The following is a 72089-nucleotide window of genomic DNA, read 5'->3' on the forward strand; positions in this document are numbered from 1 at the left end:
TTTCCAATCATCATTTTCACCATCATCAACCTATCACTCACTCTAGTCACACTCACCACACTGTCTACAAACTCCTCAGAAAACAGGACACCAACACCATTCACGCCCTCCAGGCACCCTTGCCACACAAACTTGTATTTCTGTCCCTGCCTACCCTTCACCATTCTCACACCACTTCCCTTCCATCTCGTCACTTGCACACAACATATGTCCACTCTTCTTCTGACCAATACTTCCACCACTTCTCCTGATCTCCCTGTCATTGTCCCTACATTCCATATCCCAAACCTCAGAAACCGATCTCCACTTCGGGCTGTACCCTGCCCACATGTAGTTGTAATCGTCATGGTTCTCTTTTTGAGGCAATGTTTTTATGGCCGGATGCCCTTCCTGACGCCAACCCTCTTAGTCGCCTCTAACGAAACGCAGGGATACGGCGTACCTATTCTTATCTAGGGTACGCACTGGGAAACGTTTAAAACATGGAAATTCTGGGGGGTGGGGGGGGGGGGGCGGCGTCAGCATCAGGGCTGCGGTTTAAACATATTTAAATAAATATTTAAACAAAACCATGAAAAACAATCTGGGAAAAGTCTCTAAGTGAGAACGTGGATTTGAGAAAGCAGGAGCAGAGGTGAAAGAAAAACGAGATATAGGGGGCGGGGCACAAGTCGAAACGAAGAGGCCGCACGAGACACCAGGCCGCACGAGGCGCACACAAAGAAACGACTAATTACACACAAACTTGCAACAACTACAAAACCAAAACTAAATAGGAACACACAATAACACATACACAACAAAATACGCAGCGGAAATTTGACAAAGAAACAAACGGGAAAACACTCAATCTTTGATGCCATGGGGAGATCGAAGCAAACCCCGTCGCTCGAGGGACCGGAAGTAAAAACCAAGAAAGAACAAGGTAATTTATTTCCAAACCAAAAGGAAGAGGAAAGGAAAGAATGTACAAGAAGAATAAGAAGAAGCAGGACACAGGGCAGTCTTATTACAGTCTTATTCTATGACCCCAGACAAACAGACACACTCACACAGGGATTGTAGCTGGTTGGGTGGAAGATCCAGGTAGATGGTCCAGGCTCCAGTCGACTCCGTCCAGGCTCCGGTCCGGTGGGCGAAACGCGGCAGGCAGCTCTGCGTATCGTTGGACGCGAGCGGACCTTACATATAGCGGGGGGGGGGGGGGGGGGGGAGGCTGGTGTCCTTCAGCGTACGTGATAAATGGATGGTCGTGCTAAACGCACCCTCTCCAAGTTATTTCAATGCGCGCGCCTCCAACAAGTCGGGGAAAAGAAGAAGTCCCTGTGCGCAGTTCGTTTGTGATGCGCGTTTCCCAGCAAGTCCTTTCACCAATCCTTTTCGTGCGAGAGTCCTACAAAAAGCAGTCTTTTCACCACTGCCGTGTGCACGCGAGTCCTCCAGTAGAAGTCCGTAAAAGGGCTTTGCACTCGCGCTTATATAATGCGCGCCAAGATCACTCCGCGCTCCACAAAGGCCACGCCCGTCGGTGATCTTACATCAGCCCTGGTTGGCTGGTGGGGGCTTACCGGCCACGCCTTTGATGGCTAGTTGACAGGACACACCTTGTTCTTGGCGTTCCGCCCCCTTTTTCCTCGAGCCTGACTGCATGGTCAATGGCGGCGCCTGAGCGAACGCCAAGGCAGCGAACGCTGCTGGCAAAGCGCATAATGGCGGCGTTTGGCGAGGGAGGTCGCAAAATGGACAGAATGGATTGGGACCTACTCCTTATTTGATTGATGCAACACAGATTCAACTATTGGAAACACGGCCTTAACTAAAACACATAGTCACGTGAAAAAGTAAGTACACCCCATGTAAAGTTTTGACTTTTTCAACATATTTTAACAAACAGCTATTTGATCTTCATTTCAACAATATTGATAGATAAAGGTGACATAATATAACAAATATCACGAAACATTTACATTTTGTAGTCCATTGTATAATTTAAATAAACAAATGCAAATTTCGCATGTGGAAAAAGTAAGTACACCCCTGCATTTATCACTACTTCAAATACCTAAAATTAGAATCAGGTGCACCAGCTCAGGTGCAAATGATTAGAACATCGTCAGAGAGGATCTTGGAGGAACCTGTCTTATTTAAACCTCAGACATTTCGTTTGGTTTGCTCTTTGTTGTTGAAGTGTGTGGCGTCACCATGCCTAGATCAAAAGAGCTCTCTGAGGCCTTCAGAAAGAAGGCTACAGATGCCTACGAGTCTGGGAAGGGATTTAAAAAGATCTCCAAACAATTAGAAATCAATCATTCGTCTGTCCGGAAGATAATCTACAAGTAGAGAACATTCCAAACAACTGGCAACTTGTTCAGGCCAGGCCGCCCCAGCAAATTCAGCCCGAGAGCAGACCACAAGATGCTGAAAGAAGTCTCTAAGAACCCCAGAATGTCATCACGGGACCTACAAGTAGCTCTTGCCACTGTTGATTATCAAAGTGCACGAGTCTACCATTAGAAAGAAGCTGCACAAATTTGATCTACATGGGAGGTGTTCCAGGAGGAAACCTTTGCTGTCCAGAAAGAACATCAGGGCAAGACTAAAGTTTGCCAATGAACACCAAGGCAAAGCCCAGCACTTCTGGAACAATGTGCTCCGGACAGATGATTCAAAGGTAGAGCTATTTGGCCACAGTACCAGAAGACATGTTTGGCGAAAACCAAAGACAGCATTTGACCACAAGAACCTGATACCAACTGTAAAGCATGGTGGTGGAAATATTATGGTTTGGGGCAGCTTTGCTGCATCAGGGCCTGGGCACCTCACAATCATAGAATTCACTATGAATTCTTCATTGCACCAGAGGGTGCTTGAGGATAATGTGAGGCCATCTGTCGGAGAGTTGAATCTTAACCGAAGGTGGACCTTGCAACATGACAATGACCCTAAACATACCAGTAAATCCACCAAGGAATGGCTGAAAAGAAAGAAATGGAGGGTTCTGGAATGGCCTAGTCAAAGCCCGGATCTAAATCCCATCGAGATGTTGTGGGGGGATTTGAAACGAGCTGTGCATGCAAGAAACCCCTCAAAAATCGCACAGCGGAAATAATTCTGCATGGAGGAGAGGGCAAAAATTTCTCCCAGTCGATGTCAGAGACTGGTAGGCAGTTCTAAGAAACGCCTACTTCAGGTTGTTTCTGCCAAAGGGGGCAATACCACCTATTAGAGCCAAGGGTGTACTTACTTTTTCCACATGTGAAATTTGCATTTATGTTTATTTAAATTATACAATGGACTACAAAATGTAAATGTTTCATGATATTTGTTATATTATATCACCTTTATCTATAAATATTGTTGAAATGAAGATCAAATAGCTGTATGTTGAAATATGTTGGAAAAGTCAAAACTTTACATGGGGTGTACTTACATTTTCACGTGACTGTAAGAATGAAATAACTGAGTTCCTATGGTGGCCTATGTGTGGCTTCTGGACTAACTAGGGGTGCAACCTTTAACCTTTAATGTCATATTTACAAGAGTTATTTATTTACAACAAGTGTGGGTTCTAAAACCGCAACACTGCACCCTCCCTTTTTCCAGGGTCATCCCGAGCCGAAACACAAGGGCTATCTTTTAACTTAGTGTGACACTTAGGTGTGGTTACCCTCTACTTTTAACCTCACCCTGTGTGCGACAGTTTTAACACTAAATATGTCCCACCTGCTGCGTTGCATCCTACCTAACCGACTCACGCCCACAATTAACCGAATTACGGAATTGTCTTCAAACTACACATTTAACCGGTGGGGAGCATTATTTACAAAACACTAATTATTTACAAACTGCAACCCAGAAAAACTTTTGTGGGAAGAAAAATCTTTTGAAAAGAGGAAAATGCCATTGCCATGCACTGTACTGATTCACCATACCATATGTACCCAATATGCACCATAATAAGAAAAATGCACCAACAAGCACCATAATGAAAATGCACACAAAAAAACATTTTTTAATTAATCAATGATGTCTTCTTGCTTCTCTGCTCTGCTGGGCCGCTGTTTCTGGCTGTCTGATGGATCTTCTTGCTTGATGTTATTATTTATTAAAAAGGGCACACACCGTGTCCACTTTTTATTATTGATATGGCCAGCAGGGCCAACTCAGGTGGTCCACTGCTGGGCATAGGTGTCACTTTAAAACACAGTGGTCCGCAAGCCAGATACCGCTGGCAACCATGGTCGGTCCCAGCAGAGGTGCCAGGCCACAGAACGTGTGGTCCATAAGTAGTGCTAGGCCACAGAACGTGTGGTCCATATGGTGCATCAGTGCAGGCAGGAGGCAGCAACGGTGCGGGCGCACAACTCGCGGCACCTGCACACTCCCCTCGGGCACAAAAGAACAATGGTCCATGAGTGGGGAAGGAAGGACAAGCAGATCAGCGGGCAGGGGCGCAAGGGTACACATCAATACAGGGCAATGCGACATGAAGGGCGCGGGAGAGCGAGCTAAGAAAGCTCGTCCTGTGCGTTCGTCACCCCCCATGTCACCTACTCTACGCTTGCCCCTACCCCGTATTTACACTTTTTACAACTTTAGAAATTCGTCTCTATGTCTCGTCCCCCATATCTCTCCTAAACCGAATCCGTCATCAATCCCTCCAAAGAAGGAAGGGAGGGAATTACATACAATGTCACATTCCGTCATGATGCGTCTTACATTCTCCAAATATCTGCAAAAACATGGTGTGGAGTCTTATCACCTTAGGTAAGTGGATGCGGATGGTGCGAAGAGATTTTCTCCTATCTATCTTCTAAATGACTAACATTTTACACTACCCGGGGTCTTGCCCTGCCAATCCATTGGCCATCATTAGACTATGTGGTTCTAAAAACCAATTCCCATTGAACATACTGTGGTGCTCACCAATTTGGGGTCTCACTCCCCAGATTTTTCTCCCTGTGCCCTCGCACAATTTCAGGGCTGGGTCGTGTGGCTCACCAGCAGGTCCGCTCACCTGCACACCTCCGCCACTGCAGTTGCCACCCGAGCTTACCTAGCTCCTCACCCTAACCTGGGGAAGGCCCTCTCTGGCACATACCCCCTCGATGCCCTCTATGGCACTGGGCTACCCGGGTCCTCTCCCTAGGATCCGCGGGCCCCACTGGACTCTACTACCTGGCTCCCAGAGCCTACCTGCGGCCTCACCTGGCCGACAGACTACCAGTGGCGGAGTGCCCAACCAACCACACTCACTAACAGGCCACACGCCCAGCCATTTCACTCTACTCATGCACCCAACAAAACACTACTCGGCTACTCCCGCACCACAGATGTCAATATCCAACCATAATTTACCTCCACCCTCTACCTACTTTTAAGCTACCCTCCCCGGGTATTCGTGAAGGGGTCCATCCTTCCCCCATCCACTCCTTCGCACCATACACTCCACTCCACGTATTCCACACTCCTCACTCCACACCATTCATTCCACACACCTGTACTTCACCTGCACATCATGCAGGTTAATCACTCAACACACACACACACACACACACACACACACACACACACACACACACACACACACACACATCTTTCTCGAGCATTGCCTCATTTCACCAAGCTCACCAGCAACCTTCATACGCAATGCCTCATTTCATCCGAAACCTCCTGCTCACACACACGGCATCATCTGGCTATCTATTTCCCCTCTAAAACTCGTGCTTCCAAGTCATACCTTTATACTACTGCACTCCCTCGTCGTTACCACCCAACTACTCTACTCTACGTCCCCACTACAGGTACAATGTCACTACTTAACTCTGTCACCTATGGTCATCTCGAAGTCCCTATACATTTATCCTAACCCTCCCAGTCTAGTTTGTACTGCCACCCCATAAACCTATAGCTCATGTGCCCAAAAAAGGATGTGAGGGATGGTAGAGCCACCATCCCTCTACATCGGACATTATTTACCATCAATATCACTATGCCATTCCTCTATCCTTGAGCCTCTCTGTGCGGGAAATACATTTGTTTTTACTGCTCGGCTTCGAAAAACCGAGCCCTGTGTGCGGATGGTCAGTCTCCTGTAGGTTGGGTCCGTCCGGCATTCGATTCAGGGGAGGAGGTTTTGTCGGGTCAAGGCTCCAGGCACCATCTCGGCGCAACGCTTTGCACTCCCAAGCGCGATGGTCCAGCCTTCCCCGGCCGGAGCGCCGCCACCACAAGGGGCGCCGCTCCGAATCCTCCTACCTCCCCTCGAACCGGGCCGGTCGCCTTGCCCGGCAAAGCGCGGTACCGACCGTGCTGGGCGGAGCCCGGCCAGAATCGTGCACGGCGCTCCTTGCAGGAGCGACGCGGCAACGATCCCCGCCGGCCCCCGCAGCACAAAAAGAGCACCATGCCTCGCGAGCTCGCGTCGGCTATACGTCGGCCTGAACGCTGTCCCGGTTAGCGTCGATGCTCCCCTCGCATGCTCACACCACGCGTTCCTTTTCTCTCTCGCAAAACCCGGCGCTCCAACGCCTCTCATACACTCCATACACTCCGTCATTGCACTCGCTCGTGCATTCCCTTTCGCTCCACACTCAGGTGCACACCACTCGCTGCTCGCACACTCCATAACACACCTTCCTTCCGTTACGTACTCCGTAACACTCACGGGTGTGCACTCTCTTGCACACCCACTCAGCACACCCTTACCCATGGGTGTGCACTCTGTTGCACACCCAATCACACGCTCTGATGTGCGCTCCCGCACACTCTCTGTGTCGCACACACACACTCCCCTCTCTCTCTCTGTGTTGCACTCTCTGTGTCGCATTCATTACACATACACTCCGATGTGCACTCGCTCTCGCGCTCGGTATCACACTCTCGCTCAGGCACACACTTTTCTCTCACACACGCGCCATTTTCACTCACACAGCGCACCACGGACCTTCTACGAGCGCCCGGGTTACGCGGGGATCCCAAGTGCGCGAAGAACCCTCTCGCGCCAAATCTTTTCGCGCCATATACAGCCCATCTTACCTTGGCGCTTCCTCTTCTTCGCTCCTCCACCAAGTGCAAACTTTCCATTTGGTTAACAAGCACGGCACCATGGTGCGAACACGGACTTTGCACATATTCCATCTTTTCCTTCCGCGAGTGCTTTTCTAAGTCCGGCATCTCTTCAAACCCAATTTCGACTATTTCTTTCATTAATTCATTTTCCTTTCCCTCGACGACCGCTGGCGCTAATAAAATTTTATTTTCTACTTCTGCGGTCGTCGGCTTTCCCATACCCCGGGTAGCGATTTCTATACCCGTCCAGTTACCTGCGCCTTGCTCAGCCTCGCTCAACCCGCGCTTCTCAAGCCGCGTTACCTCGTCGCGTACCCCCGCGACCTTTCTGCCCGATCTTTGGTCTATGTTCTTCCCCAATTCTTTTATCTGGCCACCTATACTGGTTCCAAACCCCGCCAACCCGTCCTTCATGCCTTCCATTTGATTCTCTCAGGTGGCCATTCTGTTTTCCAACCAAGCCCCTAATTTGCTTTCTTATCCTCCCAATTTGTTTTCCAATCTCCCTATTTTTCTATCTAATCCCCCAAATTTACCTCAATTGGTTTCCCACTTGCTCTCCCATTCTATCCATTTTTGCATGCAGTTGGGTCAGGAATAATCTGAGGTCAAACCCAATTTGCACAGCGGGCCCAGCTGCCACCGCGGGCTCGGCTTCCGCCGCCATGTGTGAGGCGCCGCCATTTTGTGCGCCTGCAACCCCCACTACTGCACCTTCTTCAATTCCCTCTTCCATCTCTCCCACTTCTTCCCTGGGGTCCTGGGTTAATTCTACTTCTTCTTCTACCTCCTCATTTACCCCCCACCGGCATCCGATCGCCTTGATTATCCATGGCACGATTCAATTTAGATTTTTAAATAAAATTTCGGCCGCTCGTAATTTTGACCAAATTTTTCAAAAGATAAAAAATTTGGTTCGGGTCAAAATCCCACTCCCAGACACCAATTGTTGCGGCCAATAGCACAATTGGTGTCCAAAATTTGGTCTATTAAATTTAGTCCCCGGTTCCAAATCCCAACTCCTGACTACCAATTGTTGCAGATCTCGGGGGTCGGCGCTCCCCTTATCAAGAGAGGGTTAATCCCCTTGTCTTTTTAGCTGGCCGTCCCGAGTCCTTAGAAGTTATAACGCTCCTTCCGGTCGGTATTAGCTAGGGTCATTGGTCAAGGTAGTCCCAAATACCTACTTACTAACCCGACCGTAAATAACTCACGCTCGAACCACGGACAAGATGGAAAATGCCGAGCGGTTAGCAATCCGCGATCCGAGCCGTTAACAATGACTAAACCCGATTCTGAGCGGTTCCTAATCGTGCCACAGGTACTCAATTGATAGAAAGGACGGATGCGATCGGATTAGGGAAAACCAAGAAAGAACAAGGTAATTTATTTACAAACCAAAAAGAAGAGGAAAGGAAAGAATGTACAAGAAGAAGAAGAAGCAGGACAAAGGGCAGTCTTATTACAGTCTTATTCTACGACACGAGACAAACAGACACACTCACACGGGGATTGTAGCTGGTAGGGTGGAAGGTCCAGGTAGATGGTCCAGGCTCCAGTCGACTCCGTCCAGGCTCCGGTCCCGCGGGCGAAACCCGGCAGGCAGCTCTGCGTATCGTTGGACGCGAGCGGACCTTACATATAGCGGGGGGGAGGCTGGTGTCCTTCAGCGTACATAATAAATGGATGGTCGTGCTAAATGCACCCTCTCCAAGTTCTTTCAATGCGCGCGCCTCCAACAAGTCCGGGAAAAGAAGAAGTCCCTGTGCGCAGTTCGTTTGTGATGCGCGTTTCCCAGCAAGTCCTTTCACCAATCCTTTTCGTGCGAGAGTCCTATGAAAAGCAGTCCTTTCACAACTGCTGTGTGCACGCGAGTCCTCCAGTAGAAGTCCGTAAAAGGGCTTTGCGCTCACGCTTATATAACGCGCGCCAAGATCACTCCCGCTCCACAAAGGCCACGCCCGTCGGTGATCTTACATCAGCCCTGGTTGGCTGGTGGGGGCTTACCGGCCACGCCTTTGACGGCTAGTTGACAGGCCACACCTTGTTCTTGGCGTTCCGCCCCCTTTTTCCTCGAGCCTGACCGCATGGTCAATGGCGGTGCCTGAGCGAACGCCAAGGCAGCGAACGCTGCTGGCAAGGCGCGTAATGGCGGCGCTTGGCGAGGGAGGTCACAAAATAGACGGAATGGATTGGGACCTACTCCTTATTTGATTGATGCAACGCAGATTCAACTATTGGAAACACGGCCTTAACTAAAAACATAATAATTAAATAACTGAGTTCCTATGGTGGCCTACGTGTGGCTTGTGGACGAACTGGGGGTGCAACCTTTAACCTTTAATGTCATATTTACAAGAGTTATTTATTTACAATAAGTGTGGGTTCTAAAACTTTCTCATCACCTGGAAAAAAATCACAGACTTGTCAAACTCACTCAGACTCAGTCTTTCAATCCTGACAAATCTCACACTCTTACGATGTCTCTCCGAAAAGACCGACTGGACAACCCTCTCATCCACTTTCTGAATAATCCTCTCCAAGAATTTCTGTCACTCAAGCTTTTGGGTCTCACTATCTGCCATGATCTTTCCTGGGAAAACCACATTTCAAATTTGGCCTCCAAAGCCGGTCGCCGACTGGGCATCCTCCGTCGTGCGAAGTCCTTCCTTGGCTCACCTGGGCTCCTCACCACATACAAGACTTTCATCCGCAGCTCAATGGAATACTGCTCTCCCCTCTGGGCTGGTGCTCCTGCCTCACACCTAGCTCGTCTTCACGCTGTTGAAACCAAAGCGTTCAGAATCATTGGAATCTCCCGCGATGAAGCTAACTCCGAGGGCCTTTCACTCATTCACCGCAGGCAGGTTGGTGGTCTTTCCGTCTTCTACCGACTCCTCTCCGGCCTTGCCCCCCCCCCCCAGCTCTCTCTGGGCTCTGTCCCCCAAATATTCCTACAGGTCGCACAAGATCTGCCTGCAACCCTCTTATGGTTAAACTGCCAAAATCAAGACTCTGCTCACTTTCACTCCTCTTTTCTCCCACCTCTGGACCAAACTCCCTCACTCTCTTCAATCCCACTCCTCCCTCCAGGTCTTTAAAACAGCTGTTCACCACAATCTCTTATCTTCCCCCATCCAAAACCTTGATCTTTTCTACCCCCGCTAATTTCACCCCAAATCCACTTTTTTGAAATACCAACTTATTTCCTGGAAGTCCTTGGTGTCCTTGTGTTTTATACTTCTCCCACCACCCCCCCTCCCTTCCCATGTCTCCTCCCCCCAAGCCCTCTCCCTCCCACACATCTCCCGATGTCCCTGCTCTCAAATGTTGTGTTTGTGTGCTTCCCCTTCTCTCCCCATCTTGTCTACCGCTCCCTCTTTTTATATATTTTGTTTGTCTGTTTGATTTGTTTGTATGATAAATGGTATGGTAGCTCTTTCACGAGCCTCGATTCTGTATTTCCAAAAAAAAAAAAAAAAGATGGTTTGGTCATGTGTTGAGGAAGGATGAAAGTGACTGAGAAGAATAATGGAAATTAATATAGAAGGAAGTAGAGGACAGGGAAGACCGAGAAAGACTTGGCTAAAGGTGGTGGAAGAAGAAATGCGGGCAAGTGGGTTAACAAGGGGAGATGCAGAAAATAGGGCAAAATGGAGAAGATTGTCATGCCTTAATGGGGCCCGCAAGGCTAACTCCCTAGCAGGGAAAATGGTCTTAACATGCCTGTTGTTGTTTGTTGTTTCTCCCTCCCAATGCAATGTGCCTCTCTGTGCTGCATGGCGGCATCGCCAGTCGCCCTTCGGTGCCCCGGCAATGCCGCGCTGGAGGATGTTATTTATTTATTTGGTATCTGTACTTGTTTATTCATTTTATTTTTCTGACTCAATTTTCTTGCCCTGTACACACCATGACAGTAGTCATCCTTCTTCCGCTACTACTTTGTACAGTGTGAAACAGCACAACACTGTTTCCCACAAATTCTGATAAACTTAACACCTAAATATTTTCGTTTTCATGTGCGTTCCTCCCTTCGACCACTAACATTAATTTCACGTCCTTACTTTCATGCCTTTTCTTTTTGCTCAAATGAGACATGACGAATCATTTCACACTGATGCATAAATGTTTATAATTAATAGGAACTTGAATAGGAAAAGAATAGCCACACTGCCACATGTATAGATTAGGAACTTGATGGCTTAGGACTCCCATGTTTTTTTTTTGTTTTTTTTATACAAGATCGAGGCTCGTAAAAGAGCTAACATGAATAACACAAAAAGTCAAACCGACACACAAAACACAAAAAATAAGGGGAGCGGCAGACAAGATGGGGAGAGAGGGGGAAGGACACAAACACAACATTTGAGCGCAGGGACAACGGGAGAAATGTGGGAGGGCGAGGGCTTTGGGGGAGGTGGGAGAGCTATAAAACATGAACACTGCAAGGACTTCCAGGAAAGAAGTTGGAATTTCCAAAAAGTGGATCTGGGGTGAAATTAGCGGGGGTAGAAAAGTTCAAGGTTTTGGATGGGGGAAGATAAGAGATGGTGGTGAACAGCTGTTTTAAAGACCTGCAGGGAGGAGTGGGATTGGAGGGAGTGAGGGAGTTTGTTCCAGAGGCGGGAGAAAAGGGGAATGAAAGAGTGAAGGTGAGCAGATAGCCTAGATTTTGGCAGTTTAACCATAAGAGGGTTGCTGGCAGATCTTGTGCGACCTGGAGGAATATTTGGGGGACAGAGCACAGAGAGAGCTGGGGGAGCAAGGCCGGAGAGGAGTCGGTAGAAGACAGAAAGACCACCAATCTGCCTGCGGTGAGTGAGTGAAAGGCCCTCGGAGTTAACTTCATCGCAGGAGATTCCAATGATTCTGAAAGCTTTGGTTTCAACAGCGTGAAGCCGAGCTAGGTGTGAGGCAGGAGCACCAGCCCAGAGGGGGGAACAGTATTCCAATGAGCTGCGGATGAAAGCCTTGTATGTGGTGAGGAGCTCAGGTGTGCCAAGGAATGACTTCGCACGACGGAGAATGCCCAGTCGGCGACTGGCTTTGGAGGCCAGCTTGGAAATGTGGTTTTCCCAAGAAAGATCATGGCAGATAGTGAGACCCAAAAGTTTGAGTGACAGAACTTCTTGGAGAGGAATGTTGAGAAAGTAGATGGGAAGGCTTTCCAGTCGGTCCTTTCGGAGAGACATTGTAAGAGTGTGCGATTTGTCAGGATTGAAAGACATGTTCCACTTGTTTGACAAGTCCATGATTTTTTTCCAGGTCTGCAGAGAGTGAGGAGGCTGCAGACTGCCGGTCTGAGGGATGAGGAATGGAGCGGCAGATAGTGGAGTCATCAGCAAAGAGATAGAGAGGATTTTCCAGAGAGTCGGAGAGATCATTGATGAAGACCAGAAATAGCACAGGGCCCAGAACACTACCTTGGGGAACTCCAGCCAGAACAGTAAGGGGAGATGAGAGAAATCCATTCAGGGCCACACGTTGCCTTCGACCAGAGAGGAAGTCCGCAAGCCATGAGTGGAGGTTTCCATGGATACCATAGGAGGAGAGTTTGGTGAGCAGAGCAGGGTGCCAGACCGTATCGAAGCCACGTGATATGTCAAGGGAGACAGCTCTAATTTCCTGTTTGGCATTGAGGACCTCCATCCATTGTTGAGAAAGCAGAAGCAGCATGTCCAGAGTAGAGTGACCTGGTCTGAAACCAAATTGATGATCAGAGATCAAGCCATTGGAGAAGAGGAAAGATTTCATATCCGAAGCAATGATGGATTCCATGACTTTGCTGATAATTGGGAGAAGGCTGATTGGTCTGTAGTTGCTAGTATCTGTTTTTGCACCTTTTTGTGCAAAGCGGTGATGTTGGCTGATGTCCAAGCAGATGGCAGATGACCTTGAGCAAAAGAGAGGGTGAAGAGAACAGAGAGAGGGAGTGAAACAGCGGCAGAACAGGCTTTTTGGACCCGTGGGCTGATGCTGTCAGGTCGAGTTGCAGAATCAGAGTCGAGGGTTGACAGAAACTTTTCCACCTTGTCAGGGGGAAAGGACACAGAGTCCAGGAGCAGCTGGGTACGACTGGGTACGGTGGGTACAGAGAGGGATGGGTTTGGGACACAAGATTTAGAGGCAAAAACAGAGTTGAGGCATTCAGCTTTTTCACGTGCGGAGTCAGCTGTGTAGCCGTTTGAAGTGAGGGAGGGGATGGAGGGGGAACAAACACCAGAAACAGATTTGACCAGACGCCACCAGGATTTGGAAGAGGGAGACAGATAAGAGAGTTCGGTCTTGAGAACGGAGAGATATTGTTTCCTGGCTCTCCTGAGGATGGACACACACTTGTTTCGTGCTTTGTGAAAGGAAATGAGATTTCCTTCCGTTGGATTTGCTTTCCAGGAGGCGAAAGGCAAGTTGTTTCTGGGCAACAGCCTCACCACAAGATTCCGTGTACCATGGACGGGAGGAAGGGTATGACAACTGAAGACGAGATGGGATAAATCTGTGCATGAGAGAGAGCACTTTACTTTGGAAGAATTCCCAGGATGAGTGGGTGTCAGAGGCGGTAGAGATGGGAGACCAGTCCAGATGATTGATGGCTGCTTGAAGACCGAGCCAGTTGGCCTGAGTGAAATGCCAGACTTGTCAACGCTGAGGAGGCTCTCTGAGAATGGTCAGAGAGATGTCCACTTTAACAAGCACATGATCAGATGAGCCGATTGGAGCAGAAGAAGAGCAGCAGACATTTTCAGGGAAGTTAGTCATAACCAAGTCCAGAAGAGGAGATGCTCCGTTGACTGAGATCCGGGTCGGGAAATTGACAGATTGTGTCAGTCCCAGTGAGTCGCAGAAGTCCTTTGCTGAGGAGCCATGGCTGATGATATAGGTACCTAACCCAGCCAACTGGCATGGTGACAATTGAAATCACCACATATGAGGAAGAGAGAGTTGGGATGGGTAGATAGAAGTTGGTCCATATTATCAGACAGCGAGATGTAGATGGAGTCATCACTGTTTGGTGGACGGTACAACACACATATGAACAAAAGGTGGGAGCGAAGGGGAAGCCGTAGCCAGAGGTATTCTTGGGGGTGAGGTGGAGAGAGGGCAGTGCAGGGCGAGTGAGGAAGAGAGTTTTTGATAAAGATAGCAACCCCACCTCCAGGACGAGGCTCAGGTCTATCATACCGGAGGAGGGAGTAACCTGGGAGAGATACCAAGGAATCAGAGACATCATGAAGGAGGAGAGTTTCTGTTAAGCAGATTACATCTGGTTTGTCAGAAGCAACCTGTATGGAGAGATCAGTCAAGTTTGAGCGAAGGCCCCGGATGTTTGAGGTCCATACCGTTAATGAAGAGGAAGGGGGAGCATCGGATACAGAACAGGGGGGGGGGGGGGGGATGGGGTAGGGTAAGATGTGGAAGAGGAGGAAGAGGTAGGGAGAGCTGTTGCAGGTGTGTCAGAGATTTCAGAATAGCTTGGAAAAAGGGAAGGATGGGGCGGACAAAATGTTTGATGGTGATTGGGTTAGGCACAGTGAGGTGTTATTTGAGGAGGGGGAAGAGCGAGGCAGAAGATTGGGGGAGATTAAGGTGAGAGTTGGAAGGGGGAATAAGCGGGGAGGACGCTTTGAGGCGGAGGGGTGAGAGGGGAGTCTCGGAGGGGAGGGCGAGGGAGAGTCCAGGAGGGGAGGGGTGTGGGGGGAGTTTAGGAGGGAAGGGGCAAGGGAGGAGATTTGAAAGGGATGGGTGATGGGAAGGATTTGGAGGGGAGGGGCAAGGGGGAAGATTTGAAAGGGATGAGTGATGGGGAAGATTTTGAGGGGAGGGGCAAGGGGGAAGATTTGAAAGAGATGGGTGATGGGGAAGATTTGGAGGGGAGGGGCAATGGGGTAGATTTGGAGGGGAGGGGTGATGGGGAAGTTTTGGAGGGGAGGGGTGATGGGGAAGTTTTGAAGGGGAGGGGTGATGGGGAAGATTTGGAGGGGAGGGGTGAGATTGGATTTTAGAAAGTGTACGATTCCATGGAAAACGAACATTTATTGCAAAATGAGTTTCTTGTGACCTTTGAGTCAAAAATACGTTTGAGGATGCTGGAGGAGGGGTGGGGTGCAGGAGAGTTTCGGGAATGTAGAAAAGAGGAACTGTAAGAGCTGGAATTTTTATTTGGAATGAATTGATTTGGTGAGCAAGTCGAAAGCATCCTTTTATAGGAGAAGAAGAAAAAGGTGTTATCTCAACCTGTTTCTCTTCACAGCATCCATCACAGGCTCTATTCCAATCATCTTTCGCAATTCATCATTTGTTTTTCTCCCTCTCAACGATACTCCGCACATCCACCAAACCATTCACATTTCCACCCTTTCCAGCCTTCGTTGCTGCTCTAAGTTCATTACCCATGTCTCGCTCCCATAAATCATAACACTTCTCACACATGCAGCATACACCTTTCCCTTCAGCTTCAACACTCCCCTCCTCGTCAGCACGCCACTCAGTTCCCGAAACTTCTTCCATGGAGAGGTGTACAATAATTGATTGATTAATTTTGTAATTAAATGAATAAATAATAATCGTAAAATAAATAATTTCTTAATCAATTGGAGAATAGCATAGCAAAACCACCAGTGTTTCATCCGAACCTGTAACTTTTTGAAAATTCATTAAAAATTAATTAACCAAAAATACAATAATAAATTGTTTACTCAATAAATCAAACATATCCTTTAAAGCCAAATCACTTGGTCACTGTCATGTCCGAATATCAGCTTCCTAGCTCAAAAGGTGCCTGAGATATTGTCCAGATGAGAAAGAAAATATATAAGTGATTAATAATGAAAATAATAACAGTAAAATAAATAAATAATAATAGTACTATAATTAAATCATTAATCAATTGGCTGATATAAAATCTAAACCACCACAGTTTCATCTGAATCTGTAACTTTTTGAAAATTAATGAAATCAATCGAACAATTAAATAATTAATTGATTAATAAATCAAAAATATTCTTTACAGCCAAATCACTTGGTCACCGTCATGCCCAAATATCAGCTTCCAAGCTCAAAAGGTGCCAGAGGATATTGCCCAGATGAGAAAGAAAATAAAAGAGTGATTAATAAATCGATAATAATGAAGTAATTAATCAATTCATTGATTAATCAAAAAACAAAAAATACTGCTTTTGCCAAAACACATGTGCAGCACCTGGAGATGGAATAGGAAAGGAGCGGTGTACAATATTCTGTTGTACAAAATTGTGGGGTGGTGTATTTACATAATGTCCTGTGGAGCATAAGGTAATAAAATGTCCTCATCTATCTATAATTCCATTAATCTCTGTGTGTATGTGTGTATGTGTGTTTGTATGTGTGTATGTGTGTATGTGTGTATGTTTGTCTGTGACCGCTGTTTCTCGACAACTACCGGTCCGATATACTTGAAACTTGCCAGGTATATTGCTGGAGACCCGAGGATGTGCCTTTTCAAGGTTTGAAATTAATCGGACAAGTAGTTACCGAGCTATGGCGATTTCTTTACCAAACACCGCAAGCCGTTCGCTTTGGACCAAACCATTTTATGTAAATAGAGGGGGGGGTTCTGTGGTCGTTGCGAATGGACCAAACCATTCATGTAAATAGAGGGGGGGGGTTCTGTGGTCGTTACTGCCACGTGGTTTCAAAGTTTTTTTTTGTTGTTGTTGTTTGCACGCATGTTTTTTTGCACCCACGTACGGGCACGCCCTAGGATGTTTACACACACACACCCCTACACAAATTTTTTTTTTTTTTTTTTTTTGGCAAGGAACGGGCACCCACGTACGGGCACGTCCTAGCTTATATATAGTACGGGCATGCCCTAGTCTATCTATAATTCCAGTAATCTCTGTGTGTCTGTGTGTGTGTCTGTGTGTTTGTCTGTGACCGCTGTTTCTCGACAACCACGGGTCCGATATACTTGAAACTTGCCAGGTATATTGCTGGGGACCCGAGGATGTGCCTTTTCAACGTTTCATATTAATCGGACAAGTAGTTACCGAGCTATGTCCAAAAAACGATTCAACCAATCAGAGAGCAGCGAGCTATCACGTGTGCCGAACGTGGCGAACAGACTCTGCCTCGGACGGCACATTTGAGAGCGTATTCATTTATTTCACGTTGGAAAACTATGTTGCCGTTAAACTATGTTTTAAAACTAATTAAAACTAATTTGCGATTCATCGTAACTGCGATTTGCGACCTTCCGGACAGTGAAGACTGCACTTCCGGCAGCCAATCACAGAACGCGTTATTGCGTAGGCGTGGCCGATGTGAGAGCGAGCCGAGCCGAGCGCGTGCGCCATTACGGTTCGTAATTCGATTTCTTCCGGAGAAAATAATAATTTCTCGATTTCTTATGCGCATTATTTCTCCCAATTCAGTCAGAGCGAAGGGCGGAAGCGAAGAGCGTTGTTTTTTTTGTTTACGGGCATACGGGCGTACGGGCGGGGTAGAGCGTATGGGTAGCGTTTTTTTTTTTTTTTGGCAAGGAACGGGCACCCACGTACGGGCATGCCCTAGTCTCCTCCAATGAGCAGAGAAACCACAATTAGTGAATGGTTTTCTGTGCCGTGGTTTCTTCCATGCTCCCAACACATTACATGTAGCTAAATCACACTGCATCTCCACAATGTCAAGCATACAACGCCCATAACATGGAACGTACGTTGATGTGAAAATACGACTTGCAAACATACGTGCACTCACATGCATATGCACCAAAATGAGAAGTATGACAAGTTCAGATCAATCAATCTCATTCGAGTTTACGCAATTCAAGTGCAGATCAATGTGAGTTGGGCCAGGCACTCAGGCCAGGCAGCTACTTCACAGATTGGCCTCACTCTTTGTGGTTAACAAGAAAGAAAAAAAATGGAGGATCAGATAAGGTGTGGAAACGGTGACAACAGGCTGATGTAACCTCCAAAGCCATTATAACTGGGCCCACCACAAGCAAGCCGAGAGCAGTCCGACCGTCAACCATAGCTCTGAGATTACAAAAACATCAACAAGCGCAACTGCTTTATCCATATCAGAATAAGTAGTTGCCCAACAACGTTCCCCTGTTCGGAAGTGACCTTGTTGGTGCAATGAAACGTAACATGAACCACCATGCTCCAGTGTGCACCAAAGCCATTACAAGCTGCTCAGTGTTCCCATGTTGTTGCAGCTGACTAAACCAGTCAAGTGCGACTGCTGGGCGATTCAATATACCGTATTCTGACGTGTGTCCGGAGAGGGAGCTCGAGTGATTGATATTTCAGCAGTGGTGGTGAGTAGCATGTCACATTCATGACCAGAGCAATACGTATTACCCTGTTAGTAAAATGGTGGTTGCAGTGATGTTTCACATTTAGAAAGTGGTGGCAAGTATTTTTTGAGGGCAAATGAGAGCATTTAGAAAGTTGGGCCAGGAATGCAGGAATTCCATCGAATCTCACTAGTAAATTAATTTCCTCTCATCAAAATTAATTTCAGTGTTTGCCTTAATGAGATCACACTGAAAAAATAGGTTTTTAGCAGAAAGACAAAAATAGGCACCAGAGGTGCAACCCCACTGTGGAATGGTAGTACAGACGAGTCAAGGCTCAAGCTTCGGTGCCGAGCGGCTCCATTTTGCATTAGTTAATTCGAAGAAATGGGGCAAACGGGTCGTGGGAGATGTTCCAATGCCCAATGGATGTAGATAAGCAAAGTTTACACGGAAGGTTTGAAAAGTGGCTGCAGGAGGGTGGCCCACTGAAGGCAAGGTGTTGTAAGGATGTGTTTTCTGGCATTCCTCCAATAAATGGAAAGGGAACAGCATTCATGGCCAGAGAAATACGTATTACCCACAATGCATTCCTTGAAAAGACATCTACATGAGACAGTATAGGATGAGTTTCATCAACCTGCCTCAACAACTTACCGAGGTATGGACCGGAAAGGAAAAACACAACGGAGGGACGACATTCGGGTGATAGACGGAGAGCCATGAGAATACACCAAAGTTAAAATCAGCTGAATAAAACTTCAAAACGACACAGACATCCTTCCTGGGTTGCAAGAAATGTGCATCTTGCATTTACAATTGAGGAAATGAACATAAAGCAAGCATTGCAAAGGAGCCTGAAAACTCACCATCCCATCAAATCCATTTCCTGGTCATTTTCTTCCAGAGCTTTTGTTCCTGGAAAATGAAGCATCAGAGCTTTCTGCAGCTCAAGCAAACTCTCAGAGAGTTGCATTAGTGTCTGATGGCCTAGGAAGGGTCGGGATGCAAAGGCGTAAATAAATTGAAAATTAAAATATATTTAACAGATCTCAGCAAAAGAACAATAATAACAAGAAAAAGAGCAATCAGAGATTGCAAACCCTCGCCAGGATGTACTTTCAGTGTTTTTTTAGGCTTTTGTGTTAAAACAAATATGGCGGGCGAACCACGTGACCGATGACGTCATAATTTTTTTTCCTCCACTAATTTATTCCTAGATTATGCTCAAGAAATTTTATCTTGATCGGATGAAGTTTTGTACTTGTCGAATTATGATGTCATAATGGAGGCACCTATGACATCATCATTAACATATTTTATTCCCCATGAAGAGTTCTTTACAATGAGCCATGTCTCAATTTTTTCTATCCAGCGCTTTCGGAGATATAGAGGTGCAACGTTTTTCGTTTTTTTCCCAAGATGGCAGCCGAACCACGTGACCGATGACGTCATAATTATCATTAAAAAATTCTGCAGGTGGAGTTGCACCTATGGTGAAAATTTCCTGTCAATCGGACCAACGGTTGCAGAGAAAATCATATTTATTCTGTGCGGACAAACAAACAAACAAACTGACTCAAATGCAATACTCTCTCCTCTGGCGAGGGTAACTAGAACAGCACTCGGTAACTAGAACGGCAAGCTCCTCTGCCAGACTGAACAGTTTGCGTTTTGTATCCACTGATGGGCCAGACCTGGATTCAGACCTGAACCAAAATCGAATCAGTTTGTTCTTGCCACCTAACCAACTCATCCATCTAGTTTTGTCATAACTCAACCACAACTTTTGAAATTTCATGCCATATATCGTTTTCAGTCCGATCACTCAATGGTGAAGAATCACTTAAAAATTAAATTATTCTCTTATCCAAATCCATATTCGGATATATCCGAAGTGTGGGGTTGTCTGGGATTGTCGAGGACACCCACATATACCTTTAAGACATTTGTTAATCTTTTAGAGTGAAGGAATGACAGAATTTAATTTACCCTGATTTGCAGCAGTTTGGATGTCTGCTGTCCCAAGAAACAAAGGATGTGTCGATGTGGCAGGGTGAGGCAGTTGATTGGCTGGTCCTAGCACCCGTTGCAATGCAATCCGGGCTTCGAGGAGATAATCCCACATCGCTGCAACAAGAAGTGATAAGGTCTTGATGAGGTAATGGGAATGATAAGGATAAGTGATAAGATAATGATAAGGTCCCACAACTGAAAAAAAACTTACACTTCAGGGGATTCCAACAAAAACACCACATCGTGGCACATACTGAAGCGGACATTGCTGTGACATCAAGTGGGACACGAAAGACATTGAGCATTGATAAACAAATATACTATATCATCATCGTCATTGTCATCGTCGTCGTTTTACAGCTGTTTCCATGCTTGCATGTGTAAGCCATTATACAACATGCATTTTAAGGCCATTTTCCCTGCTAGAGCGGGGGTTAGCCTTGCGGTCCCCATGACAATCTTCTCCATTTTGCCCTATTTTCTGCATCTCTCCTCGTTAACCCCCTTGCCCGCATTTCTTCTTCCACCATCTTTAGCCAAGTCTATCTCGGTCTTCCCCGTCCTCTACTTCCTTCTACATTCATTTCCATCACTCTTCTCACCCAGTCACTTTCATCCTTCCTCAACACATGACCAAACCATCTCAACCTGTTCCTCTTCACAGCATCCATCACAGGCTCTATTCCCACCATCTTTTGCAATTCATCATTTGTTTTCCACTCTCTCAATGATACTCCGCACATCCACCGAACCATTCGCATTTCCACCCTTTCCAGCCTTCGTTGCCATTATGCCAATGTGTAAGCCATTATATAAATAAATAAAACAAACGTACTATATTTAGAATCAATTAGTAATTTTCAACATCTCATTCAACAATTTTGGAAGGCCATACCTTACATGGCTGACAAATACACTTGTGAGCAGCATAATGGCAAGATGACTCAGTTGGGATATCACAGCTGAAAAATGAAAAAGGGATGGGTAGAGGATCTCTATTTTAAAGGCATAAAGCATGATTTTCTATTTTATTGTCCATCGATCCTTCCTTCCTGTCATGTGCAGCACATGGCTGCTTGGAACATCATTTTGTGAGGGTGTGGCTCTGCCACTGGTGCAGCACCCATCTCCCCCAACCGCACCCCTCTCCCTCCCTTCTGTATGTTAGATCAGGAATTTGGGATTTGTTCAGGGTGCCAGCGACAGCACGCCGACTCCTCGCAAAGGACACCGTGGGATCTTTAACGTCCACCAACTATTACTGGCAGACAGGACGCACAGTTTAATGTTCATCCATGGGACGGCACACACAGATGAATCACCCCGCCTGTGAAACACTGGGATGGTAGTTTATAACTGGGTCGGGATTCTAACCCAGGCTAGACATATCAGAGACGAGTGCACTTACCTCTAGGCTATCTGGTCAGCCCAATGGATGTAGATAAATTAATTGGTATCCTGGGTTCAAATATCATATCATTCATTATATATTTGTTGTCGATTCTCTTCGTCTTCCATGAGATTTCAATGCAATTTACACAATGAGCCCAAGATTAATAATGTATCTATGTTCTATCTACATCTTTCTCTATCTATCTATACAAATACAAGTTGCCTGATCGCATCTGATCGGGGTAAACGTTGTAAACACAGCACGTACAATGCTGAATGATACATAATTTAAGAGATCACGAATCCAGACAGAGCATGAGGAGGTTTTAAAATTGTTATTCATGAAATCTCGAATTATATTCATTTTTGGTGCGCATGTGGTGTATATGCTCAGAGTAGTTGGTTTGCACATATACTGTAGAGGGAGTAAAACCAAAAACAAAAAGTATTCAGACAATTCTTTCTATACATCAATATACATATAAAAATGAAAAACACGGTCAGTGAAGCCATCCGTCCACTTAGCCGTGTGACTATATGTCCATTAATTATTTACTGTTTGAATGTCGGTTGCATCCTGTCTATTGATTATGTAGTCTATTAATTACGTACTAATGGAATGTACCTTTCGACCCTTTAGACCAGCATTTCCCAACCTGGGGCAAATTTCCCCCTGGGGGAAAATTTTAGGATTCCAGGGGGGAAACACAATAATAAAATTTTATATACAATAAAATGTTTTTATAAAATTTATATGTGTAAGTGTGTTTGTGTCTCTGTGTGTGTGTAGGTTTGTATGTATGTGTAGGAGTGTATGTGTGTGTGTGTGTGTGTGTGTGTGTGTGTGTGTGTGTGTGTGTGTGTGTGCGGCTATATTTTTATGTTATTTATGTTATTAAGCGAATAAATTTTGTGTTTTGGCTACTTTTTTCCTTATTCATATACTAGCAAGGATACCCGTCTACGACGGGTGCAAATTGAAAGGATTCTTAAAATTCATCAATCAAAGGTGAACGCTTTGACTATATACGACAATGCCTAAGATTGGGGGTATTGATATCAGAAATTTTTCAGCCAAACAGACCTAAAACATTAAAAAAAACTTTTGTACATACATTTTGTATAAAATATATTCTATAATTTATATAAAATATAAACACTAAACAGCATTATTCTCTTTTGACTGGATGGGAAGATAGTCGGACTAGAAGCACCGATTCTGGAGATTCGCCTGTTTTGATTAAAAAGTTTTTCCAAAAGAACATTTTTTACAAACTATGAAAGAGCATCTAGTCCAATATGTGCCTTATACAAAAAATATAGTCACAACTTAAAGCGTTCGTCATATGTGCCCAAGAGTGCCTCGGGGTAAACCACATTGCGTGTCTGATTGTTGGGTGCCAGGATGGTGAGTTTTACTGCACTGCCGGTCCGAGAGGCAGCCACATACAGCTGACCGTGTGAGAAGTAGGGGACAGAGAGGTCGACCCCTATTGTCTTGTACGTCTGACCTTGAGCCTTGTTGATGGTCATCGCAAAGCATGGCTTGCAGGGAAACTGGAGTCTCCGAAACTGGAACGGCAGCTCAGAGTCTGGCGGAATGAGCGGGATCCTCGGCAGAAGGACAACTTCTCCTTTGTATGGTCCACAGGAGATGGTGGCCTCGATGACATTGGCATGTAGGCGAGTTACGATGCAGCGTGTACCATTGGTGGTCTTGGGTGGTTCCAAGTTTTGCAGGATCATGATGGGCACACCGAGTTTGAACTTGAGGAGGTGTGGTGGCATTCCTGACAGCTCGAGAGAAAGAGAAGCTCAACAGGGTAAGTGACTGCCTCCTCGTCACAGATGGCACTATCCACAGACTTGAAGATCCTCTCATCGCCGGGAAACTCTCCCATGAGCCAGTTGTTGAGCTGGTTAACATTGGTGTTCAGCGGAGAAAGAATTGCAAGCTCAGCCAGCCATTCGGACCGGACTCCATTTGTGGTCAAGCAAGGGTGGACTTCAGCCTTCAGCTCCTCCATTGTGGAGACGACCTTGCCTATTTCAGGAGGAATCTCGATCGTGTCTGGTTCGGCCGAAAATGGCATCAGTCCATTGCCAATTTCCAGGAGCAGCTTAGAAAAGTCAGTGGCCCCTTCATCGCCAGACAGGTGAGCTCGCATGTTGGTGGTCAGGTGCTTGACAGTCACATGGCGCCACAGGTGGGACGTCTTCAGGCTGGCGTTGACAATGTTGGATCTGGTACCACTTGACCACTGGGAGGATCTGTCGGAAGTCTCCGCAGAGCAGTGTGGGAATTCCTCCCATAGGTTTCTTTACTCCTGTGATGTCCTGTAGTGTGCGGTCTACAGCTTCATAGGCTGACTTGTGAGTCATCGGGGCCTCATCCACAATGATGACAGCAGCATCCTTAATGACCTTGGCCAATGCTGTTCCAGTGTTCCACGCTTGATGCTGCATGTTGGCTGCTCTTTGAAGTGTGTGTCGAGTGGGATCTTGAAGGTGCTGCATACTGTGCAGCGTTCGTCCTCCCTGGAGCAGTGTTGCGGCAATTCCACTGGACGCAGTAGCAAGAGCAATCTTGCCTCGTGACCGAATTTTCTTCAGAATCGTGTTGATGACGAAGCTCTTTTCTGTGCCTCCTGGTGCGTCTAGAAAGATGATGTTGCTGCTATTGTTGCCATTGTTGATGTTACCTTGCTGCACCAGTTCAAGGACTGCATTGTAGACCTGACGCTGGTCATCTGTCATTTGCTGTTGGAGATCATCAGCTTGGACAGCCAACTGCTCTTGGTTGTAGTCGACTTCCCTGAAGTATTCTCTCTCAAGCCTATATTCTGTGCCCCTCTCTGGGGTAGGTAGGTCATACGAACTGAGATGACGACCACCCATTATGATCACCTTGTCTTCGAGAGAGCAAAGCGCAAGGTTGTAAATGTGCTCGTTGTAGTCAGCAGCGGGATTGTCAACATTGCGACGGTGCTGAAATAGGTAGTCTTCAGAAAGGATTTCACGGAACTTATCCCATAGTGTGCGTGGATTGCTAGGAAAACATGCGGTAAGGATGACTGCCATGAGACTCCGGAGGTTTGGTGCAGACTGGCTGATGCTTGCCTCATCCATAGGAAGGTGGAGGTGCTGGTCGTTTTCCAGGCGTCCCAATGCGAGACAGGCTTCACGGAAGGACAACTCTTGACCATACACTGTCCTTAGAGCAGCGAAAGAGGATGGGCCACATACTTCAGTCAAAAGAAGTCGAACGTAGTAACGGTCTCCCTGTCTCGGACTGATGCTGTAGATGCGGCCAATTGCCTGAGTCTTCCGTATTGCATGTGGTCCTTCGACCACCACTTCTCCCCGCTTGCGGCGGGTCCACTTCTTGTGCGTCTTGTCCCACGTGTAGTACTCGGGCACCTCGTGGTATTTGAGTGTCTTGGCAAAATTGTCATGATTGCAGAGGTCGAAGAAGGCAGTCAGCGTAGTGGCTGGTAGTGGTCGCTCTGCCCTCTGTATGGCATTGTCCATATTGAAGTAGACTCGCTGGCCATTCTCGAGGTGGACAGCTAGGCCAATGACTGGAGCTCAGAAATTGGGTGCTCTAGGATCCTCCAGACTGCCTCGCTGCTCCCAACGTAACGTGCATTCTGGAACTTAGCTACTTCATCCACTTGACGATTTCCGGCCTCCTCATTGGCTCGCTGCATGCAGTTCAAACACTGCCTGATCGGTCCCCTTGGTGACATACTTTGTGATATACTTGATGCTCTTGATGCTGGAGCATATCTCAACGTTGATGTGGCAGTTGAATTGGCGGAGGAGGAACGGGTTGTAGGGTATCACTCACTGATTGGTGACTACCTGCACCACCCGTTTTCCCTGCTGGCGCATCTTGATCTCCCCAGTGTAACCACCATCTTCTGGCTTCAGACGTCGGTATTTGGGGTAGCTGTCATTTCCTTGCTCAGTGCTCTGGAGGAATGGCTTTGGGAAATCTTTTGAACACTTCCGGTCCTTCATGCAAGGGCTGTTCTGGTTGAGGTTTCCGCATGGACCATGGATCATATGTGCCATAACCATCATGTGCAGCTCAGGATCTTGTTCCTTGTCGGGGATCTCAGCACTGATGACCATATCAATTTTTTCGGGCTTGACTTTGTCCTCTGGGGCGACCCATATGAGGATGTGGGCATGAGGAAGGCCACGCTTCTGGTACTCAATGGTATACAGGAAGGCTCTCTTCGTCCCAAAAGCTCTCTTCTTTAGTAGCTCCATGAGCTTCTTGTGCTTTTGTCGAAAGACACGGGCAATGATGTCTGGCCGATCATGAGCTTCTTGTCCTGGCAAGAGGTTTGCTGGACCTCGACCCATTTGGGATTTGTTGTCATTGTTATAAAGAAGTCCGGCATCCCCATGCAACGCACATAGGCCATGGCATCACTCTGCCTCTCGTGCACCCACCTCGGCCCACCTGTGTACATCGCTGGAAGGACCACCCTTTGCACAACATTGCGAGGGTCACCATCGCTGGCCATGAGACTGTCACGGAGGTTGCCATAGTTATCAGCGAGTAAGGTCTTTTGCTCCCGGCGGATAAAGCCCAGTCGCTCTGCCTCGATTTTAGAATATACATCTACCAGAAACTGCTGAAAGAGTCGTCGCATCTGCAGTATGTGATTTCCCTCTCTCACCATGATGTGGTAGGTGTAGTACTGCAGCTGTGTGAGTTTTTGTCCATCCTTTCCAGTAGCAGTCCTAGCCACCAGGTGGATAGTGTAGCCATCCGTTCCATATGGGAACACTATGGGGTGCTATGGGGTGCATCATAAGATGCATGCAGCTCACTTATCCTTTTGAGTGCCCCATCGCAAAGTTTAAGGACAATATTTCTGGGTTCTGTTGGCTCATTGTCCATTAAGATGGCGACTTCTGGTGCAGACTGGGCATTGTAGCGGCGTGCATGCTCACCACGTGGTCGCTTGTTTTCGCGGATGATTATATCTGGCGCTCTTCCGAGTTATCTCCTTCTGCAAGCATATCTCTTGGTCTTCAGCTCACGGACCAGATGGTTATTCTCGTGGAACCACTTTGTGAGCATTTCAATGATGTGTGGTTTGAGGCCACTGTGGTTCCTGGCAGTCAGCTCTTTGGCATGCGAGTCGAGGAAGTAGACCTGTAAGAACTTTGGCTGACCTTCTTCAGGCGGGAGCAAGCTGCCAATGTGGTGGACCACTTGACCTTGGATACGGAAGCTCGGGTTCCAGCCCTGTACTTCAGCTTCCTTATGCCCGAAGCTCGTCATCACAAAACTGCCATTATAAGTTTGAATGTTGTCAAGGAAGTGCTTGCTGAGGAGACCTTCGCCAGAGAGAAGTTCCTTCAGGAAGGGAGGAAGGGCAGGGAAAGGCTCAAGGACGACTTTCCCATTGTTGCAGCACACACCTTTGGTCTCTCCTTCGAACTTGTAAGCAGAGCAGTGAGTGCAGACTTGGTCCATTCGGCCGATGTCTGCGTGAGTGGTTGGGTCAGCCAGGTCATACGTGAATGCCTCCCTTTTGTTCTTTGGTGTCCGGGTCCGAGCTCGTGCTTCTGCAGTGCGGTGCCGGTTTGCCTCGTGTCTTGCATCACACTCTTCCTCAGTCTCATTTACTCGCAGTTGTTGTTGCCGATGTGCCTGTTCATTAAGCCTGGTCGATCGCTCATATTGTGTCTCATTTACTCGCTGTTGTTGTTTCCGATGAGCCTGTTCATTAAGCCTGGTCGATCGCTCATATTGTGTCTCATTTACTCGCTGTTGTTGCCGATGAGCCTGTTCATTAAGCCTGGTTGATCGCTCATCTTGTGTCTCATTTACTCGCTGTTGTTGTTGCCGATGAGCCTGTTCATTGAGCCTGGTTGATTGCTCCTCTTCGATCTCCTGTTGTCTCTCAGTCTGTTTTCGCTTAGCTGAAGCTGTCTTCGGACCAATGCAGCTCTTCCTTTTTCGGGGCATTTCGGAGATTTTGATCAGAAACTGCGTGGAATTAGGCCTGGGTCATCGAAAAGCAGAAAATCGAAAATCCTCATGAAAAAGAAGAAAATAGAAAATCATGAAGTGAAATGTCATTGAGAAACTGCAGCATATAAAATCAGAGAATCAAGAATCAGAAAAATCGATCAGAAACTGCATGAAAGTCGGAAGTCATTGTCGTCAATTGAATGTAGCATTTATTTTTTATTCCCTGTCAAATGGCATTTAACATAACACCCTGGTGTTGGGCTAGCGGCTAGGGTGCCAGCTTTAGGATCCTAGGATCCTGGGTTTGAATCCCGGTCGATCGCTGAATTAACGCCAGGGGGGTTGACTCAGCCTGTCATCCTTCCGAGGTCGGCTAATTGAGTACCAGTTTACTGGTAATTCCCTGTTTGTCGTTAAAGGTGGCAAAAAGGGTTGGTGTCAGGAAGGGCATCCGGCCGTAAAACATTGCTTCAAAAAGGGGACCAAAAAACAACAACAACCACGGTTCCCGAAAAAGGCCAACCCCTGCTTTGCGGGGAAAAATGGCCTCTAAAGGTGGTTATTTATTTATTTTTTATTAAATGGCATTGGTCCCATGTCAATCGGATGAAGTTGAATAATTAACGTTACGCCTTTATGACGTCATAATTCCGAACCCAGAAGTCGGAAGACATTGTCGTCAAATAAATGTAGCATGTATTTTTCACTCTCTGTCACATGCCATTGATCCCATATCAATCGGAAGAAGTTGAAAAATTAACGTTACGAAATATGCTGATGACGTCATAATTTTAAAACCCGAAGTTTTTTTAAACATTTAAGGTGTGCTGTAGTTTCTCTGAGACGTACTGATTCCGAATATTCCTTTGGTTTTGCTCTGCGATGAGTAGTTCTCGAGTTATAAGAGGACAAACAAACATACTTTACTACTTTATATATATATACTAGCAGAAGTACCCGGCATTGCCGGGCGGGGGAGGAGGAGGGGAGGGGGAGGAGGAGGGGAGGGGGAAGAGGAGGGGAGGGGGAAGAGGAGGGGAGGGGAACGGGGGGGAGGGGGAGGGGTAGGGGGGAGGGGGGAGAGGGGAGGGGGGAGGGGGGAGGGGGGGAGGGGAAGGGGGGGAGGGGAAGGGGGGAGGGGAAAGGGGGGAGGGGAGAGTGTGGGGGTGCCCGGGGGAAGAAGGGCCCCTCCCCCCTGCCCCTTCCCCTCACCACTTCCCCTCCCCCGCCCCTTCCCCTCACCCCTTCCCCTCCCCCCCCCCTTCCCCTCCCCTCCTCTTCCCCTCCCCTCCTCCTCCCCCTTAACACCAGGGGGGTTGACTCAGCCTGTCATCCTACCGAGGTCGGCAAATTGAGTACCAGTTCACTGGTAATTCCCTGTGTGCCGCAAGAGGCGCCTAACAGGGTTGGCGGCACGAACCCGGAACTCATTGTCGTCAAATAAATGTAGCATGTATGTTTCACTCTCTGTCACATGCCGTTGGTCCCATGTCAATCGGATGAAGTTGAAAAATTAACATTACGAAGTTTCTCTGGGACGTACTGATTCCGAATAATGAAGTTGAAAAATTAACGTTCCGAAATACGCTAATTACGCTAACAGAAGCGCTGCGCTCCCTCCCTTCGATTCCCTCCCTCTTCTGCTAGCGCTTCTGCGCTAATACGCTAATTTTAAAACCCGAAGTTTTTTAAAATTTAAGGTGTGCTGTAGTTGCTCTGAGACGTACTGATTCCGAATATGCCTTTGGTTTTTCTCTGCGATGAGTATTTCTCGAGTTATAAGAGGACAAACAAACATACTTTACTTTATATATATAGATATATATATCCCCCCCCCCCCCCCCCCAGTAAGACCAAAAAGACCCCTAAATACCTCAAACCCTGAAGACCCAAAAGACCCCGAAAACCCAAAAGACCCAGAAGACCCAAAAGACCCCGAAGACCCAAAAGCCCCAAAAGCCCCTGAACACCCAAAAGCCCCTGAACACCCAAAAGCCCCTTTTGAGTCTGAAGACCTTTCAGACCCAAAATACCCACAAGACCCTGAGGAATTTCCACGGGGCCCATGCCATTATGGTGTCAAAGGACATTCTTGTCAAACTCCCAAAATATTCCACACTCTACTCCAAGCCAATTCCCTTGCAGAAGCCCGGTGAAACCGGATTATCTGCTTGTGTTTAATAAAACTGAAAATTGTCATTCCAGTGATGAGGAGCTAACAACATCATGTGCTGTGCTGCAATGATTAGGCTATTCTGAAAATGTCACTTGTCTAGTTGGGACATCAAGGCTGGTTGGGACATGGGACATTGACAAACGTTGCTATATTTAGACATCCTGATTGTTAATTCTCAAAACAAAATATGAAGTTAAAGTGAAATTTAGGCAATGTATGAGCCCTATCCTACAATTTTACAGTAACCTATAGATAATACAATCAATGATTGGGGAGGGGGAGGGAAGAAAATGGGTGGGATAAAAAAAAAAGGAGAACAAAATATTTTTCAACAATTCAAATCCCATCTGTAGGTTATCAACATGAAGGAAAAGCAGGAGCAACAAGCATTCTGAGTATTGTGCTGCAATACATGTCCCCTACCGGCAGTCTGTCGTCCAGAAAACTGTTGGGGAAATTACCAAAGTTCAAAGTGCCATAACTTTGTCAATAAAGTTCATGAATGGTTGCACAGACCCCTACTTCTCACTAAAAGGGGAAAAAGAATGTAAATCGGAGTTAAAATAAGCCCGCAAGGTTGCTCCGTGGAGCAGCCTGCACATATTGCACTATGTGTGAATTATATAATTACCAACTCACGGTCTGAGGTAACTCGGCTAAAAAATATCCAATTTGCACCAAATAAAGTTTATGAATGGTTGCACAGACCCCTACTTCTCACTAAAAGTGGAAACAGAATGTAAATTGGAGTTAAAACAAGGAATATTAACAGCTTTGACTTACCGCACTCCAAATTATAGTCCGGAAAACTGTTGGGGAAATTACCAAAGTTCAAAGTGCCATAACTTTGTCAAAAATGATCGAAATGTCGTGAAGTTCGAACTTGAGCTGTAACGTATGACGAAACCATGTACCAAGTTTGAAATCATTAGCATTAAGAGTTTAGGAAAAAAGTCCGGAAAGCTGTTCTTTGCGTGACAGACTGACAGACGGACAGACGGAGGGACGGAGTGCAAACCTATAGTCCCCTCCGGTGTACAGCGGTAGGGGACTAATAACAGAAACTAGTAGCAATGGACAGAAAATAACAGAATGGGAAAGAATCAGAGCATTTGTGGAAGAGATAGTGGATGTGCAAGGATGAGTGCATGTAGCACATTTGAAAGCTGAAGTGAGGATGAAACAACAGACACAGGGAGACTATTCCACAATCAGGAGATTAAGGGGATGAAGGAAAGCAGGTGAGCAAACAGCTTGGACAGATGTTTCCCGAGAATATTTTGACCATTTAGCCATCAACTCCACACTCTGCAGAACAACACCCCACACACAAGACAGATAGGCCATAGTAGCATCCTTGTCTGCAAATGTCAAGGAAAAAATGTCACTGTTGTATTTAAATACAGGCCACAAGCTCTCATCCTGTTCCTCCAAAAATATTTGTCAAGACATCTACTCCAGTAGGTAATCCAAAAAGGATGTGCATTCTCGAAAGGTGCAAGACCTATCAGTCACAATCCGACTTGTGCAGACCACATGTCGAAGCTGGTCGATGCAATGGTATTCTTCATTGGACGATAGAATGGTTGGCCACCGACAGATTACTACTATACTATCAATAGTGTAAAAAAACAAACAAAAAAAAAAAATAAAACTTCATCCAAAATTCTGTGCGATTTGGATCTGGACTCTCGGTTGCTGCAGCTACTTCCAACATTGATCTCCTGGTGGGGATTAAATTCCAAGGCACTCCAAGTTATTGTCATCTCTTGGCAGGAGGCCAAGATCCATGGCCTGCTTCTCATCCAGTACAATCAGGTTTGGTGGTTTTTTAAAGGCATCTACCACCTCCCCGGTGTCCTCTCCCCACCAGCCTTTTCTTCCCTCTGCTCCTCGCCCAAATTCGGGTCACACGCACCTTTCTTGCCAGAAACATACCCTGATGCTGGGACTATCTCCATTCATGGAGAACCGACTCCCTTTGTCCATTGTCTTGTGCTCCTGCTTCTAATCTTTCAAGACTGCTACCCATGACTATGTTGTAGTTTCTCCCATAGTCTCATATTTGCTGGCTTCCTGTCAAGTACCTGCATTCCATAGCAAGAGCCACTTGATGGGTTATTTCATGGATGTCCGACCTGCAAGGACCCTCATATGGCTATTTTGATGACATAAAAAAACACGACAATCAGTGCAAAATGAAATTCAATATCACTAATAGATAAGTCCACGACACTTTAAAATAGCAATAATTATCAACAACTAACAAGTCTATAATGTCACTCACCGAGCTGATCCTTGACCGCTTGACCTCGCTCCTCATCTCCATTTTCTTGTTGCAGTGTTAAGGTCACCACCTCTTCAGTACCAGGTGCAAACGTAGGTTCAATTGCAGATGTCGATTTGCCACCAAACATTTTATCTTTTTCTGATGAGAATTCGTACCAATCTTCTTTTCCTCTTCCATCACAAAGAGGATCTTCAGCAGCCATGAACAAGTTCTCATTCTCCTGGTCTTCATTGAAGCATTTTTCTTTTGAACCGTTTTCTTCTTCTGCAGCAAAGATGCTAACAATTACCAATATAGAATGTTAACATAATATGATTGTCAAACATCATGACATAACCTGTCTATTTTCTTAGTTGCTTTCCCCAAAAACAATTTCTTATATTCACCCTAATAAATACAACATTCTTTCTTTGCTTAAAAAAAAAAATGGTGTCCCCAAAGCACGGCAATGCTTCAGGCCCAAAACACTTTAAAGTTAAGCTGGGAGCCCGACTCAAACCCAATATGCTTTAAAATTGTAGAATGAGCTAAAAGATTCACCAAGAGGTCACGCTGCCTCCATCAATAAAGAAGGAAGAAGAAGAGCACCCTCTAATAGTCTCTAATAGTATAACGAATGACTTGTAAGAAACAATCATTGAAACAAATTTAATTTGAGTCCCAAACATCACTCCCGACTATGTGTGTTACGGGGCGACTAATGTTAGCGACCCTAGGTCCTCTCCCCAGCCCGCCGGGCCGAGGCCCGCAAGCTGACCAAGCGGTTGTTGGATGCTTTAACTTTTGGCTTAGTGCAAGGAGTAGAGGCTCTAGAGTCTAGAGTCTAGACTGCCACACTGGCGGCTCAAGGGAGCTTGCAACCGGATCCGAAAAATGTCAATCAAACAAAATGAAATAGAATCAAACAAAATGAAATTTACTTCAAAGGATGCAAAACGATACAATAAGCAAATCGTACAAGTATGACGACGGACTTCATTAATTAATAATGACAGACTGAATTAACACAGGCCACATACAACCATTACGAAAGGCTGACACAACATCACACAAATGGACCTTCCATCTAACCCAGGGAAAGGGAAGGGGAAGGGAAGGGGAAGGGAAGCAAATTAAAAAAACAATATTCGCAGGGAATTGAAATAAAATGGGACACGAGGATGGGAATGGAATGGGGTTCAGGCCTGTTTGAAGAGCAGCTTCATCGATGCTCACCAGAGCGGGGTTTGGCGGGAACAAAGGTTCATCAATGCTCATCAGAGCGGAGCCCGGCGGGAACGAAGGTAAATGGACTAGTCATCATGCTCTGCGATTCCTTTCTCCTTTGATCCTTTTCCTTTCGTCAACCTCCTTCATGCAACATAGCAAATCCCTCAGCTCAGGAAGTTCATCGAGGTTGACTCCTTCATGTAGCACACGCCGAGCCCGTTCACAACATGAAGCATATGGTGTTTTCCACAGAGACCCAAGAAGCGCCTTTTTCCACAGAATACGCTCTTTCCCTTTTTGTCCACCTCCTTCATGCACAACGAATCCTTCAGAACGTTCATAAAGAAAGAGTTTCTCACACCAACACGCTCACTGAAGCCTTTCATAGTACGAACAAGCATTCGTTTTTACTGTTCCGCCAAGAGACGCTCTTCTTCCTCCTACCCTTTCCATGCACTTTCTTCCTTCAAAGAAAAAGGGTTGAATCGTTTCCCAAGCTGTTTTGTGCACCACCACCAACAGTAAAATTCATGTGGCGTAAAGGGAGTGGATATGGGGTAAACTTTATGAAAAAGGAAAAAATAAATACGAAAAGGTCCTATTTGGGGATCCACAGCTGAACTGGCATTTCTTATGCAATACACCCTAAATAACATGAATCGTCTATGCATGCTTTGTAAACAATTGACATTCCCACAAATGTAACAGTATTTAAGATAAGTGTAGATGAATTATTATTATTATTATTATATATGTTGCTATTTTGTATAGTTGGAGACATCTACCCTCTCTCATTGTGTGTCTAAAATTATCCAACTCGTTTGATCCTTCAATCGATGTTTCTACCCTCTTATCAGTCTTAAACGTTATTTTTCGCATATGCTTGGCCATGGCGCTATATTGGTGGGAAAAGGCATCGTGGCACGCCATGGAGTTACACGTGCTCAGTCGTACTCTTTATTTCATAATTCCGTTGCAATTTGTTTAAAGTCAAACATCATTTTCCCTGGTCAAAATTGCTTCACTTCGTTTGCCGAGCGACTGCACGAGCAGTTTGCAAAGTGGTTGATACGGAACGTCTGGCTTGGCAAGCGATAGCAAGCTGCTTGCTAATGGAACACACCAAGCAAGCTGCTTGCTAACGGAACACACCAAGCACGCTGATTGCTAAAGGAACACACCAAGCAAGCTGCTTGCTAACCGAACACACCAAGCAAGCTGCTTGCTAACCGAACACACCAAGCAAGCTGCTTGCTAACCGAACACACCAAGCAAGCTGCTTGCTAACGGAACACACCAAGCAAGCTGCTTGCTAATGGAACACACCAAGCAAGCTGCTTGCTAACGGAACACACCAAACAAGCTGCTTGCTAACGGAACACACCAAGCAAGCTGCTTGCTAACGGAACACCCCAAGCAAGCTGCTTGCTAACGGAACACCCCAAGCAAGATGCTTGCTAATGGAACACACTGAGCAAGCTGTTTGCTAACAGAACACACTGAGCAAGCTGCTTGCTAACAGAACACACGAAGCAAGCTGATTACTAATTGGGACATTTGTGAATAAAGTCATACATGATTAGCTTCAGGCATTTAAAATAACAAACAACTTTGATGTGGAACTTCACAAATAATAAATGCCAAGCAATCCGATGTCGTGACAAAAATGGGAAAACAAATAAATAAATAAATGAAACACACGACACCATGTTTCCCACTTTGTTTGTTCCACCGGGAATGGTGAGGAGAAAAGCACGAGATTACCTGCTTGTCCTTGTCCTCGGTGTCAAAACTTCACACACCGAGGACGCTCATATTCTCGATCTTTAATGTGATGTTCCCCTGAGTGCTTAATTTAATGCACAGACAAAGCGAACTCAAACGGACCGCTGATTCGTCGTTGTTTGTTGGGACGCTTACTCTTTAATGATACACCATTTAAATTACATATTGAAGAATATACATTAGGGTGTCATTAAAATGTAAAGTTTGGATTTTTCATATTCTCAACCCAGGAATCTATTCGATTAGTAGTAAAAACTTTGTGACTGAAAAATCATTTGGATTGAATAACTTTAAAAGGTCACCCCCGGGGTCCAAAGTTTTGTTTTTTTTTAAATTGAAAAATCCGATTTTTGTATTCCAATCAGATTTTTTTTATTTAAATAAAACTATTATTTGTTAATATTTTTTATAAATATGAATGAATGACCGATGAACATAATGTGTTCTACAATTCTACATAAATAGAACATATAGATTCTACAATTCTACATTCTCCACATATAAAATTATCGACGTCTCTGCGGGCTTCTTCTTCAGTTTTTCCGGTCATCCATTTCCCTAAGCCTTATCATTTTTCCTTATCCAGCGTCCGTTCCTCTTCTCTCAATTGTTCTCCTTTCAACTCCCTAAACCACATCAAAACGCGGTTCTTTTAATATCATTCCTGCTTCCAAAAAAAATATTGATATTTCTACGCACAAAAAAACAAAATTGCAACACGTCAGTCATCTCCCAGATTTCGCAGTGATTGGTCTTACATATAAATCATATTCTACTTAATCTTTCTACAGATGCATACCCGCAAACAGGTATACTTGCTACGAACAACGGTGGATGAGGTGAAGGGATGCAAGCTTCCCTCATATAGGCAAGCATTCGGGCATTTCTTCTACCTTCACCATGAAAAGAAACTGACAGTCCGGGACGCATTAAGGGAGTCTTGTCGAGCAGTGATGGCTTTCAGGGATAAAGCTCATATTCCAACCAGGCTCGAGCAACATTGCATGAGCAAACTAGAAAAAGTTTTCGAGGACTGGAAAGGCCTCAAGAAACACGCTTCAAGGACAAGTGATTCACACAACAACAACACAACAACATGCATTTTAAGGCCATTTTCCCTGCTAGAGCGGGGGTTAGCCTTGCGGCAATGCCAATCTTCTCCATTTTGCCCTATTTTCTGCATCTCTCCTTGTTAACCCCCTTGCCCGCATTTCTTCTTCCACCATCTTTAGCCAAGTCTGTCTCAGTCTTCCCCGTCCTCTACTTCCTTCTACATTCATTTCCATCACTCTTCTCAACCAGTCACTTTCATCCTTCCTCAACACATGACCAAACCATCTCAACCTGTTCCTCTTCACAGCATCAATCACAGGCTCTATTCCCATCATCTTTCGCAATTCATCATTTGTCTTCCTCTCTCTCAATGATACTCCGCACATCCACCGAACCATTCGCATTTCCACCCTTTCCAGCCTTCGTTGCTGCTCTACATTCATGACCCATGTCTCGCTCTCATAAATCATAACACTTCTCACACATGCAGCATACACCTTTCCCTTCAGCTTCAACGACACTCCCCTCCTCATCAGCACGCCACTCAGTTCCCGAAACTTCTTCCATGCACATCTCACTCGAGCAACCGTTGCCAAGTCTGATCCACCTTCTCCATTCAGCATGTCTCCGAGGTAGCAAAATGTTTTCACACCTTCCAGCTTCACGCTGTCTCCAAGATCCAACTCAACATTTCCTCCATCTGCATCTCCCTCTGTGCACACCTTACATTTGAATGCAGCTGCCACACTGGTTAATGACCCTCTCAGACCGCTACATTTTTGATGAACCCACTCAGCGCACATTGTAAATTGAATGGAGTTCACTCCGACACCCTTCCTGCACACAGCACATGGCCACTTCCCAGTTCTTTCCACCTCACCACATGCTTTACCACTTGCCATCACCTTCGTCTTTCCTATATTCACCTGCAGACCTTTTGTCTCCATACATTCCTTCCACTTGTTCATCTTTTCCTTCAGTCCATCCATACTTTCCGCAATCAACACCAGATCATCTGCATACAACAACTCCCACGGTAAACCCTCCTTTACGTTCTGAGCCACCACCTCCAACACAGCTACAAATAGTAGTGGACTTAGTACCGACCCCTGATGCACTCCCAACTTCACCTCAAACTCACCACTGTTCCCGTCCTTCATCCTTACAGCTGTGCACGCTCTTTTGTACATTGCCATCACTACTCTGATCAACCATTCCTCCACTTCTAACTTCCTCAATGCCCATGTCAATACTTCGCGTGGAACCCTATCGAATGCTTTCTCCAGATCAACAAACCGAAAAAACAACTTCTTCCTCTTCTCCATGTACTTCTCCTGCAACTGCCTCACAATAAAGAGCGCGTCTGTCGTTCCTCTTCCTGGCATAAATCCAAATTGCATTTCGTCAATCTTCACCTTCTTCCTTATCCTCCGCTCCAACACCCTTTCCAATACCTTCATTCCATGCTCCAATAACTTTATCGCTCAGTACGAGCCACACTCCAGAGGGTCACCTTTCCCCTTGTATAGAGGGACGAGGGTACTCAGTTCCCAATCCACTGGAATGCGGCCTTCTTTCACCACCAGATTACAGATCTCTGTCATTCTCTTCACACCCCAACTTCCTGCTGCCTTCAACATATCTCCCACAACTCCCGTCGGCCCTCCCGCACCCTTTGCCTTCTGCCACTCCTTGAACTTCTTCCTCTTCTCGTCAATCCTCTTTCCAACTTCATCATCCCACCACCATGTTTCCGAGTGCCTCGGTGGTCCTTTTGTCCATCCACATGCCTCACCAACGGCTCCCAACAGACTATCTTTCATTGACATCCAACCACGTTCAAGCTCAACCACATCATCCTCTACCCTACTCAGCCACTCTTTTAATGCCTCCCTTACTGTCACCTCTTTCAACCTCCACACCTTCATTCTCGGTTGGTACTTCACCTGCCGAGCTCTCCTCGCACCTTTCACCCTTATGTCGCAGACAACCAAGTGGTGCTGTGAAACAGCCTCCTCCCCCGGGATCACCTTTTTGTCCCGGAGGTGCCCCCTATCTCGCCTACGCACCATCAGGTAGTCAACGGTTGTCGTCGACCCACCTGATGTGTATGTAACAAGCTTATTATCCCCTTTCTGGAACTGAGTATTACAAATCAACAAATCAGCTCCATCAGCAAACTCCAAAATCCTTTCACCTTCTCCATTTCTCACACCATATCAGTAACCCCCATGAAGTCCCTCAAAACCGTCTATACTCCCTTCCCACATGTCCATTTAGGTCTCCTCCTACCACAAGAACTTCCTCATCTTTCATGTTTTCCATCAGCTTCTCTATCGCACACCAGAACTTGTCCTTCTCTTCATCGCTCCGACCAACCTGCGGAGCATATCCCGAGATGACGTTCACCAAGAGCTTTCCAATCATCATTTTCACCATCATCAACCTATCACTCACTCTAGTCACACTCACCACACTGTCTACAAACTCCTCAGAAAACAGGACACCAACACCATTCAAGCCCTCAGGGCACCCTTGCCACACAAGCTTGTATTTCTGTCCCTGCCTACCCTTCACCATTGTCATACCACTTCCCTTCCATCAAGTCTCTTGCACACAACATATGTCCACTCTTCTTCTGACCAATACTCCCACCACTTCTCCTGATCTCCCTGTCATTGTCCCTACATTCCATGTCCAAAACCTCAGAAACCGATCTCCACTTCGGGCTGTACCCTGCCAATATGTAGTTGTAATTGTCATGGTTCTCTTTTTTTGAGGCAATGTTTTTATGGCCGGGTGCCCTTCGTGACGCCAACCCTCTTTGTCGCCTCTTACGACACGCAGGGATACGGCGTACCTATTCTAACCAGGGTACTGTGGAAGTGTAAAATTTATCAAATCAAGTAATTTCTATGAGCTACAACCTGCTCTCCTCATGTGCAAGTGTTTTTGTGGTTTCCATGCAGAAGTTGGGATTTCCTTCAGTAGCCGAATTATCTCCGACACTCTGACCAAGTTCGTTTGCTCGAGAAAAGTAAATTCTTAGTGGAGGCAATGGTGGACCACATATTGTCATGGCAAAATCATTTTATGACTGAGGGTAATATGATTACAGATAGGGTGGTTTTTGGAAATAATGTAATGTTCGATCTAGTATGTCTTACTGAAGTTCCATAAGCAAATTGAAGCAAAAGATATTGTTTTCTTGGTAAATAATTAAATAATACAGCTAGTTCCACAATGCCACAATGTCAGGTGTGCGTCTGAAGTAATTAGCATCCACTGAACTGCTTTCAAAATCCCATTGTGTTTGGTAAACTAGTAAATAATCAACTCAGTACGAGGTCGAAGCTATGCAAAATACATGGTAATTATTTTGCAGAGTTGAACAATGGGAGTGGATAAGTCGCTCTGCGCTGGCCGATGGAGGATAAGCTAAATCCTATTTAAAAATCCATGTAGGCTAGCTCTCGCTGGCTCTCTGATCCAATATCTTCTCAGTAAAGATCTTTTTTGTGGGATTGCAGTATATAGGTTCATACCTCATATATGATTTTGACTTATGAGGGAAAAGATGAGTTTGCAGATTGAAAAAGGATGTGGTTGTCATAGCTACTGAGTGACCTATTGATTAAATAAGGACTTTTTAATTGCATGCCTGTTTTGAAGTTTTAGCATGACTTATTAAAACTCATGTTACTAGTGTGTTAATTTGCAATATTGTGTGATAACACTTGCATCAAACAATAAATGAATTACAGATAAAACCACAGAATGGTAAATCATTTGGTATAGTTTTAATAATAAAGGCACTGTAATTATTTAATTATGACTAAGGATAATATTGTTAAAGATGTGCTTTGAAATAAAGCAAGTGGTCTTTGTTCTTGTCATGTCGAAAATGAGTAAAAGATATATCCACTTCGCTGAGAATGACCTTCAAATGTTCTTGAAGTCTTCAAGCAGGAAGATGGCTCCGAAATGTCTGGCAGGAGACAATGGGAAAACAGACCGCATTAAAGAATTTGAAATGCAGACCTGCTCTCGGCGGGGAGCACTCTCATCTCAATATTTCACTCGACCAATCACATTGTATCCCCCGATCCTTGCTCCCTCCCACCCAAACTTTGCCCAACCAATCCTACTGCTCTCCTCCCCTCTCTTCGCTCCTCCCCCTCCACTTGCGCCTCCCACTTCAACTTCAACTTGTATAAAAGACAGGACTGACGTCAAAATATTAGGATTATCACTGGGTTTGTAATGTTGGTTTGTTGTACTTTAGGATTTTCACTAGGTTTGTAATGCTGTAAATGTTGTACTTAGGATGTTTCACTTGGCTGGTCGATTCTGTATGTTTACACTGTATGTTGACTGTATACTGTGCATGCTACTGTATCCTTATGATGTTCCCTTTGATGTACATCTCTACTGTACCAGGATTTTCACTTGGGACTTTCTGTGAATCTTGCAATGTGCTTTTGTGAATTGTAGCATGCCCTTCTTGGTTATATATAAATAACCACCTTTAGAGGCTTTAGAGGCCAAGCCTTCTTGGTTGATAAAGGTTATTGTTTTCTTGCTGTGTATTTCCTTGTAGACAGAAAGTGTTGTCCTCCTCAGGAATTAAAATTTGTGATTCATCTTCTGACAAAGGTTATGGACATTGAATTTCTTGATTCATCTATTACATACTACTATCTAAAATATATCCCTATCAGTACACACCGGGAAGTGATTCACACAAGACGAAGGAAAAAGAATTCGTTGAACGTTTAGATCATCTCTTTGACATCGCCCACACTGACGCTGAGAAACTGATCAAGTGCCGAGAGGATTGGGAGTTCCTCCAGCAGCAGCGTCATAGAGGACGTCCCGGCTCAATGACAGGTCTGAACAAGACCCATCAAGGCCAAGCCGAATATCGTAATCGACAGCAGGAGGAAGAGGAGAAACGAAGAATGGGCTCTGGTCTCCAAACTTGAGGTGGTGAACGACAGAGCCGAATGGGCTGTGGCTCTGGTACAGGAGCTGAATGGAAAGAGGAACAGTTCCAGTTCCTCGTCCAAATTGTCACCGAGCACAGAAAGCGACACCCAGCTCCGAATAAATCAGCATTGATGAAGATGTGAAGGAAGTATCAGCGTATGAGCATCGATATTCGTATTATTTGCGTTTTTCCAATGTTCTACTTTTGTTACTTTGCCATTTTTTGAATGTATTACCTCGTGAAATTATTTTTTTACATTTTTACAATAAATATTATGTTCGTGCAATTTGCGTTTTTTCAATGTCCTACTTACATTATGGTATTTGGTTAAAATATTATTATACGACGGGGAAGCTTACTTGGGTTTTTTTTGGTTTTTTTGTATACATAATCGAGGCTCGTGAAAGAGCTAACATCACACAAACAAATCAAACAGACAAAGAACCAAAGTATATAAAAAGGGGAGCGGTAGACAAGATGGGGAGAGAAGGGGAAGCACATAAACAACATTTGTGAGGGACATCGGGAATGTGTGGGAGGGAGATGGCTTGGGGGGAGGCGGTGTGGGGAGGGGGGGGGGGTGGGAGAAGTATAAACACAAGGACACCAAGGACTTCCAGGAAATAAGTTGGTATTTCAAAAAAGAGGATTTGGGGTGAAATTAGCGGGGGTAGAAAAGATCAAGGTTTTGGATGGGGGAAGATAAGAGATGGTGGTGAACAGCTGTTTTAAAGACCTGGAGGGAGGAGTGGGCTTGAAGGGAGTGGGGGAGTTTGTTCCAGAGGCGGGAGAAAAGAGGAATGAAAGAGTGAAGGTGAGCAGAGAGTCTTGATTTTGGCCGTTTAACCATAAGAGGGTTGCAGGCAGATCTTGTGCGACCTTTAGGAATATTTGGGGGACAGAGCCCAGAGAGAGCTGGAGGAGAAAGGCCAGAGAGGAGTCGGTAGAAGACAGAAAGACCACCAACCTGCCTGCGGTGAGTAAGTGAAAGGCCCTCGGAGGTAGCTTCATCACGGGAGATTCCAATGATTCTGAACGCTTTGGTTTCAACAGCATGAAGACGAGCTAGGTGTGAGGCAGGAGCACCAGCCCAGAAGGGAGAGCAGTATTCCATTGAGCTGCGGATGAAAGCCTTGTATGTGGTGAGGAGCTCAGGTGTGCGAAGGAAGGACTTCGCACGACGGAGGATGCCCAGTCGGCGACTGGCTTTGGAGGCCAGATTTGAAATGTGGTTTTCCCAGGAAAGATCATGGCAGATAGTGAGACCCAAAAGCTTGAGTGACAGAACTTCTTGGAGAGGATTATTCAGAAAGTGGATGGGAGGGTTGTCCAGTCGGTCTTTTCGGAGAGACATCGTAAGAGTGTGAGATTTGTCAGGATTGAAAGACATGTTCCACTTGTTTGCCCAATCAGTGATTTTGTCCAGGTCTGGAGAGAGTGAGGAGGCTGCAGACTGCCGATCTGAGGGATGAGGAATGGAGCGGCAGAGAGTGGAGTCATCAGCAAAGAGATAGAGAGGATTTTCAAGAGAGTCGGAGAGATCATTGATGAAGACCAGAAAAAGCACAGGGCCCAGAACACTGCCTTGGGGAACTCCAGCCTGAACAGGAAGAGGAGATGAGAGAAACCCATTCAGGGCCACACGTCGACTACGACTGGAGAGAAAGTCCGCCAGCCATGCGTGGAGATTTCCATGGATACCAAAGGAGGAGAGTTTGGTGAGCAGAGCGGGGTGCCAGACCGTGTCGAAGGCACGTGATATGTCGAGGGAGACAGCTCTAATTTCCTGTTTGGCATTGAGGACCTCCATCCATTGTTGAGACAGCAGAAGCAGCATGTCCAGAGTAGAGTGACCTGGTCTGAAACCAAATTGATGATCAGAGATCAAGCCATTGGAGAAGAGGAAAGATTTCATATCCGAAGCAATGATGGATTCCATGACTTTGCTGATAATTGGGAGAAGGCTGATTGGTCTGTAGTTGCTAGGATCTGTTTTTGCACTTTTTGTGTGTAAAGCGGTGATGTTGGCTGATTTCTAAGCAGATGGCAGTTGACCTTGAGCAAAAGAGAGGGTGAAAAGAACAGAGAGAGGGAGTGAAAGAGCGGAAGAACAGGATATTAGGACCCGTGGGCTCATGCCATCAGGTCCGATGGCAGTCCTGTTCAGGAAGGCGGCATCCTCCCAACACTAAAAGGGGTAACGTCTAATGGAATACTAGGAAGCCTGCTCTTAAGCAAGAAAACCCCGAAATCATGAAATAAAGGAAAATGGTTATTTGGTTTATTTCCAAGAAGTAGAAAGTGATGTGAACAAATGGACATTATTTAAAGTTGAATGGGCAACCTCCAAATGATGGCTAATCAGGACAAAATTTATTCTACTGAGTTTTTACACAAAGTGGAATAATATTACGGGGTGAGACTGAAAAAATCCATCTTTAAATTTCCGCCCACTATTACTAGTGACACCCTAATATACATTCCATATTATATCACCTGCTTTATTTTGTGGTGCTGTATTTAATACAGGTATTTCTTTTCAGAGAAACTAAACACTAAAAGCAGCCAAAACAACGTCAATATCTGGGTTTAAGGTGTGATTTAATAATAATAATAATAATGCATTTATTTTATATAGCGCTTTTCAGGAAGCCCAAAGACGCTTTGACAGAGTGCAAAACATAATACATAGCAAAACATAAAAACAATTTCAAAAAAGAAGAATCAATAGGGAAATATTCAAAGCACAAAGGAGGGAGAAGGAGAGGAAATAGTCAGGGGTTAGATGCTGTGGGTTAAATGTTGAATGCAGTGTTGAACAGGCGGGTCTTGAGTGATGTTTTGAATGTGGTGAGTGAGGAGGAGTCTCTGATGGTGTGAGGTAGTGAGTTCCAGAGGGTGGGAGCAGCGATGGAGAAGGCCCTGTCCCCCCAGGATCTAAATTTGGTCCGGATGGGGGGGGGGGGGTCAGGAGGTTGGTACCAGCAGAGCGGAGGTTGCGGGTGGGAGTGTCTGGAGAGGAGGTCAGCCAGGTAGGATGGGGCCAGGTTATGGAGGGCTTTGTAGGTCAAGAGGAGGATTTTGTACTGGATTCTCTGGGAGATGGGGAGCCAGTGAAGCTTGTAAAGGACGGGGGGTGATGTGGTCACGGGTCCGGGAATGGGTGAGTAGACGGGCAGCGGAGTTCTGAATGTATTGGAGTTTATTGGTGATTGTTGAGGGTGAACCATAAAGGAGGCCATTGCAGTAGTCCAGACGGGAAGTGATGAAGGCGTGGAGAGGGTTTCTGCAGCCACGGAGAGGGATGGACGGAGACGGGCGATGTTTTTCAGGTGAAAGAAGGCTGTCTTTGTGATTTGTTTAGTGTATTTGTCGAAGGAGAGGGTTTGGTCAAAGATGATGCCAAGATTCCGGATGTGAGGGGAGGTGGATACTGGGATACCGTCGATGTTGAGGGCAAAGTTATGGGTGGATTTTATGAGCGTTTTTGGGCCAATGATGATTATTTCAGATTTATCACAGTTAAGTTTGGGGAAGTTGATTTGAAGCCAGGATTTTATTTCAGTGATGCAGTTTGTCAGGATAGAGTGGGTGGCGGTGGAGATGGACTTGGTGGAGATGAAAAGCTGGATGTCATCGGCGAAGCAGTGGAATTGGAGACCATGACGGCGGATTAAGTGACCGAGGGGGGACAGGTAAAGGATGAAGAGGAGGGGGCCAAGAACTGAACCTTGGGGGACACCTTGGGGGAGGGGAGCAGTGGGGGATTTGCAGTTATTGATGGAGATGAACTGGCGTCCATCAGAGAGGTATGATTTGATCCAAGAGAGGGCAGTGCCAGTAACGTTAAAGGTGGTTTCAAGTCGGGTGAGGAGGATGATGTGGTCACGGGTCAAAGGCGATGATGTCATGGTGTCAAATGATCGATGGTGTCAAAGGCGGCGCTGAGGTCGAGGAGGATGAGAATGTTGAGGTTGCCAGCGTCAGAGGAGAGGAGAAGGTCGTTGGTGATTTTGAGGAGAGCAGTTTCAGTACTGTGGTTGGAGCGGAATCCGGATTGGAATGTTTCATACAGGTTATTGGCAGAGAGGTGATGTTTGAGTTGAGTGGCTACAGCGCGTTCCAAAACTTTTGACAGAAAGGGTAGGTTGGAGATGGGTCTGAAGTTATTTAGGGTGTCAGGGTTTAGTCCAGGTTTTTTCAGAATGGGGGTAACAGCAGCAATTTTGAGGGACGGTGGGACGATGCCTGTAGACAGGGAGGAGTTTATTGTTGCAATGATAAGTGGAGAGAGAGCAGGAAGGGAGGCCTTGACAAAGCTGGAGGGGATGGGGTCAAGAGTGCAGGTGGCAGTTTTCATTCCTATGAGGAGTTCAGAGAGGTCAGTAGGGGAGACTGGGGAGAAATGAGACAGGGGGTGGCAGGATAAGGGGGCGCAGGTGGTTTGAAGGGGAGTGGGTGCGGCGGTGGTCAAGCTGTTGTAGATGTTTTCAATTTTGCGTTGGAAGAATGAAAGGAAGGGGATGCAGTTGTCTACTGTGAATGACTGGGTGGTGGTGTTCAGGGGGCTGAGGAGTTTGTTTATTGTAGAGAAGAGTGCTTTTGGGTTTCCGGAGCCAGAGTGGATAATTTGAGAGTAGTAGGCGGAGCGGGCACAGGAGAGGGCATCTTTATAGTGTTGTAGGTGGTCCTTGTAGGCCTGGGAGTGAACTGTGAGACCTGTTTTATTGCGGAGTCTTTCAAGTTGGCGAGCACGAGTTTTCATCAGACGGATTTCAGGGGTAAACCAGGGAGCAGAATGGGTGAAAGAAACGGTTTTGGTTTTTATAGGCGCAAGTTGGTCAAGGCAGGAGGAGAGAGTGTGGTTGTAGTAGTCAGTGAGGTCAGAAGGGGTGTGGAGGTCAACGAAGGGAGAAGTGGACATTTTTTCAGAGAGGGTGGATGAGAATGAGGTAGGTGAAAGAGCGTTTAGCTTACGGAAGTTGATAGTGCGATAATGCCTTGGTGCTGTGGTGGGGATGTTGATGGTCAGAATGATGGCTAAGTGGTCAGAGAGAGTGAGGTCAGAGCCAGAGAGATGGTGCAAAATTAGTCCAGTAGAGCAGACAAGGTCCAAAATGTGACCACGGTTATGGGTAGGAAAGTTGACATGTTGAGTGAGGTTAAAGCAGGTGAGTAAATCAGTGAAGTCAGTGGTTATCGTGGAGTCAGTGGAGTCCATGTGGATATTGAAATCACCAAGGAGGAGGATTGAGGGGGAGGGGGAACAGAGCTGGGTCAGAAAGTAGGAGAAGTCAGACAGGAATGATGGGTGTGGTTTGGGAGGGCGGTAGACAACAGCCATGACTGACTGTGTGTGACCAGAGAGTTTAAAAGCCAGGTGTTCAAATGATGGAGCAGATGCGATGGAGATGAGGCTGGTCCTGATGTCTTGTCGGTGAATAACGGCAATTCTACCACCTCGGCCCTCCGAGCATGGTTTATTGATGTAAGAATATCCATTGGGTGTGGTGAGGTTGAGTGCGAAGTAGTCCAGAGGTTGTTGCCAGGTCTCAGTGAGACAGAGAAAGTCCAGTTTATTTTCCAGGATGTAGTCGTTCAGGATGAGGCATGTGTTGTTGAGGGACCGGGTATTGAACAGGGTGAGCTTGATGTCGTTTTGTACGGCGGGTATGAATTCAGGTGATTTGGCCAGGGTTCGCAGACAGGAGGTGCGATTGTGTGCGTTGTTGTGACCAGGTGCGCTGGGACGATGAGTGGGAGTGCGCTGAGCCGACCAGAGGACGGGGATGGAGTGACCTGATTGTAAATAAACAAACTTACGACCGGAGCCACGGTGAATGTACCTGGGTCGACGCAGGAGTCCATTTGATTTGATTGCAGAGATGCATGATGGGGTGGAGCAGGTATTAAGCAGGAGAAGCCTTGCGGCGGTGTACCGCAGAGCCATGCCAGCAGGAGCGAAGAGACGAGCACAAGGCCAAGGTCGAGGAGTGAAACAATGGCCACAACCCACGGGATCGGGCCCGAGGAAACAGCGAAGGAGCCGGGCAGGTGGAGCCAGGAGCAGAGCCGGAACCGAGCAGAGGGCAGACAGGAGGGAAGAGACGAGCACGAGGTCAAGGTTGAGGAGGCAAAGCGGCAAATGCAGCGGCAAACGACCGCCGCCGCTAATCAAGATCACGGCGGCAAACCGCCATCACCACCACTGCAAACAATGGGCACAACCCACGGGAGCGGGCCCGAGGAAACAGCGAAGGAGCCGAGCAGGTGAAGCTAGGAGCAGCAGAGCAGAGCCGGGACCATGCAGAGGGCAGACTCAATGGCCAAAAATCCGCCACGACCACCAGAAAAGCAAGATACGGACAATGGTCCAGTCAGAGAAGCGGCGAGCAAGTGACGCCAGCATCCTCTCAGGACCGGACCGGAAGCGGAACGGAATTTACCTACTGCGCAGTGCGCATGTGCAGCAGCTATCGTGATAATTAATTTCCATTATGGTTATCACTATAGCAAATCTAAAGCACTATTATTACCCCATCACGATTATCAATCAGCACTAGAAGCAATATCTATTATTTAAAGCAAACATTATTTTCTGTGTCTGTGGCCCTTTGAGACAAGGTAATTAAGGTTCCCCTTCGTCGTTTGGACCGTGAGCGCATATGTTCGGTAGAGGGTAAGGGGATTGTTTATTTAATACAGACGCACTTATTATTGTCATAGCTTTTTAGTAAATTCCTCCTCTTGTGCCATTATTGTTCTTCCATCAATATACTTGTCTCAAAGTGGATTCTGGGTGTCATGAATCATGATGGTTTCATCTGGTGGATATAAGTAATAATAATAATAAATACTGGAGGATAAAGGTGGATTGGTCCCTGTCTCCATACCACTAGATCACCACATCACATGACCTTCAGGTTTGCTCGGCCCAATTAGATTGGTGACGACATACATACTGGTCGCCTATCGGCATAGAGCTTGGTGGCTCAATGGTTCCGATGGGTATGGCGGCAGAGATAAAAGGCCACGATCTGTTCCACAGTCGTTGACCCACCTGGCATCCGCAGTCGTTTTAACAGGACTTGCCGGATTCATACCTGGTAACCAGAATGGACAGGCTGACTACAACAATATTGCTACGGTTTTGAGATTTGCACATTGAGGTCAATAAATGCTAATGGTTTGCCCCTCATAGTTAATTCCACGAGCAACATATAGGCCCATTTGTAGTATAGTTATGTCTTAGTATGTGTAAGAATAGGCCATTTCCCCTCTTAGTACCTGTGTTGTTTAAAGACCGGAGAATAGGCCATTCCATTCATTTTGCGCCCACCCTCCAATTCTACCTCTATGGGCGTAATCCATCCCGTGCCCCATTTGGCTGTCCCCTAGTCAAGCTAACACGAGGTAGGCCTAAAAAGGTGGGGGCGGCGTTGAGGTCGGGAGCGGCAGAGGCGATGATGGTAAGAGCCACCAGCCAATCAGAGCTCGAGCGGAATGGCATGAGAGGGCTTGGTGAAGAGAGTCTGGTGAGTTCCAGAAGGTTCGCGGGGCGGGTCTATATAAGCCCATACGAAAAGCTCTCGAAAGGACTTGGACGGGACCTCCACCAGTGGCGCGATAGGACTTACAAGAAGGACTTGTTTGAGGAGGGGGAGAGGGGGAGAGGGAGAGAGGGAGAGAGGGAGAGAGAGAGAGAGGGAGAGAGGGAGAGAGGGAGAGAGGGAGAGAGAAGAACGAGAGAAGAACGTGCATCACTCACCGTTGTTGAACTTTGACCTCACATTAGAACGTGCGCGCCAGGAGATAGAAGAAGAGACGTTGGCCGTACAAGTACGCGGGCGCAGCCAGACGCGCCGGTAACGCATATAGCGCTTTTCAGCCACGCGAGTAAGCGCGGCCATAACGGCGAGTGAATAGCAGCCAGCCACGCCAAAGTCCGCTCCCTACCGTTCGCCAAAGGTAACCGTTCCGTTCAGGCGACACGCCACGAGCTCCTGCCTTCTCCTGCATCCATCTACACGGGACGTGCCGGGGACCGGAGGAAGCTGCACGAGAGCCATCCCTGGACGCGCTGAACATCATCCTGTCATCTGCAATCCCCGTGTGAGTGTGTGTGTGAGATGGGCCCGTAGTCCTGGGGTATTAAGTAAGACTGTTTTAAGGCTACTCTGTGTCCCTTCTCTTCTACCATTATAAAAATAAATAACCACCTTTAGAGGCCATTTTTCCCCGCAAAGCGGGGGTTGGCCTTTTTCGGGAACCGTGGTTGTTGTTGTTTTTTTTTCGGTCCCCTTTTTGAAGCAATGTTTTACGGCCGGATGCCCTTCCTGATGCCACCCTTTTTGCCGCCTTTAACGACAAACAGGGAATTACCAGTGAACTGGTACTCAATTAGCCGACCTCGGAAGGATGACAGGCTGAGTCAACCCCCCTGGCGTTAATTCAGCGATCGACCGGGATTCGAACCCAGGATCCTAGGATCCTAAGCCGGCACCCTAGCCGCTAGCCCAACACCCAACTACCATTGTACATTGCAATAATAATAATTAAACCTGTTATTCCTTTGCTTTCCAATTCGATCGCCTTTGTGATTTCTCCATTGACTAAGCGTGGTACGAATAAGAACCGCTTGAATCGGGTTCCACCATCTATAACGGCGCGGATCACGTGTACGCAACCGCTCGGCGTATCACCAACACACGTGGTTTGTGCGAGGCTTATCTCCTCGTTTCAGGGCAGCGCTAGTACTTAAGTAACAGCGAATTTGGTCCTGAAACCCTATTTAGCACTGTCCGGAAGGGACGTGATAGGTCTCAGGTCTCAGGTCACGCCAGGTCAGTAAAGACAAGGGGATTAATCCCCCCTTGATAAGGGGAGAAGGCCGGCAACAGATCCGCAACGGCAGAGATAAAAGGCCACGATCTGTTCCACAGTCGTTGACCCACCTGGCATCCGCAGTCGTTTTAACAGGACTTGCCCGATTCATACCTGGTAACCAGAATGGACAGGCTGACTACAACAATATAATGAACAATTAAATATAGACATGATTTCAAAATTATCACAATCCATTGAGCAAATGCAGAAAAGAAACTTGTGGAACTTCCTGGTATTACCAGTTCATGTAAGGCAATTATAGGCAAATGGGAATTTCAAGTTGAACTGTACAAGGTGGGGGTTGGTTGAAGATGCCATGGATGATTGGGGGCGACCTTTTTGTAAAAAAAAGTCCTCCATAAACCTTAACATGCTGTGAAGTTTACCTTCCAACAATCTCCTGCTTGTTGCTTTTGCACGGAAGCAAGGATCCAACACACCCATGTCACCCACACGTTTCCTCAGTCGTGAACCATCACTGTCTTCAACACAAGCTGCCTCCTCCAATCTGCTCACCACTTTTGCTGCACTTGCTGAATAAACAATCAATGAAGTCAATAAGAACAGAGTAGAAAGTACCAAATGAGCAACAAGCATCAAGCAAAGTGGGGATAAAAGAAGGAAGAAGCACAAAGTCTTTTCATGTTCATACAAGACAAAAATAAAATGCAAGGCCACAAATTAAAATTGATTTCTAAACCAATTTAATTCTGCAAATGAACAGCAAAACACAAAAACTGAGGGCAGACTACTTTAAAAGTACTGTACTCTATCCAGATATATGCATGGATACAAACGTTTGCAAATTTTGTGATAGAATCACATTTGGTGATTAATCTCGTTTTTGTGAACTTTGCAAACCACTATCAACTCATTCTAAACTCATTCAAACCACTATCAACTCATTCTAAACTCATTCAAACCACTATCAACTGTTCTAAACTCGTTCAAACCACTATCAACTGTTCTAAACTCGTTCAAACCACTATCAACTGTTCTAAACTCGTTCAAACCACTATCAACTGTTCTAAACTCGTTCAAACCACTATCAACTGTTCTAAACTCGTTCAAACCACTATCAACTGTTCTAAACTCGTTCAAACCACTATCAACTGTTCTAAACTCGTTCAAACCACTATCAACTGTTCTAAACTCGTTCAAACCACTATCAACTGTTCTAAACTCGTTCAAACCACTATCAACTGTTCTAAACTCGTTCAAACCACTATCAACTCGTTCTAAACTCATACAAACCACTATCAACTCATTCTAAACTCATTCAAACCACTATCAACTCATTCTAAACTCGTTCAAACCACTATCAACTGTTCTAAACTCGTTCAAACCACTATCAACTGTTCTAAACTCGTTCAAACCACTATCAACTCGTTCTAAACTCATACAAACCACTATCAACTCATTCTAAACTCATTCAAACCACTATCAACTCATTCTAAACTCGTTCAAACCACTATCAACTGTTCTAAACTCGTTCAAACCACTATCAACTGTTCTAAACTCGTTCAAACCACTATCAACTGTTCTAAACTCGTTCAAACCACTATCAACTGTTCTAAACTCGTTCAAACCACTATCAACTGTTCTAAACTCGTTCAAACCACTATCAACTGTTCTAAACTCGTTCAAACCACTATCAACTGTTCTAAACTCGTTCAAACCACTATCAACTGTTCTGAACTCGTTCAAACCACTATCAACTGTTCTGAACTCGTTCAAACCACTATCAACTGTTCTGAACTCGTTCAAACCACTATCAACTGTCAAGTATCGTTCTTTTAATTGCACATCATTCCATTTTGTGACAAGAAAGAAGAAAATTCTGCAAGATCTGGTAGGTAAAGTGGATGATAACATCTGATAGGTAAAGAGATGATATGATCAGGTAGGTAAAGTGGATGATATAAATCTTGTAGGTAAATTGGATGATATCATATGATCTTGTAGACCGTAAAGTGGATGATATCATATGATCTTGTAGACCGTAAAGTGGATGATATCATATGATCTTGCAGACCGTAAAGTGGATGATATGATATCATCTGGTATGTAAAGTGGATGATATGATCTGGTATGTAAAGTGGATGATATGATCTGGTATGTAAAGTGGATGATATGATCTGGTATGTAGTAAAAAAAACAAAAACAAAAAAACCACCTTTAGAGGCCATTTTTCCCCGCAAAGCGGGGGTTGGCCTTTTTCGGGAACCGTGGTTGTTGTTGTTGTTGTTTTTTTGTCCCCTTTTTGAAGCAATGTTTTACGGCCGGATGCCCTTCCTGACGCCAACCCTTTTTGCCACCTTTAACGACAAACAGGGAATTACCAGTGAACTGGTACTCAATTAGCCGACCTCGGAAGGATGACAGGCTGAGTCAACCCCCCTGGCGTTAATTCAGCGATCGACCGGGATTCGAACCCAGGATCCGAGGATCCTAAGCCGGCACCCTAGCCGCTAGCCCAACACCAGGGTGTTGGTCTTGCAGACCGTGATCAGGGTGATCTGGTATGTAAAGTGGATGATATTATCTGGTATGTAAGTGGATAATATGATCTGGTATGTAAAGTGGATATGATCTGGTATGTAAAGTGGATGATATGATCTGGTATGTAAAGTGGATGATATGATCTGGTATGTAAAGTGGATATGATCTGGTATGTAAAGTGGATATGATCTGGTATGTAAAGTGGATGATATGGTATGTAAACTTAAAGTGGATGGTTGATGTCTCAATCACATGCCCACCAACGATCAGCTTTATCTCGCATCATGTCCGATCTGATTCCTGTCTCTCCAATATCGAATCCCTCTCTTCCCTCTCCTTTCATTCACCATTTAACCTCTGTTTTCCACACATATATCCTCAACCCTACACTTTCCCAACGTTGCTGCCAAACAACCATTGTACGATTTCTATGTTGAATGATTAAACTACAATATTTTGACTGAGTCAACCACATATTATATTGTATATTTGTACGTCATGCATATTGTACCTTCATCCCATGTATCATCCTCAGGATCGACAAGGGGTCGTGTTGCCAGAAGCCGAGAGATTCGGTCAGAGACAATCTCACTCTCAGCCATATTGCTGTGTCGTAGAATTCTGAAAATTTAATTCGAAGATAATCTCAAGTAAACCTGCTTACTCTGTCTCCTTTCTCCGTAAATTATAACAAAGAAACCTCATTCAGAGAAGCTCAAGTTGAAGGCCTGAACATCAAGCGTGAGCCCATGTGCCGGATTCCGGAAAAACAATTCCTCACCGACGCGTTAACTTCTTCCTCTTCCTAGACTTCTTCTTCTTCTTCAATCACTTTCGGTATTAAATTCACTCAGCATTCTCCTTCTGCTATTCCTCGTACACAATAATCCATAATGAGATCCATAGCGTTTGGTATAAAATTGACATTTTTATATTTTCTGTATCTGTAATTTTTTTTATCCAAAGCAAACCGGAACAATGCGCTGAACACGTGACTGCTCATTGACGTCATTCATCAGTACCGCGAGGTCGCCATCTTACCAAGCGACGAAGACGGATGGCTTGAAAAGATTTCATCAAATATAGAATACCGTCGACGCGGAAATAATTAAGAGCTGCCTCAAAACAAATAATTTACGTGGATGCGTTATTGAAGTGGAAAGGTAGAATAGAGGAGTATAAATAGGAGTAGGACGAGGTTGGGGAGTATTGGAAGTTGTGAAGGGAAAATCCATTAGGCAGCCAGAAACACAACTCTTTTCTTTACTTCTGTCTTCTGGTCATAAGAATTAAGAAGCATTCGAAACTTCTATACACAATGGTTATAAATATTCCAGGGATATTGAGCAGACTTTCTGAATCCTCACCTGTATCTTTGAGGCCATAATGAGGTGTTCATACGTGGTGTGAGTGCGAACGTAACTCTCACACCACTACAGGGAGTACTTGGCAATGAGCCTTGTTTCAATTTTTTCCATTGAGCGGTTTTGGAGATATAGAGGTGTAACGTTTTTCCAAGATGGCGTCCGTACCACATGGCGTACGACGTCATAATTGTGAATAAAAAATTGTACAGGCAGAGGCGCTCCTGCACAGGGGAGGTTATGCAAATTGGCTGTGGAAAAAATTTTGAAGAAGAAGAACCATTCATTTCGCGTTATGGACCTTATGCATATGACGTCACACACCCTAAGAAACGGAAGTGCGCCCTCGCGGACGCAACGCGATGTACGATAGTCACGACTAGATACTTCTACGTTCACGAAAACCTAAACATGGTTAATTTCTGCTGCGTTGTTGGGTGTTCTAACCGTAGCAATCGCGACAAGGACGTGTCCTTTTACTGTATTCCCACAGTGTTGGAACATCAAGGCGACCATGCAGCAGAACTGTCAAAAGAACGGCGAGAAAAATGGCTGTCCAACACCAAATGCAAGGGGTATGAACCGGCGAGGTCATCACGAGTTCGTTCCGAGCATTTCGTTCCAGGTATGTGTGTAATGCCGACTCGAATTTCGTTGTTTGAATGTCAAAGAAGGTGTTTTCGATGCCTTAATTGTGTACCAATTTGTCTGAGTTGTTTAAGTATGAAAATCATGAAATTTAAGGAAAAATTAGACTAACAGTCTAAGTGTATGCCAAAGTGGCAAGCCAGGCATGGTAAAACATAGCAAGTCTAAAATTAGCTGCGTTGGAACACAAACGCTAAAACAGACGGCTCATTCATTCATACTCTGAATTAACTGAACGTTAGAGAAGCATCTGGTGATTGTTGTTTCCACTAGTAACGAGTGATATTAGTGGTAATCTCAAGCTTTGGAATTGCAAACTTTTTAATTTGGAGGATTCCAACAATGTTAGTAGTTAACTAACAAGTAACTTCACTACAGGCGACAGTCTAAGTTATGTTATGACCTGTCTGTCGCATCAACATTCCTTGCACCAGCTTGATAGACATTGTTTTTTAAATGATTGCCATCATAATGGAATAACGTTGAGTCATGATCCTCCTCTTTACATATCCAGAGCATGTGCATGACGTAAAGAAGTGCTGAATATTAAGCGTACAGGAGTTGACATGCGACTTAACTTCACAATCATGCTAAAATGAGTGACTCATCAAATTATCTTGAGATATACTTCATGGTGAAGAAACTAATCAAAATAAGGTAAGTGAAGTCCAGTATTTAATGTATGTTATGCCTCTGCATAACATACATTCCCTAACAATTTGACATAATTTTGTTCCACTTTTTTGTCTCACATTTTACAGGAAAGCCAGCCTACCTACATGATATCGCCAACCCTGACTGGGCACCTACACAGAAGATGGGCTCCACACCAGCTGTCACTCCTCTTCAGTGTCAGCGTTTCACCGATATGAGCGATCACAGCAGCGTAACAGGAAGGCAGACAACATGGCTCCTGCAGCAATACTGCGAGAACTACACAATGCAAATCCTGAGCAGTGCCCCATTCATGAGCAGATTCCACCTGTTGGAGGGACTGAAACCCAAACTGAACTGTCTTTCAGAGACATTCGTGCCCTGGAAAAAAACGAGGAGGAACTACAGAAGGACAATATTGCCCTCAGAACTGCAGTGTGTGACCTGGAAGAAAAGATAAGAGCAACAGGGTTGCAGGAAGAACACTTTCAGAACAACGATGCAAAACTCCGATTTTACACGGGACTTCCTTCTTGGGCAATTTTTTTGCCACTCTTCACGTTTACATCACGTGCTCTCCCAACGTGTAAAAAACCCACAAAGTTTGGTCAAGTGTTAATGTTCCTCATGAAGTTGCGATTGAACATTTTTGACGAGGACCTAGCTTACAGATTCGGAGTCGGCCAGTTAACCGTTTCACGAAACTTGCACCGCGTTCTTGATGTAATGTTTGTAAAGACTCAGTCGCTGATACACTGGCCCAGTCGTGACGCTCTACGTCTCAGTATGCCGTCATCGTCCAGGAATTTTTTCAGGAAATGTGCAGTTATTATTGACTGCACTGCGTCCGATTTACTGGCAAGGGCACAAGTGTGGAGCAACTCCAAGCACCATTCCACTGTAAAGTTTCTAATTGGTATAACACCACAGGGCTCAATATGCTTCCTAAGCACGTGTTGGGGAGGAAGGGCGACAGATCCTGAGATAACGGAAAACAGTAAACTGATGCCAGGGGATCTTGTGCTTGCCGATCGTGGTTTTGTTGTTGATGAATACTGTGGAATGGCGATGGCCGAGGTGAAGGTGCCCCCAAGGTGCCCCCATTCACCAAGGGAAAGAAGCAACTTGAAAAAGTACAAGTTGACTGGAGCAGAGAACTTTCTTGTGTTCGGATCCATGTTGAACGGGTAAATGGAATGGTGAAACAAAAATATACTGTACTCCAAAATCGCATTCCCAGCACACTGATAGATGATGGGACATCGCCAGAAGCAACTGTGGACAAAATCGGACAAGTTGCGTGTGCTCTCGTAAATCTTTGTCCAGGAGTAGTTCCTATGGACTGATTATCATGGAAGTGTTATTTTATGGATCAACAGTATTGCCTTATTAGTGATACACATTGTTAAATACGCACATGAAACAAAACAAAATGACAAGTAATATAAAGTCGCAGCAGTTTTATTGTCACAGTTGTGTCAGCTTCCAAACATATGTACACGTATCATGTGCAGCTTCATTTATTGTTCACAGAAAATATGTACTGTATAAATTTCTACAGAAACATTTCAAACATTACTATATCCATTGTTACTTCACCAAAAAATAATTTTTATGATTCATTCACCATGTGGAATTAGTTGACGCAGTTAGTTGACGCAATTAGTTGACGCAATTAGTTGCGATCGCAGTTCACTCACACATGAACGCGTCGTCAGGGCCTTTGTTTGCCCTCTAAGATGGCGTCGCGATTGGTTGTTAGGTGCTTCGTGACGTCAATGCATAAGGTCAATTAGAGGTATCGGGTTGCCGGAGCAGTTTTTCAATGGCCAAATAACTCATCCTGGACGCAGGATACTCGAATGACTCATTCTTTCCAGGTACAGCACTAATTTTCTCGACCTGGGAACTGGGAAGGATGAACAGTGCCGAGTAAACCTACCTGAGGTTATTATAATGCTAATGTAATGGTGCGACAGGGCTTCGAACTCAGGACACCTTACGTCTTAATTCTTAAGCCAGCCAGCTCAACCATATTGGCATACATATTAAACAGATGGTTCCCAAAGGAATCGGAATTAAGTGTTTAAAGGAATTAAATAAAAACTTTTATTTGTCTTTTCTTTTTCTACTATAAATGGATGAGGTGTGTGTGTGTGTGTGTGTGTGTGTGTGTGTGTGTGTGTGTGTGTATGTGTGTGTGTATGTGTGTGTGTGTGTGTGTGTGTGTGTGTGTGTGTGTGTGTGTGTGTGTGTATGTGTGTGTGTGTGTGTGTGTGTGTGTGTGTGTATGTGAGTGTGTGTGTGTGTATGTGTGTATGTCGTTGTATGTGTGTATGTCGGTATGTGTGTGTATATGAGCATGTGTGTATGTCGGTATGTGGGTATGTCGGTATGTGTGTGTATGTGTGTATGTGAGTATGTGTGTATGTCGGTATGTGTGTATGTCGGTATGTGTGTGTATATGAGTATGTGTGTATGTCGGTATGTGTGTGTATGTCAGTATGCGTGTATGTGTGTATGTCGGTATGTGTGTGTATATGAGTATGTGTGTATGTCGGTATGTGTGTGTATATGAGTATGTGTGTATGTTGGTATGTGTTTGTGTATGTCGGTATGTGTGTGTATGTGAGTATGCGTGTACGTGTGTATGTCGGTATGTGTGTGTATGTGTGTATGTGTGTATGTCGGTATGTGTGTGTATATGAGTATGTGTGTATGTCGGTATGTGTGTGTGTATGTCGGTATGTGTGTGTATGTGAGTATGCGTGTATGTGTGTATGTCGGTATGTGTGTGTATGTGATTTGTGGAGTGATTCGTAGGAAATTTTGCAGAGATGTAGCGTATGTGACAAGGACGAAATGATTAGATTTTGGTGAAGATCCGGATTCGGATCCGGCTAATGGAATATTTTAAGTGATTCTTAACCATTGGGAGATTGGGCCAAAAACGATACATAGCAGGATATCTCAAAAAGTTGTAGTTGTGGACGGATAATTTTGATTAAATGTGATTCTGTATTGTGATTTTCTGGTCTTCTCTGGGATACAAAACGTAAACTGTTCACCTGGCGGAGGTATGCTGCTACTGAGTGCCTTTCTCGTTTGTCAAGTTCTACTGGAGCTTTCTGATGTGGAATGTGATGAACCGAAATGATCGTTATGACACCCTGAGTTGATTAGGCTAATTAACTACAAAGAAACAGCAACAATTCCCATGTTTAAAAACGAATGCCATGTTGAGGTGTATAGAGCAGGTTAAGGGTCCTTCCACAGATTGGTATTCTAGTTAGAAAATAAATAACAAAAACAATGATAACATTGTAACAACGCTTATATTAATAATAATAATAATAATAATAATAATAATAATAATAGCATCATTTGGCAACAACAATAAATAACGAACGTATAGTCCCCGCCCCCTGGCCCAAGCACATCTGTGTTTGGTGAAAGGTAAGGCAATCCAATAAGTTGTCAAGGAGTACGGCAGGTAGGCCGCTACAAGGCCTGGAAGACCAATGGAAATATGGTCCATTGCACCAACGGGCCCACCTGTTAATTTAAAATGACGAATCATCCTGATGTAGGCAATGTACATCTGACCATGCCAAATGCGTCAAATATTAAATAGGCGTCCGAAAATAGGGCGTATTGTGACGTCATTATGATAAAATTCCAGCGCAAGAAGGCGGGGCCTGTGGCTGCTCACGTGACCCACGTCGTCCTGACGCACACGTGGTTTTATACAAATTCATTCTCTCCGGTCGCCTGTCTGCGCTGGGCGGCATTTGTTCGTTGTTCCTTCACTTGTTCAGAGAATCCCGGGCTCTTATTTCCTCATTCTCCCCATCCCCATCATCATCATCATCAGCATCGTCCTCCTCTTCTTCCTCTTCCTATATCGTGTCTTTCCAACGCTCGTTTTCCCTTTCCCTTTCTCTTCGCTTTATTCCTTCCACTTCCCCCTCATCCTCTCCTTTGATCCGCCCGGCTCTTCAAGCTGACTGGCGAAGCCGCACTCTAAGCACACCTCGTCATCGCTTTGTTGAATTCTCCGTCTGGGGCCCGAAGATGGCTGAAAGGGAGCAGCTGGTGCAGCGTGCCCGCCTCGCCGAGCAAGCGGAGCGATACGACGACATGGCGGCCGCGATGAAGTCGGTGAGAGAAGCCGCATTGCGGAGCTGCCGCCTCGACCGGGCACCGCTGCTATATTTGTTTCCATCGAATGCCGAACCTTGCGACCCCATGACGTTCTTCCTTCCTTATTGATGTCGGTGTTTTCTTTAATGTCGTCCTCGTTATCTGCGACGTGGTTGGTGGACTGTCACTGTGTGCGCTATTAGTAATTACGGACGCTCCCATGAGTCTTTGGGAGGAAAACGACGTTTCCGCCATGGAGTATTTTACATTTTTATACATACGCCCAGAGATGTCAATTGTTTTATTACGTCACGCCTTTTAGACTTCTGTTTTACGGGTTTTATTACGTCACACATTTACTACAGGCGTTTTATTACGTCACATTTTGTACTGCTGCGTTTTATTACGTCACGCACCTTTACTACAGGCGTTTTATTACGTCACATTTTGTACTGCTGCGTTTTATTACGTCACACACCTTTACTACAGGCGTTTTATTACGTCACATTTTGTACTGCTGCGTTTTATTACGTCACACACCTCTACTACAGGCGTTTTATTACGTCACACACCTCTACTACAGGCGTTTTATTACGTCACACACCTCTACTACAGGCGTTTTATTACGTCACACAACTCTACTACAGGCGTTTTATTACGTCACACACCTCTACTACAGGCGTTTTATTACGTCACATTTTGTACTGCTGCGTTTCATTACGTCACGCCTTTTTACTGCTGTTTTACGGGTTTTTGTGACGTCACACGTTTTGTACTGCTGCGTTATTGTTTTATTACGTAACGCCGTTTTATACAGCTGTTTTATTACGTCATACGTTTTGTTCCGTTGTGCAATGCTGACCCGAAACATCCCTGGATCAGGTCATAAAGGATCGTTTTTGGTGCATGATCCATTGAGTACCCGATCGACTGGAGTAGCTGAACACAATGTGCTCGTCATTGGTGCTCGGTTTGCTCACCTGATGGTTTTCCTTTGCTTAAAGGTGCTTCCTTTGCTTAAAGGTGCTTCCTTTGCTTAAAGGTGCTTCCTTGGCTTAAAGGTGCTTCCTTGGTTTAAAGGTGCTTCCTTGGCTTAAAGGTGCTTCCTTGGTTTAAAGGTGCTTCCTTGGCTTAAAGGTGCTTCCTTGGCTTAAAGGTGCTTCCTTGGCTTAAAGGTGCTTCCCTTGCTTAAAGGTGCTTCCTTGGCTTAAAGGTGCTTCCTTGGCTTAAAGGTGCTTCCTTGGCTTAAAGGTGCTTCCTTGGCTTAAAGGTGCTTTCTTTGCTTAATGGTGCTTCCTTTGCTTAATGGTGCTTCCTTTGCTTAAAGGTGCTTCCTTTGCTTAAAGGTGCTTCCTTGGCTTAAAGGTGCTTCCTTGGCTTAAAGGTGCTTTCTTTGCTTAATGGTGCTTCCTTTGCTTAATGGTGCTTCCTTTGCTTAAAGGTGCTTCCTTTGCTTAATGGTGCTTCCTTTGCTTAATGGTGCTTCCTTTGCTTAAAGGTGCTTCCTTTGCTTAATGGTGCTTCCTTTGCTTAAAGGTGCTTCCTTTGCTTAATGGTGCTTCCTTTGCTTAATGGTGCTTCCTTTGCTTAAAGGTGCTACCTTTGCTTAAAGGTGCTTCCTTTTTGGTGATTGATATCTAAATATATATTGTAATTAGAAAGTTAAGATTGTTCCTAATGACATGTAACAAGGGAAGGGAAGAAGTCAACCACAATATGGCCTAATCTGATTGGTTTCTGTTGATTGTACCTGATCTTATTGCACCTTACATCCCTGCAAGGAAGCGAGGATCTAGCACTGGAAATTTGGTGGTTATTCCCCACATCAAGACTTTTATTTTGTTTTTAATTTGTTTGGATAGCAAGCATTCTTCAATTGTGCACCTAGACTATGGAACCCTGCGTTTTAATATCTGCACTACCTCATCGGTCATACCTCATCAAGTATATGTTACCTTTTTATGATAGCTTTTTCTTAACCTTGACTCCCCTTGTTAGTGCCATTAATTATTCTCGACTCGTTCTTGATAATAATAATAATAATAATAATAATAATAATAATAATGATGTTTATTCCTTTTTGAGCGCTTTCAGATTTTTTCAGAAGGAAAAGCCGGTTCACCAGACAGGGCGGGGCGCAGCCCACCTTAAAGGTTGTTGGTGAGCCATTCGGATGTTGCAATGACAATTCCTTGGTGACGTGGCAAATTCCCTGAGATGAGACTGAATCTGCAGATGAGCATCCAAATCCTAAATATTTTATGATTGCTCGCATCCTGATTTGAACATTTCGAATCTAGTGTCCTCACCGATATAGACCATCACTTTATCCATTTATCATGTATGCATGGTGGACTATTTGATGCCCTTCCTTTCACCACCTCGCCCCAGATTTAAGAATAATTTGTTGGGTTGACGTTATCAGAGGATCATAAATTAACATTTATTTCTGCTTGCAAGGCCAAAAAAAGAAATAATGAATGCAGGGTGGTAAAATTTTATTTTGATTTTTGATTGTCCGTTTGTTACTTGCCAAATCGAAGATTTTTCAAGTATATTGGTCGGTTCCGTTTGTGGTTCTGTCTGTCTGTTTGTTTGTCTGTCTGTTTGTCTGTTTGTCACCGGCCTACAGGTCACAATTCTAAACCCATCGTCACGAAACTTCAGCAAGTTGTATAAGTCGTCTGAATTGAGAAGCCTATTGATTTTGAGGTCAAAGGTCATCTGGAGGTCAAATTTCTAAAATCGCCATTTTCAATCCGATTGACTTGAAAATTGAATAGCATTTGTATATCAAGTCACTAAATTGGGAAACATACTATTTTTGAGATCAAAAGGTCAAAGGGCAACTCGAGGTCAAATTTTACAAATCAATGTTCATCTAAAAAGCCGTCAATTCTCAACCGATTGACTTGAAAATTGAACAGCATTTGCATATCGAGTCACTAAATTGCGAAACATACTATTTTTGAGGTCAAAGGTCAACTCGAGGTCAAATTTTAAAAATCAATTTTCATCTAAAAAGCCGTCAATTCTCAACTGATTGACTTGAAAATTGAACAGCATTTGCATATCGAGTCACTAAATTGCGAAACATACTATTTTATAGGTCAAAGGTCAACTCGAGGTCAAACTTCCAAAATCATCATTTTCATCTGAAAAATCGTCGATTTTCTTCCTATTGACCCGAGCTTTGATCAAGATTGTCAATTTTAATCTTGATGAAATGGACAATTTGCTGTATCAATGGAAATTTTTTTTGTTGGGCCCTGGTGTTGGGCTAGCGGCTAGGGTGCCAGCTTAGGATCCAAGGATCCTGGGTTCGAATCCCGGTCGATTGCTGAATTAACGCCAGGGGGGTTGACTCAGCCTGTCATCCTTCCGAGGTCGGCTAATTGAGTACCAGTTCACTGGTAATTCCCTGCTTGTCGTAAAAAGGCGACAAAAAGGGCTGGCGTCAGGAAGGGCATCCGGCCGTAAAACATTGCTTCAAAAAGGGGACCAAAAAACAACAACAACCATGGTCCCCGAAAAAGGCCAACCCCCGCTTTGCGGGGAAAAATGGCCTCTAAAGGTGTGTTTGTTTTTTTTTAATGGAATTTTTTTATTGGGGTGGGGGGGGGGGGCGTATTTTGCAAGTATCGTGCTCCACATGACATCTTCTTGTCTCTCTGTCTGTTTGTGAACAAAATATCTCAAAAACTTGTGGACGGATTCAGACAAAATTTGACAGATATGTAGCATATGCAACAAGGACGAAATGATTCGATTTTTGGTGAAGATCCAGATTCGGCTACTATAATTTTTAAAGTGATTCTTCACCATTGGGAGATAGGACCAAAAACGATACATAGCAGGATATCTCATAAAGTTGTGGGCGGATTTGGATGAAACTTGGTGGACCGGTTGGGTGTCGGATGATTCGATTCGATTTTGGTGAAGATCTGAATATGGATTCGGATACGGGAATTATTTAATTTTTTTAAGTGATTCTTCACCATTGAGTGATGTGGCCAACCAGAAGAGGTATGCCTGCTACTGAGTGCCATTCTAGTTCCATCCAAATTCTCATATGTACAGAAAACAAACGGTTATCTAATTTTGTTTTCTACATTTTCTTTAATTTGATGCATCATAAGATGGGGGAGTTGGGGAGCTAATACTTTAAACTTGTGATTTCATAGAACCCCACACAGTCTTGAGAAAAAGGACATGGAGAGATTCTTTCAAAACATTTCTGAGCATGATCTACGTTCGTTTTGTTCATGAATCTTGCATAAAAGGTCCAATGTTAATCACACGACACTATGTGCCGCCATATTTGTCAGAATGCAGAATCTCTGTTATTTTGCCCTCGGGGCATTACGGTGTGGATTTAGTCAGGTTCACTATGTTAACAAATATAATTTCGTTCAAAATTTTGGAAGATTAGCAAACCTGTACATTTTTGGAATCATCAGAGCATGGAGAATCCGAAAATCAATGTTGGCATTTGCACAGACACCTGCATGGTCGCCATTTTGGATTTTCAAAATGGCCACCATAAAATACATATTTTGCGCTATCTCGGCTTCTAGTCAACCTAGAAACTTAATTAAATATGCTAATCCTGTGTTTTCTGGGTCAAGGACCTCTGGTTCAACCTCCTGCGATAAAGCTAACTCCGAGGGCCTTTCACTCACTCACCGCAGGCAGGTTGGTGGTCTTTGTCTTCTACCGACTCATCTCCGGCCTTGCTCCCACAGCTCTGTCTGTGCTCTGTCCCCCAAATATTCCTACAGGTCGCACAAGATCTGCCAGCAACCCTCTTATGGTTAAACTGCCAAAATCCTGGCTCTCTGCTCACCTTCACTCTTTTATTCTCCTTTTTTCCCGCCTCTGGAACAAACTCCCCCACTCCCTTCAATCCCACTCCTCCCTCCAGGTCTTTAAAACAGCTGTTCACCACCATCTCTTATCTTCCCCCATCCAAAACCTTGATCTCTTCTACCCCCGCTAATTCACCCCAGATACACTTTTTCGACCTCTCCCACCTCCCCCCAAGCCCTCTCCCTCCCACAGTTCTCTCGATGTCCCTGCTCTCAAATGTTGTGTTTGTGTCCTTCGCCCTCTCTCCCCATCTTGTCTACCGCACCCCTTATTTTGTGTTTTATGTGTTGGTTTGACTTTTTGTGTGATTAATGTTGGCTCTTTCACGAGCCTCGATCTTGTATACCAAAAAAAAAAGTGCTCAGGATTATAGAAAGGCAACAAACAAAGGTAATTGAAAACCATTGACTTTATATTTGTGATATAACTGTATTACATAATACATGATATTGCAAGTCCTTTGAAGTTATAGGTATGGGTTTATAAAGCAGGAAAGCAGCCTTGTTAGTATCAGATTGAACTATAAGTCCTATACACAGGATCTAATAGGTCTATACCGTTCAGGAATATGCTATTACAGATCTTCATCACTGTCGTGAGTGTCATTTTCGCAAAGCTGTCTACGCAAATGTAAACATTAATTTTTGGATTCCTCATGCTCTGAATATTCCAAAAATGTATAGTTTTGCTAATCTCCAAAAATTTTGAACGAAAAAACATAGTGAACCTGACTAATTCTGGTTCTTGTAGTCATTCTGTCCTCGGGTATATTTTATCCAAGTAATGCTGAATGGAAATGTTTTGAAAGTGCCAATAAGGGGATTTCTGTTTTCCAGTGTTCAAGTATATAATTCAATTGGAATAAAAATAAAGATAAAAAAAACAAATAATTTTACGATTAAAAAAAATTAACTCAAAAGTTTACCGCTGTTGATGCAGCGTCCTTTACACCACCTTATTTAACACGTGCATTACGGAAGCCAAACAGTTCAATCTTGGTTTCATCAGACCACAGAATCTTGTTTCTCACAGTCTGAGAGTCCTTAGGTGCTTTTTTGCAAACTCCAAGCAGGCTTTCATGTGTCTTTCACTGAGGAGAGGCTTCCGTCTGGCCACTCTGCCATAAAGCCCAGATCGGTGGAGTGTTGCAGTGATGGTTGTCCTCCTGGAAGTTTCTCCCATCTCCACACAGGATCTCTGGAGCTCAGCCAGAGTGACCATCGGGTTCTTGGTCAACTCTCTTACCAAGGCCCTTCTCGTCCGATTGCTCAGTTTGGCCGGTGGCCAGCTCCAGGAAGAGTCCTGGTTGTTCCAAACTTCTTCCATTTAAGAATTATGGAGGCCACTGTGCTCTTGGGAACCTTCAATGCAACAGAGATTTTTTTGTCGGCTTCCCCAGATCTGTGCCTCGACACAATCCTGTCTGTGAGCTCTGCAGGCAGTTCCTTCAACCTCACGGCTTGTTTTTGCTCCGATGTGCATTGTCAGCTGTGAGACCTTATATAGACAGGTGTGTGCCTTTCCAAATCATGTCCAATCAATTGAATTTACCACAGGTGGACACCAATCAAGGTGTAAAAACATCTCAACGATGATCAAGAGAAATGGGAGGCACCTGAGCAAAATTTCAAGTGTCATAGCAAAGGGTATGAATACTTATGTCAATGTGATATTTCAGTTTTTTCTTTTTAATAAATTTGCAAAACTTTCTAAAATCCTGTTTTCTCTTTGTCATTATGGGGTATTGAGTGTAGATTGATGAGGGGAAAAATGAATTTCAACGATTTCAGCATAAGGCTGCACATAAAATGTGAAAAAAGTGAAGGGGCCTGAATACTTTCTGAATGCACTGTCGGTGTGAGGCAGGAGCAACAGCCCAGAGGGGTGAATTTGTGAATGGGTGATGGGATTTTGATTTATAAGTATGTAAAATGATGTAATAATGTGGGTGGGGGCATATCGGCGGGTGACTTGAAGATTGGCATTCTAGTTGTACTTTTATTTCTTTTCAAAAGGAAAATGGAATTGAGCATTTTACACACCGGAGCTAGCAATGAATATTGTATCAACTACTTGTCCTGTTGGTCTTCCCGTCTGAACCAATGGCTTGTGATGCAGGTAACCTGGGTGTGAGTTTTAAGTCTTAACACCGTCTATTTGCCCTTTGTCTATTAAAACGACCTTGTGATCCATGCAAAGGTACAATGCCATCTACGAATGTCTTTGTCCTGTGTTTGTAGCAGTTCCTCCATGAGCTTCAGATCAGCATATAGGACTATTAGGGGTATCCAGCATTGCCTGGTGCTGTTATAATTCTGTTGGAATTTGGAATAAATCCAATTTTTTTTGTGTGTGTGGGGCACGGGGGGTGGGGAGGGGGGGTGTCTAAAACGCTTCCCTACACCAAAACTAAGGAATTGTGTCAGGGATAATTTAATATTACCTTTCACACAGCTACAAACGACAAAAACTTGGGCACTATAGAGCGATTATAAAAAGAAATCCCACTTTAATTTATTTATTATTTATTTATTCAAAAAGTTCTCTTTTTTTGCCTAAAATTGAACCTCTGAAAGTTTGCCGAAGATCCATTTGGCTGAGAAAAATGGCAATACACAGACAGACAAATGTCTCTCTTGTAGTATAGATATGCCAAGGATTTATTTTGGTGAAGATCTGAATATGGATTCGCTTACAATAATTATTTAATTTTAAAGTGATTCTTCACCATTGAGAGATCGGGTGAAAAGTGATATATATATATATATATATATATATATATATATATATATATATATATATATATATATATATATATATATATATATATATATATATTGTTGCGGATCTCCCGCCGGCCTTCTCCCCTTACCAAGGGGGGATTAGTCCCCTTGTCTTTGACTGACCTGGCGCGACCCGGGACATATTACGTCCCTTCTGGACAGCGCGAAATAGGGTTTCAGGACCAAATTTGCTGTTACCTAAATATTCGCGCTGCCCTGGAAGCGAGGAAATAAGCCCCGCACGAACCACGTGTGTTGGTGATACGCCGAGCGGTTGCGTACACGTGATTCGCGCTATTATTAATTACTAGACCCCGATTCAAGCGGTTCTTATTCGTACCACGCTTAGTCAATGGAGAAATCACAGGTACGATCGAATCAGGAAAGAAAGAAAGAACAAATGGTTTAATTACTATTGTACGTATTTATAGTACAGGATGCAGAGACACAGAGCAGCTTATGCAGTCTTATTCTTAATCCCAAGGACATGGGCCCATCTCACACACACACTCACACGGGGATTGCAGATGACAGGACGGTGTTCAGCGCGTCCAGGGATGGCTCCCATACAGCTCTTTCCGGCCCCCGGCACGTCCTTTGGAGATGGAAGTCGGTGAAAGCAGGAGCTCACCGCGTGTCATCTGAACGGAGCGGGTTATCACGGGGCGAAATGGTAGGGAGCGGATTTTGGCGTGGCTGGCGGTTATTCACTTGAGGCTATGGCCGTGCTTACTCGCGTGGCTGGAAATGTGCTAAATGCGTTTACCGGCGCGTATGGCTGCGCCTGCATACTTGTACGGTTCAACGCCTCTTCTTCTCTCTCTCTGCGCAAGTCCTCAACGCGCGTATCCTCTGCAAGTCCTTTGCAACGCGCTTATCTTCCGCAAGTCCTTTACGAGCAAGTCTCTCCCAACAAGTCCTTCTCAACAAGTCCTTCTCAACAAGTCCTTCTCAATCAAGTGTTCCCGCACTAGTGCTTTAACGCTCTCCACTTGCGAGTAAGTCCTTCTGAGGGCGGGTTATATAGGCATGCCCCGCGAACCTTCTGGAACTCACCAGATGCGCTTTACCACGCCCTCTCACGCCATGCCTCTAGAGCTCTGATTGGCTGGTGGCTCTTACCATCTCCCCCACGCCACGCACCCCGACCCCACGCCCCTCCTTTTTAGGCCTACCTCGTGTTAGCTTGACTAGGGGACAGCCAAATGGGGCGCGGGATGGATTACACCCATAGAGGTAGAATTGGAGGGTGGACGCAAAATGGATGGGGCCTACTCTCCGGTCTTTACACAACGCAGGTACGAAGAGGGGAAATGGCCTATTCTTACACATACTAAGACATAACTACACTACAAATGGGCCTATATGTTGCTCGTGTGACTAACTATGGGGGGAAAACCTTTAAACTTTAATGCCTTCAATGTGCCAATCTCAAAACCGCAGCAATATATATATACGGGGCTGAAAAAGTAGGTATACAGTAATGAAAAACAAAACGTGCGCACAAAACGTATTTTATTGATTATACAAGCATATTAATAATAACATATCAATAATAAACATATCAATAATAAACATATTAATCCCTCAAATGTTCAAACCGTTTGCCCCTGGCATTCACACACTCTACTAGTCGAGTGTGGACACCCATGCACACTCTGGCACAAAGGTCTTTATCAGCATCAATTTACTGGCAAGCCTCCCGTATGAACTGAATCATGGCATCAACAGAACGTGGCTTGCGTGCGAAAACCCTGTCTTTTACACATCCCCAGAAGAAGAAGTCGCTATTCTCTATTCGTTCACTATTCTCTGTCTTCCAGTAGTTTCAAAATCCATTTGCGCTCCTCGTTCGTTGAATTACCAGCCATCGTTAAATTTACACTTCACCTGCAAATAATAGATGTATTATAGAAAAAATTACGAAAATAAAAATATTTAAAATGATAATAATGATTTTAATGAATTAAATGAATTCTAGTATTAAATGAATCCTAGCACCACTATTATAATACTGGTAATACTGGTATAATCCTTACTGTGTACCTACTTTTGCAGCTATATATATATATATATACACATATATATATATATATATATAACTTGATATTTAAAAAAGTTATGGATGGGTTATGACTAAACTTGGTGGATGAGTTGGTTTGGTGACAAGAACAAGCTTAGATTTTCGTTCGTCTGGATCCAGACCAGTGGGATACAAAACGTAAACCGTTCAGCCTGGCGGAGGTACGCTCTCTGGCGAGTGCCGTTTTAATTTAATAGAGACCGTTTAATAAAGGTTATGACTAACCTTGGTGGACGAGTTGGTTCGGTGGCAAGAACAAGCCGATTAGATTTTGGTTCAGGTCCGAATCGAGATCCGGCCGATCAGTGGGATACAAAACGTAAATTGTTCACCAGGCGGAGATATGCTCTCTACTGAGTGCCGTTCTAGTTTATTTTGTGATGTCTCCATCTACATTCCATGATCCGTGACCATACTATATTTAAAGAGCATTAATCACCCACAAATTGTGAATGTCCCTGGCCGTCAATCCAGCCTGAGCAAATCGTCGCTCTTTTGGAGATTGGGACAGGGATTGGCGTTTTGCCCAAGGTACTGGTGCACAACGGCCGACTTAAATCAATTATTTTCAAAAGGTATCATTAACACCCACAAGCGAACAGGTAACCTGCCCACTCGTTGCATTGACCTACCTGCTAATCATTCAACTGTTTTTTGCAGTTGGGCCAGGATTTTAACCTCGACTAGACTTGAAGACATGTATGTTACCTCTACTATAATGTCAGCCAGATTTGTCCGCAATTTGTTTTCACTCTGCAAAATTATAGCTTTGTTTAAGTGGTGTCTCCAAACTGCTGGATGCAAATTAACGTTAAGCCCCTTTCAAACCCTCAATTCTTATTCTAGTTTCAGCGAACAATCTTAATTTTAGCTTTCTCTGCCGCTAAGTGGTGTGAAGAATCCACACGAGGTGGAAAAATATACGTTCTTAGCGACAAGAGGCAAGCGATGCAATTTGAGAGGTCAATATTTTGGTTTGTCTTTACAGTCAGAGACAATTCGAAGTCTATTCTAATTCTAAGCAACATAAAAAGCTGAGATTATTTGCCCTCAAATTGAACCCCACCCCTTACTCTCGTTCCACTAGCCAGAGCGAGTATAGTCACGCATTCGGAAGATATTCACACAGATGGTGTCTTGTCATTGATACATGACGCTTATAACCGACTCTAAATTTAACTTGTTTATTCATCCCCGTTGCTGTTGTCCATTTTCACTGTGCCTTTCAACACACATTTTGTATTTCTTTGAATATTTTCCCATGACGTTTATTACCTCTGCCACCAAAGGTGGATAGGGATTATATTTTCACCCCTGTATGTCTGTTTATCAGTGGACAGGATATCTCAAAAACTTGTTCACATTCGGATGGAATTTGGTGGAAAGGTTGGTTGTGTGACAAGGACAAAGTGACTAGATTTTGGTGAAGATAATCCGTATCGGTATCCGATAATTTTGTGGGATTCTTCACTATTGAGAGATGGGGCTAAAAACTATATTGCATATCTCAAAGCTGTGGATGGATTCGGACAAAATTTGGTGGATGAATTGGTTAGGTGACATGAACAGGCCGATTAGGTTTTGATTCGGGTACGGATCCAGATCTGACCTATCGGTGGAATACAAAAATCATAAACTGTTGGCCCTGCCAGAGGTATGCGGCTATGCGCTCTACCAAGTGTCCAAGTTACCTGCGCCACCGAAGGTGTGTGGAGGTTGTTTTTACCTGTCGTCTGTTTGTCTGTGAACAGGATATCTGAGTTGCAGACGGTTTCGGATGAAATTTGGTGGAGAGGTCGGGTGTGTTAGAACCACCTTTAGAGGCCATTTTCCCCCACAGAGCAGGGGTTGGCCTTTTTTGGGCACCATGGTCCCCTTTTTGAAGCAATGTTTTACGACCGGATGCCCTTCCTGCCGCCAACCCTGTTGGTCGCTTCTTGCGACACACAGGGAATTACCAGTGAACTGGTACTCAATTTGCCGACCTTGGAAGGATGACTGGCTGAGTCAACCCCCTGGCGTTAATTCAGCGATCAACCGGGATTCGAACCCAGGATCCTAGGATCCCAAGCTGGCACCCGAACCGCTAAGCCAACACCAGACTTTGTGTGTGTCAAGGACAAAATGATTAGGTGAAGATGTGGATCTGGATCCAGCTACTATAATTTTTTTTATGTGATCCTTAACCATTGAGAGGGCCAAAAATGGTAGCTAGCAGGATATGTCCAAGTTTTGGATGGATTCGGATGAAACTTGGTGGACAGATTGGGTATGTGACAAGGAAGAATTGATTCAATTAGTCAATATGTCCATCCGTCACGCCATCTCCTCCTAAATAGTTGTGCAGAAAGAAATTCACCTAACTTGGTCGTTTTGATCACGACATGACACAAAGGTGCAAGAGCAGTACCATTTTTGACCCCACCCCCTGTGTTCTGGGGTGGGGTAAAAAGGTCAAATGCTAAAACGTATAATTATGGGCACATTTTAAAATATTTTAAATGAAACCATGTGCATTCAACATTTGGGGACCCATGCAATTTTTAACCATTATTTGAATTTGACCCCCAGGTCATTTCCTATGGCCCGGGGACTTTGGATCACAGGGATCAAAAACATGATTAAAAAAAAAAAAGCAAACAAACAAAAAAACTTCAACGACACTTCGTCACGACGTCGACAGATATGCTTGCGCCCACATTATTACATCAAGATACATACTTGTACCAAGTTTGAATTAAATCCATTCAGCTGTTCTCAAGTATCACATCTTTACCTGACATTACCTCTGACCTCCCTAAAATCACCTCACTCCTCACCTTTGAGGCTAAAATCTAATCGTGTCATCTTTGCATCGTCATATATATATATATATATATATATATATATATAT

The 72089-nt window shown here is 44.9% G+C and overlaps 1 protein-coding gene across 3 annotated transcripts; it reads right to left on the reverse strand.

Moving 5' to 3' along the window:
• Positions 1-17585: 17585 nt before the first annotated feature.
• On the reverse strand, positions 17586-53434 carry LOC144889222 (protein AATF-like). Of its 3 annotated transcripts, XM_078769258.1 has the most exons (7): positions 53164-53434; positions 50537-50683; positions 40215-40262; positions 32225-32491; positions 21264-21330; positions 20345-20482; positions 17586-19342 (listed from the first exon to the last, which is right to left on the reverse strand). In XM_078769258.1, the coding sequence occupies exons 1-7, from the start codon at positions 53252-53254 to the stop codon at positions 19315-19317; spliced, it is 786 nt and encodes a 261-aa protein (XP_078625384.1). In that variant the 5' UTR covers positions 53255-53434; the 3' UTR covers positions 17586-19314. The 3 variants fall into 3 exon arrangements, with proteins under 3 accessions (XP_078625384.1, XP_078625383.1, XP_078625385.1); XM_078769257.1 differs by lacking the exon at positions 21264-21330 and having other exon boundaries at positions 53164-53412; XM_078769259.1 differs by lacking the exons at positions 21264-21330; positions 40215-40262 and having other exon boundaries at positions 53164-53404.
• Between the last annotated feature and the right edge of the window lie 18655 nt (positions 53435-72089).

The sequence above is a fragment of the Myxine glutinosa genome, unplaced genomic scaffold, assembly GCF_964187855.1.
Source record: "Myxine glutinosa unplaced genomic scaffold, kmMyxGlut1.1 SCAFFOLD_1819, whole genome shotgun sequence".
NCBI classification, from domain to species: Eukaryota; Metazoa; Chordata; class Myxini; order Myxiniformes; family Myxinidae; genus Myxine; species Myxine glutinosa.

Coding starts and splice junctions, on each gene's coding strand:
- LOC144889222 (XM_078769257.1), bottom strand. CDS start 53,254: ATGGCTGAGAGTGAGATTGTCTCTGACCGAATCTCTCGGCTTCTGGCA. Junction 50,684..53,163: donor GGATGATACATGGGATGAAG/GTACAATATGCA, acceptor TTGTTTATTCAG/CAAGTGCAGCAAAAGTGGTG. Junction 40,263..50,536: donor AAGCAGGAGATTGTTGGAAG/GTAAACTTCACA, acceptor GTCTCCTGCCAG/ACATTTCGGAGCCATCTTCC.